Source organism: Triticum aestivum, chromosome 4D (genome assembly GCF_018294505.1).
Source record: "Triticum aestivum cultivar Chinese Spring chromosome 4D, IWGSC CS RefSeq v2.1, whole genome shotgun sequence".
Classification (NCBI taxonomy): domain Eukaryota; kingdom Viridiplantae; phylum Streptophyta; class Magnoliopsida; order Poales; family Poaceae; genus Triticum; species Triticum aestivum.
The window spans coordinates 434,761,403-434,828,342 of record NC_057805.1 but is presented as its reverse complement, the minus strand read 5'-3'; the positions used below and the strand labels follow the sequence as shown (position 1 = coordinate 434,828,342).

General features: G+C 46.1%; 5 protein-coding genes across 42 annotated transcripts; 3 read left to right on the top strand and 2 right to left on the bottom strand.

Annotated features, from left to right (window-relative positions):
• Positions 1-6,558: 6,558 nt before the first annotated feature.
• On the top strand, positions 6,559-10,319 carry LOC123098411 (aminotransferase ALD1 homolog). Its single transcript, XM_044520394.1, has 7 exons — positions 6,559-6,756; positions 6,912-6,970; positions 7,067-7,134; positions 7,233-7,349; positions 8,858-8,920; positions 9,004-9,108; positions 9,209-10,319. The coding sequence occupies exons 1-7, from the start codon at positions 6,734-6,736 to the stop codon at positions 10,100-10,102; spliced, it is 1,329 nt and encodes a 442-aa protein (XP_044376329.1). The 5' UTR covers positions 6,559-6,733; the 3' UTR covers positions 10,103-10,319.
• On the bottom strand, positions 10,299-15,150 carry LOC123098413 (18S rRNA aminocarboxypropyltransferase). The gene is made up of 10 exons (XM_044520395.1): positions 14,970-15,150; positions 14,657-14,694; positions 13,143-13,192; positions 13,002-13,067; positions 12,731-12,771; positions 12,336-12,472; positions 11,883-11,973; positions 11,354-11,425; positions 10,828-10,934; positions 10,299-10,707 (listed from the first exon to the last, which is right to left on the bottom strand). The coding sequence occupies exons 1-10, from the start codon at positions 15,056-15,058 to the stop codon at positions 10,544-10,546; spliced, it is 855 nt and encodes a 284-aa protein (XP_044376330.1). The 5' UTR covers positions 15,059-15,150; the 3' UTR covers positions 10,299-10,543.
• Positions 15,151-15,307: 157 nt separating this feature from the next.
• LOC123098409 (RNA cytidine acetyltransferase 1) lies at positions 15,308-24,400 on the top strand. Of its 2 annotated transcripts, none has more exons than XM_044520389.1 (24): positions 15,308-15,816; positions 15,923-16,045; positions 16,214-16,387; positions 16,486-16,596; positions 16,680-16,813; positions 16,895-16,988; positions 17,102-17,200; positions 17,973-18,109; positions 18,186-18,280; positions 18,388-18,511; positions 18,592-18,679; positions 18,802-18,901; positions 18,987-19,033; positions 19,672-19,854; positions 19,965-20,002; positions 21,536-21,620; positions 21,855-22,034; positions 22,126-22,234; positions 22,472-22,541; positions 22,641-22,788; positions 23,206-23,334; positions 23,423-23,548; positions 23,723-23,785; positions 23,867-24,400. In XM_044520389.1, the coding sequence occupies exons 1-24, from the start codon at positions 15,448-15,450 to the stop codon at positions 24,110-24,112; spliced, it is 3,072 nt and encodes a 1,023-aa protein (XP_044376324.1). In that variant the 5' UTR covers positions 15,308-15,447; the 3' UTR covers positions 24,113-24,400. The 2 variants fall into 2 exon arrangements, with proteins under 2 accessions (XP_044376324.1, XP_044376323.1); XM_044520388.1 differs by having other exon boundaries at positions 15,309-15,816; positions 18,987-19,039; positions 19,678-19,854.
• Positions 24,401-24,628: 228 nt separating this feature from the next.
• On the top strand, positions 24,629-37,020 carry LOC123098410 (uncharacterized). 37 transcript variants are annotated; one of them, XR_006447759.1, is made up of 14 exons: positions 24,631-25,466; positions 25,573-25,657; positions 25,996-26,138; positions 26,621-26,710; positions 27,071-27,248; positions 27,352-27,499; positions 27,626-27,651; positions 28,172-28,279; positions 32,881-33,013; positions 34,874-35,304; positions 35,399-35,496; positions 35,584-35,670; positions 36,285-36,408; positions 36,495-37,020. XR_006447759.1 is itself a non-coding variant. In XM_044520392.1 (10 exons), the coding sequence occupies exons 8-10, from the start codon at positions 28,239-28,241 to the stop codon at positions 31,146-31,148; spliced, it is 1,488 nt and encodes a 495-aa protein (XP_044376327.1). In that variant the 5' UTR covers positions 24,629-25,466; positions 25,573-25,657; positions 25,996-26,138; positions 26,621-26,710; positions 27,071-27,248; positions 27,352-27,499; positions 27,626-27,651; positions 28,172-28,238; the 3' UTR covers positions 31,149-31,273. The 37 variants fall into 37 exon arrangements, 4 of the variants coding, with proteins under 4 accessions (XP_044376327.1, XP_044376328.1, XP_044376325.1 ...); XR_006447760.1 differs by lacking the exon at positions 32,881-33,013 and having other exon boundaries at positions 24,633-25,466; positions 28,172-28,249; positions 34,869-35,304; XR_006447751.1 differs by lacking the exon at positions 27,626-27,651 and having other exon boundaries at positions 24,634-25,466.
• Positions 37,021-42,654: 5,634 nt separating this feature from the next.
• Positions 42,655-47,413, bottom strand: LOC123098408 (low affinity sulfate transporter 3). The gene is made up of 12 exons (XM_044520387.1): positions 46,760-47,413; positions 46,467-46,515; positions 46,101-46,308; positions 45,728-45,902; positions 44,653-44,718; positions 44,334-44,564; positions 44,127-44,253; positions 43,761-44,047; positions 43,481-43,674; positions 43,307-43,392; positions 43,138-43,214; positions 42,655-43,026 (listed from the first exon to the last, which is right to left on the bottom strand). Exons 1-12 carry the CDS (start codon positions 47,096-47,098, stop codon positions 42,874-42,876), a joined length of 1,992 nt encoding a protein of 663 aa, XP_044376322.1. The 5' UTR covers positions 47,099-47,413; the 3' UTR covers positions 42,655-42,873.
• Positions 47,414-66,940: the final 19,527 nt, after the last annotated feature.

The following is a 66,940-nucleotide window of genomic DNA, read 5'->3' as shown; positions in this document are numbered from 1 at the left end:
GGGGAGAAGGGAGAGGAGCCATCCAGCCACAGTTCATGTGCTGAGACCAATGATGAGTGGGTACTTGACACCGCATGCACTTTTCATATGTGTCCACATAGAGATTGGTTTAATACTTTTGATTCCACTACTGCTGCTGGTTTCGTTTTGGGTTTTGATAATTCACCATGCAAGATTGAAGGCATAGGTTCTATTCGAATCAAGATGTTTGATGGCATAATCAGAACTTTGACAGATGTTCGGTATATTCCGAAGATGAAGAGAAATCTTATCTCTGTTAGTGCCCTTGATGCAAAGGGGTACAAGTATTCAGGTGGAGATAGTGTTTTGAAGGTCACCAAAGGCTCCCTTATTGTGATGAAAGGTGATTTGAGTTCGACCAATGGTCTTTATTACCTTCGAGGTTCTACCGTTTCAGGTAACGCTACTCCAGTTATTTCAAAGAATTCTGATTGTGATGCTGCTAACCTTTGGCATATGCGTCTTGGACATATGAGTGAACTTGGTTTGGCAGAGTTAAATAAAAGAGGTCTTCTTGATGGATATGAACCTGGAAAATTGAAATTTTGTGAGCATTATATCTTCGACAAACACAAGAGGGTGAAGTTCAACACTTCGACTCATACAACTGAAGGTATTCTTGATTATGTTCATTCTGATTTATGGGGACCATCTCGCAGAAAGTCACTAGGTGGTGCTAGTTACATGCTGACTATAATTGATGATTATTCGAGAAAAGTTTGGCCTTATTTCTTGAAGCATAAATATGAAGCATTATCAACTTTTAAGGAGTGGAAGATTATGATTGAGAGACAAACTGAAAAGAAGGTAAAGATACTTCACACTGATAATGGTATGGAATTCTGTTCTAAGCAATTTAAGAATTATTGCAAGTCTGAAGGCATTGTCAGACACTACACCGTTCCTTATACTCCTCAACAAAACGGTGTTGCTGAGCGTATGAAGATGACCATTATTTCCAGAGCCCGTTGCATGTTGTCCAATGCAGGTTTGCATAGGCGTTTTTGGGCTGAGGCCGCTTCCACTGCTTGTTATCTCATTAACCGTTCACCATCTATTGCTCTTAATAAGAAAACTCCAATTGAGGTATGGTCTGGTTCACCTGCTGATTATTCACAGTTGAGAGTTTTTGGTTGCACTGCTTATGCTCATGTTGATAATGGAAAGTTGGAGCCTAGGGCTGTTAAATGCATCTTTCTTGGCTATAAGTCTGGTGTTAAAGGTTTTAAATTGTGGAATCCTGAAACCCAGAAGATTGTTATTAGCAGAAATGTTATCTTTAATGAATCTGCTATGTTACATGATGTTTCATCTACTAATGTTCCCGCTGAGAGTGAACAACAGCCTATTGTTCAGGAGCCTACTGTTCAGGTGGAGCATGTTATTGATTCAGGTGATACATCTGGTAATGAAATTGTTGATGCACATGATGAACCCGTTGTTAATGATGACATGTCACTCCCACTCCAAATCAGCATATTGTTCCACCCAGTTGGAATCTCGCACATGACAGAGTTAGACGGGGTATTAATAAACCTGACAGGCTAATTGAAGAGTGCAATATTGTTTCTTTTGCTTTATCTGTTGCAGAAGAAATTGAAGGTAATGCTGAGCCTTCTTCATATTCCGAGGCTATAATTTCTAGTGATAGTAATAAGTGGATGACTGCTATGCATGATGAGATGGAATCACTTGAAAAGAATGGCACTTGGGATTTAGTAAGATTACCTAGAGAGAAGAAACCTATTCGTTGCAAGTGGGTTTTCAAGAGGAAAGAAGGTGTTTCTTCTAATGATGAGACAAGATATAAAGCAAGGTTAGTTGCTAAAGGTTATAGACAGATTCCAGGTATTGACTATAACGAAGTCTTTTCTCCTGTTGTGAAGCATAGCTCTATTCGCACTTTACTCAGTATTGTTGCCATGCATGATTTTGAGCTTGAACAATTGGATGTTAAAACTGCATTCTTACATGGAGAATTAGAAGAGGATATTTATATGGAACAACCTGAAGGTTTTGTTATTCCTGGAAAAGAAAAGCTTGTATCTAAGTTAAAGAAATCTCTTTATGGATTGAAGCAATCCCCTAGATAGTGGTACAAGAGATTTGACACCTTTATGCTCTCTCAAGGTTTCAAAAGGTCTAATTATGATAGTTGTGTTTATTTGAAAACTGTCAATGGTTCAACTATTTATTTGCTCCTTTATGTTGATGATATGCTAATTGCTGCAAAGAGTATGTCAGAGATTAATGAACTAAAGAAGCAATTGAGTAATGAATTTGAGATGAAGGATTTGGGTGCAGCAAAGAAAATACTTGGCATGGAAATATCCAGAATAGACCGTCTGGAAAAGTATATCTAAGTCAGAAGGGATATATTGATAAAGTTCTTTGTCGTTTTAATATGCATAATGCCAAGCCAGTAATTACTCCGTTAGCTGCACACTTCAAATTATCATCAGCTTTATGTCCTAAGTCAGATGCAGATATTGAGTACATGTCTAGAGTTCCCTATTCGAGTGCGGTTGGTCCACTTATGTATGCCATGGTTTGTTCTCGTCCGGATTTATCTTATGCATTGAGTGTTGTCAGTAGATACATGGCTAATCCTGGAAAAGAGCATTGGAAAGCAGTTCAGTGGATTTTCAGATACCTGCGAGGTACTTCTAATGCTTATTTACAGTTTGGGAAAACTAGAGATGGACTTGTTGGTTTTGTTGATTCTGATTTTGCTGGTGATTTGGATAAGAGAAGATCACTCACAGGTTATGTTTTCACCATTGGTGGTTGTGCTATGAGTTGGAGAGCAACTTTGCAGTCTATTGTGGCTTGTTCCACTACTGATGCCGAGTATATGGCTATTTCTGAGGCATGCAAAGAAGCTATCTGGTTGAGAGGTTTGTATGCTGAGCTTTGTGGAGATTCATCTTGCCCTACCATATTTTCTGACAGTCAAAGTGCCATATATCTTACAAAGAATCCAATGTATCATGAGAGGACAAAGCACATTGATGTCAGATTTCATTATATTCGAGATGTTGTTGCTGAAGGCAATTTGAAGGTATGCAAGATAAGTACTCATGATAATCCTGCTGATATGATGACAAAGCCAGTTCCGACCAATAAGTTTGAGCTTTGCTCAGGCTTAGTTGGTATTTCTCACTAGTCCTATGGACTTTGACGCACAAGGTGTTTATGCTGATTTGGATGGAGTTATTCACTTTCTTCGACTGCTGGAGGGAATTTGGCTCAAGGTGGAGATTGTTAAATTGTGATCCAAATTCTACCGTATTGGACTAGACATAGTATATACGGTGTGGGCCTTTGCGTTGGTACCGACGCGTACGAGTACAACTCATTTACTTGTCCTCCAAGGACTCTCATGTATTGCCCTCTTATATACCCCATGTAGTCGTACCTAAAGACGGACTGTCGTCTCGTGCTTGTAATACTCCTCCTCATAGTGATTGCGCCTTCGTGCGTCCGTGGTTTTCTCCCGCAAGGGTTTCCACGTAAAAATCTATGTCTCTCGTGTCTCGTTTTATTCTCGTTATTATCTAACAACTCGCATGCTGGTCTCATGCTAATTAACAAACAACAATGCATTAGAGCAGGTGTACTGTTTACACGCAAAGTAGGCAACACACTGCATAGACGTGTATAATTCGCAGTGTGAATGCATTATAAGTTGACAAGAGCGATGACTTGTTAATGTCTTGGTCGTATATGAGTGAGCTCACAAAGATTAGGTTTGGGTTTATTGACTAAATCCCTTGAATGTATCAGCAGGATGATCGACTACTGCTAGGACAAATTAGGAAAGATGACTTTGTGGCCAAAAACAATTTAGGCAAGAAGACAGAGGATGAGTAGGGCAGAATTCAACTTTATATACATACTTATAATCTCAAGGCAAGCTGAACCAGTGCACATGAATGTTAGGTCACTGCATCATGTTGACTGCACTGGATGGACTTGCCAACAACCATTAGCTAGCTGCTACCTGTAAAGTCCTATTAGATATACCACTTAATAAAAGTTGATTATGTGGAGGAACAAATAGTTCTAACTTGACTCTTCTGGTTCTCAGGAGGCCTCCCTTGCTTATTCATTCACTTAAAAGAACGCATTTTGTGTTCAGGAGGCCTTCCTGCATGAGATATTGTTCTTTTTGAGGTTTGGTTAGGACTTAATAATAGATACAAGATTAGCAATTCTTGCCACATTGAAACTTAACTTGGAGCATTCCCTTGGAGAAAAGAAAATATGGGGCTGGGAGATAGATCACTACTTCAGCCATCCAAAGCTTGTACTTCTACCTTCTTCAGAATGGTAAAGTAAATTTATTTTTACAGAATAGGGACAAAACACAGGTCCAAATTACTCCTTACAAGGACCTTTCAACAAATCTCGTTTAGTACGGCTTCACAGCTGATTGCCAAGACTTGGTCGGAACTCAGGACTTCACGGGTGGTCAACATAGAAAATCTCACTGCACATGCAAAGCAGCTAATCACACAATGAAGCTGCCCACGAGGAATCACAGTGAAAATTCCCAGTCGGAATAGTCCAGGTACTTGCTTGCTGGAAACTAGCACATGGGTATGTGTGTCCCTTTTGCCCATGGAGGGACCATATAGTACATGCACTGTCCACCACTAAAAATCCATCGCATTCCATCTCAAACCAAAAAAATAAATCCATCACGTTTTTCTCTTTTGTGTAGCTCAAATGTTAACTTATTTTATCACCAAACACTGCACGTGTGTAGTATACATCCACATTAACATGCCAAATTTGTTTTAGCACATTTTGAAACTTTAAAATGTGACTGTCGAACTATTCAAAATAGAGTACCCACTGGCACCCGTGTTTCGAAGTTTTGCTTCTAGATGTAATATACTTATAATCAAGGAACACTTTCAATCAATGGTGCTCCTGGTGATAGCTAGGTTAGCCGTGGTGAATTTGTAAAATTTCAACCTCTTTCGCTCCTCTTCGATAGACAACGTGCATGCGCATGCATGCATAGCGTTGCATTCGGTTTTAAAAATGGGAAATAAAATCATATGTAGCTCTTCAAGGGTTTGGTGTCAGCACACCCATTTGGTTCCTCCACATCGGGCATGGGTTGACTGAGCGAGGTATTGCCAGAGGTGCAAAGACGTTGGATGGTGGGTATGTCGGGTGATGGATTTGGATGGTGCCGATCTACCCTTCATTGGTGAGATTTGGCGTACAAACTATTGAGACATTTCTATGGAGATTAAAACCCTTGATTCGAACTTTATCTTTACCACTTTGATCCACAGGCTACTAAATGTGTCATTTCTTTATTGAAGATGGTGTTTGAAGCTTGACTTGTAGGGCGAGAACCCTTCTTATGACCTTTGCTGGTTGAAAAAAGACCGCCATTTGATTTCTTTAAGGCATTGTCTTGGAGTACTAATTTGATGACGTGTCGAGTGACCAATGTTCCATAGCAGCGAGGTGTGGTAGATGACAACAATAATTTTGCGATCATAGGATCATGTGATCATGATATAGTGAAAAGTCATACATGTGAGTTTTGAGTAATTATGGTGAAGATCAGGCAAGTAATCATATATGTAGACAAATACACATGTAAACTTTGGTAAAAATTATGATGATCTCCCAGCTGAGGAAATTAACAGACGGTTGAGCTTTAGTAATTAAGTTACACTAACTTAATGTAAAAATGTCTTGAAGTTACAGTAAGTATAGGCCGCGGATGATCACATTATTTTACCAAAATTCACATGTGTGTGACCCAATCTGTACTCCACATGTATGTTTTTTTCACAATTTTTATAAACTGACTTTTTGCTAAGCTAGCACATGCCATGATCATATGATCTTAGAATTCGTTTGCTATTTCTGTGAAAGTTGATAGATAAGCTAATTGTCAAGGCCAGGGTTTCAAACAACAGTTGTCGCGAGAGCTGGTTTTCGCGTTCTGTAACTTCAACATATGTTTGTGTACATTATTATTCGGTGCAAGAGCCCCCCATTTCGAGGTATTTTATATATACAAGATGCAAATTACTCTTCACCTGGCTGGCTAGCTAGCTAGCCATGCTCTGAAAGAAACTCTCACCTCCAGGATAAGGAGATTTCAACATCTGAAACATCACCAAATTCAGACGCATGGTTTGGTGAGACGATGGACCACAGCCCTTGCCAGGAAAATCATGCATCTAGCCGTTCGTCCACTAGTAGTACACTTGGCGCGCGTTCGGGCAGCGCAGGTGTGGACACCCGAAACCAAGATTTGCCCATGGGGGGGACAAACCGTGCCTAGCGGAAGACTGCCTAAACTGCAGCTAGCGACGTATTCGTATCCTCTTGAAATGAAAATCAGCTCTTGGCTTGCTTCCGACCATGGACGGCATTTTTCAAAGTGGACCAGCCGGTGGCAAGGGCTACTTTTCAACGCCGGTTAGCTAGCTAGTAGCTAGGCTCTTCTATAAATCCAGCATATATTGCTCGCCTTCTTCTCTTGCCAGTTGCCACCTTTGGTTAGTCGTGTCTGCTCCTCCCAGCCCTATAAATACACCCAGGACCTCCATTGTTTCTTGCCTCCTAGAGCTACCGCACCTCCTGCTGCTAGCTATAGCAACCTCGCTCGCATCAAGGAATTCTCTGAATCAAGAGGCTCTCAGCTGACTAGTCCAAGGCTCCGGCATCGATCATGCCGACCAACATGATCTCCAAGTATATACTTACTGCATATAGTCGCGCTTTTCGTTGTGTAAATATGTAGATCATGGATCGATGATCCTTGCGTGCTAATTTCACGAAGGGATCGATCTTAATTTGATCACGTGTGTAACTGCTGTTTCTGTTGTTTTGTTTGATCATCCAAGCAGGGTGCTTGAGAAGGCTGTCCTTCCACTGGATGTTGCACCTCCTGTGAAGAAGGGACCAGGTATGGTTTCTTTCTTTGATCCTTGTAGCATTAGTAGTACTCTTGCCATCTCCTAATGTTTGGCCATCTCTGAATTTGTGCATCCTAACAATTCAGCGTCCCGGACGAGCGTGCGTCGCAATCCAAACATGGAGAGGCTTCAGAACGGCTACTTATTCCCGGAGGTACGTACAGAAGATTGAGGGATTTCACTGCCATTTGAGCATGCACGAATGTTCTTCACTCACTAACTAATATATCATCCTTTTGGTACGTGGTTCAGATTAGCATGAGACGTGAAGCACACGAGAAGAAGTACCCAGACGCCAAGGTCATCAGCTTGGGCATCGGGGACACGACCCAGCCCATACCAAGCATCGTCACTTCGGCCATGGCCGAGGTATATATACTCCTCATACATCCTTCCATATATTACTTCTAACACCACGAACATGTAAGTAGAAGCTAAATTCCTTTTACCCTTGAACATGCGTGCCTATATGAATGGAAAACAACATGATCGTTTTATAGCAGAAATGGCACTACATCAAATCTAAACGAGATACCCTCTCACGTCATATTTCGTTGGATTAAATTCTTATCGTGATCTTATCATAAATAAAGGCATCCACGTACGTACCTTGCAGTGCTAGCGAAATACAACACGGGAGCTGATTAATTAGTCGAGTCTATTTCATGCGCAAATGCCCAATAATTGCATGGATGTTTCTGATGATTTTCGTACAAGGCATACACATATACAAAGGGAATGGTTGGCATAACCATAATATATACAAGGCAAGAACCTGGCTAGCTAGGTTAATTCCTGGTACTGCAACGGCCAAGATAATTCACCAACTACACTAATTAACTAGTACTACAAGTCATTGATCACCAAGAACATATATACTGTCGATCCTTGCTCTGCATCCCATCAGTAGTCCTCTGCCGAATGCACCAAACAATTTCTATAGAGATTAGGTAATAATTAGCGTGACGTATCTGATCCTCACTGGTTAACTACACGCATACACGTGCACAGAAGACCTTTCTCCCAAGCAGAGAAGGAGACCACGTGTCGTACGTCGTCGTGATAGACAGCAAGTGCAACAGTGCAAGCCTAGCTAGATTCTGAAGCTCCATCATACAACCGCATCAGATTGGACTTGTCAAACCCTTATCTCCCACGGCAGTCTCTTTCTCTACATGCTACTACATTCTCTGCTTCCATGACTGCCTACCATGCAATGCAAACTTTCTTTCCTTGTCAAGCCCTGGCTGCATCTTTTCCTCATCTGTGCTGCCACAACCCCCTAAAATTGGAAGTGGATAAGGGAAGATTATTTAGGTGTACTTGCATCATTCACCTCTGATCGGGGCCTGGAGATACTATATCACACGCACGGTAGGATAAGGTGTCTGACACTGCATGTGCATGGCTGCTTCATTTGCCTACCACGGCTGATACTCTCGCGCACTAGTCTATGCTAGAACCAGATTTGTGCTCGATCTTTAATTTGTGAAGATCGATCAGAATCACATGTTTGTTGCACTACATCTGCACCTGGCCAACCCTAATCTTGGAATAAGTACACTGAAAATGCTTTCAGATCCCGTATTACTACTGATCAGCTAATGCATGGCTGTGTCCAGCAGATAGACACTGTATTTTATGTGGCCGGCCATGCTTGTTCTGTTGACATCACATCACACGACGAAAAGGCGACGACTGAGACCCGACAGCAGATTTACGCTTGCGCTGCTTGACTTTGATACTTACTTCTACGTAGCTAGCTGGAATTGACCAACAAATTTGTTTCCAGAACAGTTTTGGCTGAAGGATTAACTGTGGTAAAAGAAAATAAAATAAAATTTCATGGCTTACAAAATTTCCTCCTATTCTTGCAGTACTCGCTTGCGTTATCAACTCCCGAAGGGTACCAAGGCTACGGGCCAGAGCAAGGCCAGAAGGTAATTAAGATCTCTGACAGAAACAAGAGATGATTAAGCGTCTCACGATCACGAAATTAACTAACACGCGCATATGCATGCAGAGTCTGAGGAAGGCCATCGCTGACGTAGTGTACCCAAACATGGGGATACGAGACACCGAGGTGTTCATCTCCGACGGAGCGCAGTGCGACATCGCGCGCCTGCAGGTTCAGCAAAGCCACTGGTTTCCATGAGCGATCGAGGTTCGGTGTTCAAACCCGCTTCGGTGAATGTAAATCTCACCTTGTGTTTCTCCTTGTGACGCAGATGATGTTCGGGCGAGACGTGACCATCGCCGTGCAGGACCCCACCTTCCCGGGGTACGTGGACAACGGCGTGATCATGGGGCAGACGGGGCCTGCGGCGGTCGACGAGGAGTCCGGCGGCAGCAGGTACGCCGGGATCGAGTACATGCGGTGCGCGCCGGAGAACGCCTTCTTCCCGGACCTGTCGCGCGTCCGCCGCACCGACGTCATCTTCTTCTGCTCGCCCAACAACCCCACGGGCCACGCCGCGTCCCGCGACCAGCTGCGGCAGCTCGTCGACTTCGCGCGCCGCAACGGCTCCATCGTCGTCTTCGACTCCGCCTACGCCTCCTACGTCTCCGGCGACGACAAGCCCCGGTCCATCTACGAGGTGCCCGGGGCGCGGGAGGTGGCCATCGAGATCTCCTCCTTCTCCAAGTTCGCCGGGTTCACGGGGGTGCGGCTGGGCTGGGCCGTCGTCCCCGACGAGCTGCTCTACGCCGACGGCACCCGCGTGGCCCGGGACTTCGACCGCGTGGTCACCACCTGCTTCAACGGCGCGTCCAGCGTGGCGCAGGCGGGCGGGCTGGCGTGCCTGGCGACGGAGGAGGGCCGCGCCGCCGTGGCGCGCGTGGTGGCCGGGTACAAGGAGAACGCGCGGGTGCTGGTGGACACCTTCCAGGCGCTGGGCAAGGAGGTGTACGGCGGCGACGACTCGCCCTACGTCTGGGTGCGCCTCTTCCCGGGCCGCCGGTCGTGGGACGTGTTCGCCGAGATCCTCGAGAAGACGCACGTCATCACCGTGCCGGGGAGCGGGTTCGGCCCCGGCGGCGAGGGCTTCGTCAGGGTCAGCGCCTTCAACAGCCGGGACAGGGTCGTCGAGGCCTGCGCCAGGCTCACCAGCTTCCTCGCCTAAACCCTCCGTCGGCCGTCGTACGTCTCGTATCGTGCAGTGGCGCAGCAGTATTTGCTTACTCATTCATGTATACGCATGCACGTTCGTACAATAACGCTGCGAGACACGGCTCGTGCTGATCAACTACGTTTATGTACTGGACAATCATATATGTATGCTCTAATGAATGCCCATTGGTTAATATAGGGAACATACGTCAGCGAAAACGTCCCACGAGCCTGTATTAGTCTAAATAAAAGCACTCGTGTTCTCAAAGACTGACCCTGTTTACAGTCTACACTTACATATACTGATCTGATACACGAATCCCTCAAAAGAAAAATACATATGACTGGTACACGACGCAAGCAAGCAATACAAGTGTACAGAGATAGATTGTTTTCAGATCCACGATAAAAACCTCAAGAGACCTGGATCTTATTTCGATCAGACAAACAACCATCATTTTGCGTCGGTAATCCCTTCGTTTTCAGTTTCACTTTCCTCTTCGCTTTCTTCGCCCTCGCTGAGGTCCAAGTGGTTCATGTTCTCTTCCAGAGGGGGCAAGCCATCGTCAGATTCAGAATCTGATCCTTCCTCTGTGCTTCGGTGTGGTTTATCTGCCACTGCGATGCACAAATAATAACAAAGTAAAATCAATGTCTGCAGAACCAATCTTAGTACAATTTGAGTATGGATAGATTTTGCCAAAATTCTAATGCTTTGAGATGCAGTGTGGTTGTTACCGTTTACAGGTGACTTTGAAACACTCGATGCACTTGACAGCCAAGAGTTCTGCACGTTGATTATCTCGGTGCCATTTTCGCACTTGGAGTATGCTTTCAGCAGATCCCTGCACATTATTACAAGGAAAATGGTGTGAAAAACTGACCTAATACATTACGTAAATGAAACATGTTCTGTGTGAAGAATCCAGGCTAGTTAATGTGAAGGGCAGATGGTGCACAATTTGGGTATTGCATTCAAACTAAGATGATTGAATGCTGGATAAAGTAAATATGCAGCAAAGTGCCCTATCGTGGCACCATTGCTGATTGTTAGGGATTAGGTCAGCAGTTAGCGTGTATGACCAGAAATTAATTTGCTTCATCTATGTAATAACAGTCATTGGGTTTTGCGTCTTGCAGGACAATGGTACATTCAACTATCTCATTGCTTACACTACCCATAAATAAGTGTAGAATGGTGTACACAGTCTAAAATTCACTACAAACCTATATGCAATACGAAAAAAATATTTAGTGGACTGACCTGTTAAGTGATAAGAATGAGTGACCCCACTTGAATTTCGCAAGCAGCAGTTCTCCTGTCTCTTCCTCCCCACTGCGAATATAGTTATAACATAAGCTAAAACCATGGCAGAAAATAACTAGCACTATCCTGAACTATGAAATCACACGCTGGATATGTCACACCATAGATTCAGACCTACTCCCTCCGTTCCTAAATATAAGTCTTTTTAGAGATTCCAATGCGGAGCACATACGGAGCAAAAGAAGTGAATCTACACTCTAAAATATGTCTATATACATCCGTATGTAGTTCTTATTGAAATTTCTAAAAAGACTTATATTTAGGAACGGAGGAAGTACAATTTAACTGAACATTTGGGAGAAAGTTTAGGCACTAAACTAGTTCGTCAACAACAAAATGCCCAAAACTGCCACATCTCAAAAGCCTAGAAGTAATATCATAGCTCAAAGCACCAACTTATGATTTTTTTTTATCTACATCAATAGCTTAACAAACAATTCCAGATAAGTGAGGCTAGAGAATTTACCATATTATGAGGGCTGCTGACAAAGCTTCCACACAGGAAAGCTGACATGGCCGGCCATAATTCACAGGGTTTGCTGCTACCAACCATGGCACTGCAAACAGTAGAATAAAACATACAATTTAATGAATCCACACAGATCTACAAGAGGCAAAGCCTTGCGACAGGAACTAATTATGAACCTAATTTTGGTAAAGGGAAACAAAGACTTTCTATGAAAGCATGCCAAAGTTATGTTCTAAAATATAAACTGAAAGAGCAGGGAGAGTCTGGAACTTTGACTCGAAGGGATGCATGACCCAATGATAAATTTACAAATAATAACTAGTTAACCATCTTACTCGTCTGCTATGTGTAGTTCATGCAAAACAGGTATGAGAAAATAATCCCACATTTCTAAATCAAAATACAATGATACACCTCCTTAGTAGATTTACTTAAATACGATGATCTTACAGAGACGAGGAGCACCACAACGGAGTTTCACAAAAGGGACATCATCTAAACGTGCCCAAGAACAATCAACCACAGCCAATCCTTTTCGTTGCACGATAGGATGATCTTCCTTGGACACACAATGTGTCCCAACAGGGCTGAAAGCAAAAGAAGGAAAACAATCAGCTGGAGTAAATATGTATCTCAAAGGCCAAGTTTACATGAGCATGTTTAGCTTATTTTACAAAATTTACAGGATTACCAAACTGAGAGAAATCACAAAACTTAGCTTCACACAGCTTCACAGTAACCAACGTTTTACAAACTTATACAGGATAACCTAACTGAGAGAAATCACAAAACTAAGTTTCAAAGAGTTTCAGATGATTCCTTTTATCGCATATCTTATACATTACCTGAGAACAACGCCACCAAAACCATTAGTAACTCGCAACTCCTGCAAGACAAACAACAAACTTGTTAGAGAAAGCATGTCGTAAGAAGAGTATAATTTACCAAAAGCATAGAAGAATCAGCTTGATGATATTAACTGACCTTGACTCTATACATGTGCATGCAGTATGTGTAGTTTACTTTTTCTTATTTTCTAGTTTAGCAGGTACCTCGGTTTTGAGAGGAGGGAAAGAATTTTGAATTTTAGATGTTGTGAACCAAGTGGTGCTTTACCTTTAACAGCCCAAATCTTGAAAGCTTACGACCAGTGCATCTTTTAGCATCGCACTGCCCAAAGTCCTATAAATAAAAACAAAGAGCTTACACAAACTGTCAAATGAGCAGCATAAGAACAATTGAAAACATCATACCTACCCACATTGCAAGCTGAATTTTTGGGCTATTAGATTCCTCTTCGGCGTTGTCTGGAAAATCAAAATAGCATTATCAATACTAAGGTTTCAGGAATGTTGTAAACTGTAAAGCAATTTCATGAAGCTCACGAGTCCCAATATGGATTTGACCGCAGCCTACACTAGTGTAAAAAACGCTCTTATATTATGGGATGGAGGGAGTATTAAGCTCCTGTAAATTGTAACCTATGAAATAACTCCGGTCAATAAATGAATGGAATTCAGGTGGCGAGTACAAGCAAATACTAACTCACTGTATGTTTCATGACACTTTACGAGCGGTATATTTTCGTCTAAACGCACCTCAATTTGACATAGCAATCTATCAATCATAAGCCCACTGGCGGAGCTTCTGCAAGGCCGAGTGGGCCGTGGCCCGCCCAGGTCTGGAGGTAATTTTTTTATATATGTATTCTTTATACCAAGCCGGCCAGCCCAGCCCATCACCAGTACGCAGGTGCAGCCCACAATCGATACAACACACACATGATACATCGTCAACGGTCAGCCTCTGCCTCGCACAACCACATTCGTTCCTCCAAAAAAAAGCACACAACGAAGCTGCCGCTCACCGCCGTCTCATAGCGCAGCCGCCGGCTGCCGGCCGCCGCCCACGGGCGCGGCGCACATCAGTCCCTCCCTTCCCTTGTTCCCTTCATCCAACATTCAGACGCCCCACCGGCCACAACCACTGCTTAGCCGACCCACGCGCGGACGCGCATATGCAGCCGCGAGCGGCGAGCCGGTAAGCCGGCAACGGCGGCGAGGGCGCGAGGCTGTAAATTGCCAACTGGGCAAATCCTTCTATGAATCATTATAAGTTGGGCAGGTAAATCGATTCAAATCATTCCCAATTTTATTCCCCTGAATTGAACCTAGGTCATTGTTCATTTATATTGAGTCATCCTCAAAATCCCCAATTGGCTGAATATTTCACTGAAGATCATTGTAGTTTACTGTCTAGTTTCCAAGACCACAGACCATAGTAGATGGTTTCTAATTTAGTAGGCAAGTTTTGTTTACGCAATTGGGCAATTGGCCTTGCTGTAGCATAAACAATTCACTCCATTATGTTTACAGGTTACAAATTGAGGTGTAGGCAGCCATGGAATGCGTGAAGGAACGGAATGTTGATTTGTAGTATGTACCTGCACACAACCTTGCCTGATGGTCAATGGTATGGCTTATTTTGGTTTTGAGTAGTATATATGGTCAAATGTTATGGCTTATTTTGGTCTTGGTAGTATATATATATCTGCTCATCTTGTATTCAATGTTATATCTGCTCATCTTGTATTCAATGTGAACAGAAGGTGTACTGACTATATATACTTAAATAGTATATATGCTTTAGAATTTGAAAATTATTGTGCTCTCTGGCCCGCCCAACTTTTCTTTTCAAGCTCCGCCACTGCATAAGCCTGTTTAAAGCAAGAGCTGTCCATAAACAACCAGGAAGTTCCAGCGAATTTGTACCTTCCTGCCTTGGAAGTGATGTCCCAGGAGCATCATCGCTGAAATTGAAGATAAAAGAATGTTATTTTACTCCCGTTTGTAAAATATAAAAGATGCTGGTATCACTATCCAAATTCGCAACTTCAACTGAAGTATACATTTCATCCTCTCCGCATCACTGAGATCAGCTAAACACGAGTGAAACCTAGTCTAACTGCAAAAGCCCCGGCCCAAAAATTCGAGCAAAATCCTACAGGCCCTTAAGCAGAGACCTAGAGAAAGGCAGAACTCTTTGGACTGGAAACAAACTAGCGCCCGGAGGAAGTGGAGTTACCACGAGGCTTCTTGCTTGGTGCGGCGCGAAGAGGAGGAGGAGGACGACGACGAGGATCCACGCCCGCGCCTATGGCGGTGGTACCCCATCCTGGAAGACTTGCCTGCGGCGAACCCCTAGTCCGGCGGCGGCGGCGTTGTTTGGCTTTGGAGAGGAAGCCCTGAGAGGGTCCCCTAACAAAGCTGGGCTGGGCGGGGTCGGGCCGACCAGAAGTTGGGCTGTGGGCCCAATTTAGCAGGCCGTAGTTCTCCAGCCCATTCCACCGTAGAGGGCAGAGACCGCTCTCGCCGGAAGAAATGGGGGAATCTGGACCGTCGAAGGCACCCGCATCCGGCCGTCCACGCTCCCGGTTCCCCTCCTCCTCTCGGTCCCGTCATATCAGGTGGACGCCGGCAGCCGGAAAACCCTAGCTAAACCCCGGCCCCCCAAATCCCCATTCGCGAGAGAGAACCGGCGAGCGGCGGCGGCGGCGGCGAGGATGAGGAAGAAGGTGGACGAGCGCATCCGCACGCTGATCGAGAATGGCGTGCGGCAGCGGCAGCGGTCCATGTTCATCATCGTCGGCGACAAGTCGCGCGACCAGATCGTCAACCTCAACTACATGCTGGCCAAGTCCCGCGTCAAGTCGCGCCCCTCCGTGCTCTGGTGCTACCGCAACAAGCTCGAGATCAGCAGCCACCGGAAGAAGCGCGCCAAGCAGATCAAGAAGCTCATGCAGCGCGGCCTCATGGACCCCGAGAAGGCCGACCCCTTCTCCCTCTTCCTCGAGACCTCCGACATCACCTACTGCATGTACAAGGACTCGGAGAGGGTCCTCGGCAACACATTTGGCATGTGCATACTGCAGGTATGGTATGGTAGCTTCAGAGGCTGCGGCTTCACTGTTTTGCGGTGATGTTGCTGCCTGCCTGTGGTGCTCTGCCTGAAACTAACTGTGTGTTTGTTTTCTGCAGGACTTCGAGGCGCTGACGCCGAACCTTCTGGCCAGGACCATTGAGACCGTTGAGGGCGGCGGTTTGGTCATCCTGCTGCTCTCTTCCCTCTCCTCGCTAACCAGCCTCTACACGATGGTCATGGTGAGCTCAGTTTTCTGTTGCACGTTCCTACACTATTGCTTCCGGCAGGCGTAATCAAGTTTTGTTGGCAAACAAGATAAATTTTGATTCAATGCTGTTGATTAGCTTCTATGCCCCCTCCCTGTCCTGCTAAGCTAAATTAAACTCACATGGTCCTTGTGCTAACAGGATGTTCACGAAAGGTTCCGAACAGAGTCTCATACTAAGGCAGCCACAAGGTTTAACGAGAGGTTCTTACTGTCCATAGCTTCATGCAAAGCATGTATTGTGATGGATGACGAACTCAACATTTTGCCTATATCATCCCACATGAAATTTATACAACCAGTTACAAAGAATGAGGTATGAAGCTCAGCTGATGAAATTATGCATTTCTTGGAGATTCTGGTTGTCCCAATTTGGTCATCTAAGACATGCATATTTTATTATCATGTGTTTAGGATTCTGAGGGGTTGTCTGAAAGGGAACGAGAGTTGAAAGACCTAAAAGATCAATTCCGTGAAGACTTCCCGGTTGGCCCTTTAATCGGAAAGTGTTGCACAATGGATCAGGTACAATTTGCCCTGTCCAAATTTTCCTTAAGTCATGTTTTTTTATTGGTCATAAACTCAAAACTGAAAAACAATATACGCAGGGTAAAGCTGTTATCAATTTCCTAGACTCTATTTTGGACAAGTCCCTTAGGAGCACGGTTGCCTTGCTCGCTGCTCGTGGACGTGGGAAATCAGCTGCCCTTGGTCTTGCTATTGCTGGAGCCATTGCAGCTGGGTAAAGCTTAGCTCAGTTGTGTTATTTATGTTTTTCATTTCATGTGTTCCTCTCGTTGAGGCTAATGATTTGTCTTTGTAGATATTCAAATATATTTGTCACCGCACCAAGTCCTGAGAACTTAAATACACTGTTTGATTTTGTCTGCAAAGGACTAAATGCAATGGAGTACAAGGTATATGTCTAATATTTTGTCTTGTTTTTCCGCAAATTTTTTTTTTTTGTCTTGTTGTCAAAGTTTAATCACATGCTATGTGAACGCATCTGTGCTTCATTTCCCCCTTTCAGGAGCATTTGCATTATGATGTAGTGAAGAGTTCAGATCCAAATCTCAGGAAAGCAATAATACAAATAAACGTCCATAAGCAACATCGTCAAACAATCCAGGTAATAAATCATTAAAACTACTCTTTGTTGCTACCAGTCTACCACTTCCTGGTCCTTCTAGGATGTTTAGGTTTTAGAATCTAACTTCATAGTGAATTGGTGAAGAAGGACTTCGTCTTCCATGTTCAAAGGGATCCTTTAGCTTCCCTGGAAAGCCTTGCAAGTTAAATTTCTTCAGCACAACTAAAAAGCCTTTGGCTGCTTTAAGACAAAGCTCACATAGTTATGCCCTCGACAATGGTGGCAACTAGTTTGATTATTTACTTATCAAGGTTCTGCTATTCCTTAGAACCATAGTTCATCTTTGCTTACCTGATGTACAGATGAAAATATGGTATTGATGTGTTATATGCTTTAGTAGATTGATATTCAATAATCTAACAGCTGAAGAGCTGCTGAGGATTGGAACCTTGTAGCCTTGCTAGGCGCCATTATGACTATTGCTTAATTCTTATGAAGTGTCTACTCATATCTATTAATCTATAGCTGTACTACTAATAAAAGTACAAGATGTGGGTTTGATGCAAACCATCTCTCCATCCAAAAAGATCAGATCTGTAGATGAGAAATTAAGCTTACATTTCTGCCCTACGGTTATTACTAATTACCCTTAGTTTCATCTGATTTCAAATCGTCTAAAAAATTAATTAAACTGGGGCTCATTCAATGCAGAAATGGTTTGAAAAGGGAGGGATGTAGACATATTTTGTATTGTTGAACATCACTTTGCTTAGCATCTGTGAACTGGTTCTAAAGTTTCTAATGTTTGCAGTATTTGAAACCACATGATCATGGAAAGCTTTCTCAAGTTGAACTTCTTGTCATTGATGAAGCTGCCGCTATTCCATTGCCAATTGTTAAAGCCTTGCTTGGCCCGTATCTTGTTTTCCTATCTTCCACTGTCAACGGGTATGATTGCTTTCAGTTACTAATGCTTTAGAACCATAAATCATGGCGGTGATCATTCGGGATATTTCTGTTGAAGGTATGAAGGGACAGGCCGATCCTTGTCTTTGAAACTCCTCCAGCAGTTAGAATCCCAAAGCCAGCCATCAGCTTCAAGTGATGGACCCAGTTCCAGTAAGAGTTGTCTTACTCTCATCTTAAAATGAGTTGTCTACATTTCAAAGAACCTTCTGAATATTTGGATGCTTTACACGTGCCTTCTGCTTTATTTTGGCTTGTAGGCAGGCTGTTTAAAAAAATTGAATTGAATGAATCCATTAGGTATGCCTCTGGTGATCCTATTGAAACCTGGCTTAATGAGTTACTTTGTTTGGATCTTGCAAACTCCATTCCAAATATCAGTAGGTAAGTCATGTTGTTTCTTGTGGTGTTGTACATCTATTTTCTTGTACCGCCGTGTGTTTAGCAAACCTGGTTTTCTTTAGGCTACCTCATCCAGAACACTGTCAGCTGTATTATGTCAACCGGGACACACTTTTCTCATATCACAAGGAGAGTGAGGTATTTTTACAGGTATGAACTAAAAATGTTCTGTGTTCCTTGTAATTCTGTGCATTAGTTTTACATAGAAATCTAAGTATACCTGCATTACATGTCTCTAAATCGATATTTATTCTGCATACTTAATATTTCAGCGGATGATGGCACTTTATGTTGCTTCTCACTACAAAAATTCACCCAATGACTTGCAATTAATGGCTGATGCACCCGCACATCACCTTTTTGTACTGCTTGGTATGGACCAAATTGTTCTGCGACCTCACCTCTTTATTATGGTAACACCATTACTCTATACTAACGCGTGCTCTGTATCTGTTAGGCCCAGTTAATGAATCCGAAAACCAGCTCCCGGATATTTTGTGCGTGATTCAGGTTTGGATACGTTGTCCTGATTATCTTTGGAGGATCTTATATTGAATTTTTCTTTGGATGATTGCCATTGGTTGGTTTTGATTCTAATGGGGATCATGTGTGTTAAATCACTGCCTGCGCATACTAGATATAAGCAGTACCTATTTCTTATCTGAAATCACATACCCTTTATAAGTTATTCTGTTTTGTTACTTCGTTGGAGCGTTCACAAGCTACAGGGTGCGATGAGCATAACAATGATTTCTGCCTATTACCGTTGTATGCCGCAGATGCACGACACACTGTAAATAGAAATTTATACATATCTGGATCAGATTTTTGGACTGTTTGGTTTGACCTAACTTAAATATATTCTTTTTTACTTTCAATTTTCTTTTTCTTCTAATATTATGCCGTACTGCTTCACAGCTCTATCTCATTTCTGTGAAAAATTATAGCTATTGTCTTACTTGAACTAATTGGTTTTGTGCTGCTTATTAAACTCACCATTGAAGGTCTGTTCGTATTCCTATACCTTCCACCTTCAAGGCATGGACAATCCACTTATTTCATTTAGCAATTGAGAGTATATCATACTAGATGGTGTATACACGCAATCTCTGCATTTTAAGTTGTTAGAGCTTGTTTGGAATATTCAGGTCTGCCTGGAAGGACAAATATCTCGAAAATCAGCTATCAGAAGCCTAAATGAGGGCCATGCGCCTTCCGGTGATCAAATTCCATGGAAGTTTTGTGAACAATTTCAAGACAATGTATTTCCCAGTCTATCAGGAGCTCGAATAGTACGAATTGCTGTTCATCCTAGTGCCCTGAGGGTAGGCTTTTTGCCTCTATTGGATGTGATTCAATACCTATGTTAATGTCACTCCATGTTAATGTCTGAAAAACACCACTCCTTATTCTAATGCTCTTTTTTTTAATGCAGCTTGGGTATGGTTCTGCTGCTGTCAAACTTTTATCAAGGTTATACACTACTCCTTTTCTTACTACATCTATGCGTTTATCAGTTGATGCTCTTACAGTTTCTTTTAAGTCTAGTTTGATGATTAATTAGGCTGTTATTCCAAAGAAAGGAAATGGGGCATCTATTCTGTAGTTGCTTCTTTGCTCAGTACCTTCCCAAACAATATAAGTTTGTTAAAATATTATTACATGTCCTTTTTGCCATTGTTGGCGTTAGGCTTGCTGCCATGTGGGCTTGACTTGTGTGCACCTAATAGTAGGCTAGTAACATTATTTTGTGATGGAGAGAGTAGTGGCAGGCCCATATCGTCCGGCACTTGGAGATGGCTTTCTCTCTTGCATCGTGCAGAAACAGTGCAGATCGAAGGGAGCAGACTTGGCTGGCCCTGGATCATGAGGCAAAGATGCTGCTCGCGAGAGCAGATGACAGCGTACAATGGCTGTAGTGTGATTGCTCCCTTGGAAATGAGTGTAGATAAAACAGCAGGCGTAGCTCACTCCTCACTGTCATTCACCGAACCTTGATCTCTAGCATTCTTGTGCCATGCGATCTCGACCATCAATGTGGCACCTAGCTTGTTGTAATGTGGGAACTCATCACCCTCTCTGTGGTGCAGTGGCAGTGACCCATGTTGGGAAAGCGGTGCCAGCCCCGAAAGTGCAGCAGCGCACAGCTCAGGAGGTGTTGGTATGTGTCGGCCGGGTCCCGGCTCCTAGTGATGGGTGTGGTGTACGTTGTACCAGTAGTTCAGAAAATCGCAATGTCACAGGAGTATACTGTTTTTTAGCGCAAAACTGCAGAGGAGGCCCTGACAGTAGTCAGGTGTGCACTGCGCCGATACCATCCTGCTTGTATTGGAGAAACTCTTATTTTCTCAGGTCAATACTTCTGGGATACTCCCCAATACCTCTATGGCGTGTCTAATCCTAATCCTCTTCTTCAGTCCCGGGAACAATCCTTTCTCACCATACCCATCGCACTCAGTGAAAGCCCACACAGTGCAGAGCCCTCCTGTGTTGTGTGCGATCTGAGCACCACCACTGCTCCCTCCCAAATCCCAGATCTTAGCGGAGCTCACACAGTGCTCTAGCTCAAAATGCAGCACTAGAGGAGCCTCCATATGACAAAGAAAACCAGGAAACACAAGGGTTTTCATCTACTTCTGAATTTATTCTGTATCCACGTTTTGGGAAATGCTGTATGGTGGTATCAGGTTGTGTAGCAACCTTGTCGCCTGACATAGGTTAGATTGGAGAACCAGGGCAGTTATGGAGAACCTTGGATGGAAAATGTATGGTAATAGCATTCCCATAAATGTTGTTGTTTGGAGTGGTATTGGCAAGAGGCACCTTTCAGGTAGTATTTGCATAGCATAATTTTCCCTAGTAGCTAGTTCAGGTCAAACTAGAGGAGCCTTCATAGCACAAGGAGTATTTGCATAGCATAAATACTAAGTTCAACTTGTCAGATTATTTAAGCTTAATCTATTCCCAGTTTATTGACAAATAAATATTATTTGATTGGTTTTGAAGTTATTATCAAGGAGAAATGACAGTATTTAAAGATGCGGAGGAAGTTGAAGAGCCTGATGTTACAATTTCTGAAGCTGCAGAGAAGGTAACTTTGTGTGGCAGCTTGATGTTCAATTATTATAATATACCTGGTTCTGATTCTGTATTTTATACTTAAAACAAACTTAACCTGACATGAATTTGTGCAAGTTTTATATGTGTTTGGTTATGTAAGAATTTTAAGGATTTTTACAACCTTGTTTGCTTATTACAGATGCCATTATTGTATGGCTTCTGCTCCTCAAGTCTGTATACTAAAGTTTTGTATATGTTCTTGCAGGCTTCTCTGCTAGAAGAGAGCATAAAGCCTAGGGCAAATCTTCCACCACTCCTTGTTAATCTTGAGGATCGTCGTCCTGAAAAGCTCCATTACCTTGGTGTATCTTTCGGGTTGACACAAGAGCTTTTCCGGTTTTGGCGGAAGCACAGCTTCTATCCATTCTATGTGGGCCAGATTCCAGTAATGATCTAATCTGATTACTCCATGAGCTTCTTTGTTACCCTCTCTGTTCTTTTATCATGTGCATTAATTTGCTATTTCTGTTTCCTAGAGTGCTGTTACTGGCGAGCATACCTGTATGGCCTTGAGTCCCTTAAATAGTGATGACATCAAAGCTGGTGATTCAATTCAACTTGGATTTTTGGAGCCATTTTACAAAGGTATTGCCTGACAGTTCTTGTTACAGTTTGCAGTACGTGGCATTTTGAATTGCAGCTGCTTGAGTGGAAACTGTATACATCAAATCGAATAGAAAGGGCATTCTTTTTTTTTCTTTTTTCTTTTGCCTTGGCTGATAGATGCACAAGGTAGTATTGCTTGCTTCTGTTACACAGCATGCTTTTGCTTTAGAAGCATGCTTTTGGTGCACTAGCTAAGTTTGAAAGCAATATTTTCAGATTTCAGACAGAGGTTCAGGCGGCTTTTGGGAACATCTTTCCGGCATCTCAACTTTAAGCTTGCAATGAGGTATGTTTTCTTATCAAAAAACATGTGCTTTACCTTCATATTGTTCTCTTAGCAAAAGACATGTGTTTGTCTAATAATATTTTTTTGTTATGTTTTTAGTGTTTTGGCTTCAAAAATAGATTTTTCACACCACGAGCCTTCAGAACATGATACCAGTATTACATTGAAGTTATTGAGAGATGTATTATCCCCACATGACATGAAGCGGCTTGAAGCATATTCAAACAACTTGGTTGATTACCATCTGGTAAGAACTTGATGAAATAAATGAATATCTCTATTTTGAATGCAGTTCTCACAATATGTTTCCCTTGAAAGACTGTAAAATCTCTACTGCCTGTTGTTATTGGCCTCACTGACCCTCAGAACCTAAACAACATCTGGCAGTTTTCCCTTTATACCTGCGCTGTAAATCATGGCTCCCTAATGCGCTTGGTTGTAATTATTATCTATATAACTGTTGCCTTTTAGCTATACGTTTTGAGCTTTGGTGGTTTTATCTGAGGTTATCTTCTTATCTTCTTGCTTAGTCTATTCTATATCCTGAAATGCGTGTCTAAATGAAACTGGAAAACTTCTCCTGTATGCGGAGTGAATCTCCTCTATAAACATATATCTAGCTATATGTGGAGGACCTTTCCAATTTGAATATTTTGTTTTGTAGATTTTGGATCTTGTACCTATCTTAGCACATGAGTACTTCTCAGAGAAGCTTCCTGTAACCCTACATGGTGCCCAAGCTTCAGTTTTGTTCTGTATGGGTCTACAGGACAAAGACATAGGTGCTACAAAGGTTAGCTCAAGTTGATTCCATTCAAACACAATCTTTTTGAACTTGTCATCAAACAGGTCGGCAATTCTTATGTTTTTTGTGTTGACAGGAAGAGCTTGGCATAGAAAGGGAACAAGTTCTATCTAACTTCATCAAGACAATGAAGAAGTTATATGGTTATCTTAATAACACTGCAGGAAAAGAAATTGAAGCAACCTTACCGAGACTTAAGGAAGTAAGCAACCTTACTCTTTGGGTTTTGGTTTTTGCATCATGTTATAATGTTGAGCATGCAGAGCAAAGTTCATGGTTGATTCACATAAAAAAATTGAGCATGGCCTTTACTTTGGAATAGTTTGTACCAACTTCATTGTTTGACCTGTTTGTGCTATGTTTTTGTTTTATTCAGATTGAAGCCCCACTTAGCAGATCAATGGACGAAGACCTTGACGAAGCAGCTCAGGAAGTGAAGGTGAGATTTCAGAGATACATTACCATGTTGTTAAATTATGATGCAGGATGACTGATAAATGTTACTGTGGGCCTAATATAGGAAAAAAGAAGAGTCGCTGACGAAGCAACTGTAGACCCAAAGCTACTGCAGAAGTATGCGATTAAAAGCGATGACCATGAGATTGAGAAGGCTCTGCAGAATGAGAAATTGTCTGCAAGCGGCGTTATCAGTGTAAAATCCAGCAAAACAAGTGCCGACAAGAAAGAGAAGCACAGGGAAAACGAAAAATCAAAAAGGAAAGGACAAGATAGTGGTAGATCGGAGAAAAAGAAGAAGAGGACTTGAAGTTGCCACTTGGAACTGAGACCGTCTGATCCTGGTATTTTGAAATCGCCAGGGAAACCCTGCTTAAACGTCTAGAAGGGGTAAGAGGGAAGCAGAGGTTGCGAACAGGCTATATAATTTGTAGAATCTCCCTGAGAAACCTCTCCACAACCCTGTGGCACCACCATGCCTCAATTTTGATGTACCATTTGCTTCATTAGGATACTCGTCAATCGGAATCGCAAAAATGATTTTTGATGTACCATCTGCTTTGTTGGAATATAATTTTGCATTCTCTGGACTGTACAACATTCTATTTTGTTGGGGAACTTGTTTATTAAAGGAATGGACATTCATGCCTGAAAACATCCACTACATCTGAAAATCCTAAAAGAAAACACAGATGTTTGGGGTCACTGATTCCTACTGGCTGTTCACATCATGATCTGTGCCATATGCGTTTGCAACTACATGCAGACATTTACCTTATAAAGGACGCTGGGGTGCTAGGCGCACCGACGGCCTCCACGTCCGCAATGAACAGTGCCGCGAGCGTTGCGTCTCGCGCGAGCAAAGAAGCAAGCGAGCTAGAGAAAAAAAAAGAAGCGGGCGAGCGAGCGAGAGAAAAAAAGAAGCAGGCGAGCAGCTGTAGCGAGCGATACGTAACCCGCGTCTCCCCCACGACCCCCGCCTCCTCTCCTGCCGCCGCCCCGCCCTCCCCACCCGCACGCGTCCCACCCTCCTCCTTGACCTCCCTCGCTGCCTCTCCTTCTCTTCCTTCTCTCTCTCCTGTACCGCCGTCCTGCCCCATCCACCCATGCTCCACTCCGACGGCGACGATGACCTGTAGGCGAAGGGCGACGATGACCTGTAGGCGAAGGGCGACGACGCAGAGGAGAGGGAGGTGCGGCAGCATACGGGAGAGGGTCACCAGCTAGCGTCGGCCTGTGCTGGTGAGGTCGGGCTCCACCGTTCCTGTCCCTCGTCCTCACGCGGCCTCTCTTGGTCACTGGCGCTGCAGTTGCGCGGGGCGTGAGGATAGAGATGTTGGCCCTCGTCCAGGAACGCGGCGTCCATGGCCGCTCCTCTCCTCCCGATTTGCCTCCTCTTCTTTGTGCGCGCCGGCCGCTGCAGCTCCTCGCGCCGCCTCCGTCCATCCCACCTCTCTTGTTTTCCTCCTCTCTCAGATCGGGCGCCTTCGCTCGCCGTGGTTCCAGATCGGGCGGATTGGAGGAGCAGTGGAGGGCGAGGCCTGGAGCTCCATCGGCAGCGCGCGCTAGACTGGTGCCAGGCTGCATCTTCTCCTACCTCCGTTCTGGTGCCTCCTCCTACCCGCGTAAACAGCGAGCGGAGGGCGTAATCACGTAAGTGCCAGGTGAGCTCTTCCTCCACCCTGCAACTGTGAATTCTTTCGGTTTCTATGAAGATCATTCACATCTATTTTTTCATTCCTCCCATCTGGATTTCTGATTTGATTCCAGAGTTTGGAGGTGGATGTTACTTCAGGAAGGAAGTTGGTTACAATTTTTCATTTGTTTGATGCAGCAGGGACAAACTAATTTGCAGGTAAGCTTTCTTTCATCGATTGGTGGGTTACAGGTCAACCTGTCACACCTCACTAAATTTGGAACTCATGATTTGTTTTCTTGCTTGATATTAATTCTTGATATTTTTGGCACATCCTTATAGGGATATCATGTGCATATGTACGAGTTTCCTTTGCTTCGGTTGGAGATATGTGTGTGCCTGAAGATATAATCTTAAATGCATTTTATGTATGATATGAGCACTCTTTCGTTCTTTGGGTGTACGTAGGTTGCAAGAATGAGAAGGCTTAGGGGATTATTGTAGAGTTTTGATTCACATGGATGCTCTATTCATGACTACTCTTTCTTTATTTGCAGAATTTCTTGGTGTTGCGATCTCTCCCCATCTTAGCATTGTCTTTCGTTGGAAGGGGAGGAAATTTGTGTATATCACACCTATCAGCTGCATCCCACAAAGAGGAATTTTGTGTCAGACATTGCCATTGGAGAAGCTTTGACAGGTATGGCCCTTCTTTAGTAATAAGGTTTACACATGTACTGATGCAAAAGATTTGATTTAGAGGTTAGTTCTAATGGAGCGACACGTATTGTGTTTGTGGTCTTCCAGTTTGCCTTTCTTCCATGTATATGAATGACTCATACTTCCTTTCCTTATTGCGATTTCATCCAGCCATTCCTTTCCTTGCAGCTTTAAATTTGTGAAATCTAAAGTATTTGGTTAAGAGAACATTTGCCACATAATTGTACTAACATTCTATGAATAATTACACTTTTGTGGCTGTGCTAATAGATGACCCTTAGAGACCCTGCGCATTCTCTAATTTTCCATACATGAAGATTTATTAAATGAATGTGGTGCTTTATTCTGGCTTGCAAGAGGAGCAACAAGAAATTCCTATTTCACATAAGTGAAGAATATTTATATCCCTGATTGTTATAGTTGGTGGTCCGGATTCCAGTTTATTTCTCTAATTTGATGTAGGAAATGGATTGTAATTTGCAAGTGAGGTGGGGCTTTTGATTGGGCCTTGTGGTGGTTGGATCCGCTAACAGATAGGGAGAAGCATGATAGGTTGCTACTGCTGCACCTATTATTTAGTTTCTCGCAATGTTTTCGCAATCAGTTTATCTAAAGCATGATTTTAATATGCAATTTTATCAGTCGGAGATTATTTGAATGATTCGAAATTAGAATGTGGGGATCTCAAAGAATGTTTCACAAAAAAAACCAATATTGATCATTTCCAAACTTGCTCGGTGATCGAGGTACTATAGAGGATATCAATAGAATGAAAGCAAGAGCAACATGACAACATCATTTTCCCTAGAATATTGATAGTCAACTTCAGTTATCAACAGCTTCACACGTGTATGTATTTTTTTGTTCATTTTCATCTTTGTGGTATTTTCTTACTTCCCCTTGTTGTTTCAGATCGGGCAGAGATCGCAGGTCGCGGCCATGGGAGAGCAGGGGAGGCGTGGTTTACGTGATGGATATGTAGTAGGGGAGGGTGAGGAGGACGGGCATGTGGGAAGGCACAGCAATGCCGGAGCTAAAGCGGGCGCTTGTGTCACGGTGGTGCTTGCTGGTCATCGTCCATAATCTCCAAGTTAGGCTGCACATCTTTGGCCCCGCCATCTCCTTCCTCCAAATTTTGCCTTTTAATAATCTCATTTTGATTTCTCGATTTATGTTTTTTCTGAACAAAATAGGTGCAGATTGGACGATGAAGAGACGAGGAAGGATGTTAGGAAGAGTGAAGAACAAGGCGGACCTTCTCTGGTGGAAGAACAAGATGAACCCTCTTTTGTGGGTCCTGTTTTTGGCAAAATATGTGGGGACTCGAATGACAATGAGCAGGTATATGCTCTTCTTGTTCATTCATGTTCCTACCATGTGATCCTCAACCTGTTTGATAGTGGTACTCCTAAAACAATGTTCTCAACTTGACTTCTATGGTTAATTTGTTATGGATCTCGAGTGCAGATTTGTTGCTACTGGAATGGACAAAGGTTAGTATGAGATGCCCATTTTTTGTCTTCGATTCAAAGATTTGAAATTCTTAAAACTAGAGTTGACGTAATTTTAGTGGCATCCTTGGGGATCTGATTATCCTGCTGTTAGCTACATAAGTAATCGATTCTTTGTGTTTTGAGATCAAATGCATGAAATTCCATCAAGCAATATATTATTTTGACCTTGATGGATCCTTAGTACATGAATGGACTTGATGGGTCCTTCGTTTGTTCGCAGTATTTGAATTGGACTGACAAGGCAATATATGTATAAAATTATATCGATTGGAACTTCAATTAGTCTTGCTTGCAGCGATATTATTATGATTTCCTTTTTGTATTTTCTTCAATTTATCTTCCAGCTCATCTGAATGATTTGCACACATATTTTTCTGGCAAAGTATACCTGCGATTGGTTCATAGAACATTCAGTTTTGTTCAGTTCTGGTAAGCAGCTTACTTGGCTGCTACACATGTGGACCACAACTTACTTCCCTTTTATTATGTCACTAAACAGGTGCCATTAATTCCTACAATGGCCTTTTTCTTCTTCTCAGAAGCCAGATAATGTTCAGTTGGAAGAGATGGATATGAGGTGCGTGCAAGTACAAGTGTGCAATGACAGGTACCCTATCTTGCACCTGTTTTGCTCATAAAAAAGCGCACATGTTGTTCTTGATTTGGTTTTCTTTTCCATGTGTAGTTTTAATTTTTTGTTCGCTCAAAGTGACATTAAAAATGAAGATCCTATAACTGAAGTTGGATCTTCACTCCTAAACAACACATACTTTTTAGCTGAATAAATGAGAGTTAATTGCAAGGCACTACCACACTTCGGCACGTTGTGACGAATCAGTACCAGTAGTCATTTTTTTGCCATGCAGTGCCAACTCTAAGCCTAAGTGTTGCAAAACGGTCTGACAGCCATATAAGCTCGTATTGACCACGTATCTGACCGACCCGGCCCACTTGTCAGGTGCCACGGTGGCATACCCGCGCGCACCCGCACCCGCGCGGTCACTCGTCCCAGCCTGCTCGGTTGCACCAAGTAGCTTGGTCCGGTCCGGTCGAACCCGTACGCGACGAACCCTGGTTTCCTCTCCCCCCCCCCCGCCCTCGTCTTCCTCTCCCCTCAGGCGATGGCGGCGGTGACTCCCGGCGGCGTCAACGGCGCGGGCGGGTACGGGGACCTTCCTGGCCTCGGCCCTGATGACCACTTAGGTCTGGACGACCTCGACGGCTCCAGTTCATACTACTCCAGCGCAGACGAGGAGGATTTGGAGGAGGAGGCCACGCTGTCAATGGAGGACAGGGTGAAGCTGGCAGAGATATGGGTGGCCCACCCTACCAGTAGCCATCAGTGGACCAGTGGAGCTGCTGGCGGCGTGCTATAAGTCGTTCTCTTCTCTGCTTCTGCTTCTTTCTGTATATTCCAAAACAGGGTGCTAGGGTTAGTGTTGCTCATGACAGTATAAATTTGTGCTGTCAATTGTAGTTTGGATGATGCCGTTTGGGATGTTCGGATTCATTTTGATGCACAACACAATCTGGATAGGAAGATATGCAGTTTAGATGTTACATTTCTGAACTTATATGCACTGATGCACACACAAGGTTATTCTTTCTCTGATGAACTGTATCACATGAAGAATTTAGGCAGAGGAGAGGAAAGAGAGCATGGGTTAGAGTTAATTGACACAAACATCAAACTGCAGCAACTTAAGAAGGAATATGAGCATAGTTTAGTTCTGAATTTGCTAGTGAGGGCAATAGCACCTTTTGTATGTCAGATAGAAGCAGATTTAGTGAGATCAAACTACAACAATGTCTGTTAGAGGAGAGAAGAAAATTTAGCAACTATATTGTATAGACCACCTGTTGTGTATGATCTTAGTGAGCCTGCAGTTCTTGCTGTTGATCAACAAGGTGTTGTTTTTCATAGTCAGTGCACACAAGAGAGCATAAATTTCAGTAAGGAGAAGCTCAAAGCTGTAATGGAAGAAGAGGCAGTGCTAGAGGAGGGACATAATAACAGTGATGACTCTAAGGCTGCTGCATATGACAGTGATAACAATCCTTTCTGCATGGAGAAGTACAGGATAATTGAAGACACAGAGATAATTGAGGGGAATAGACTAGCAGAGCAAGAAGTTGAAGATGAAGATTCAGATGAAGATGATGAGGATTCAGAAGAGGAACAATTACATTATGAGGGTGACACTGAGGTTGAGGACTTGTTTGAGATGGAGGAGGAGGAGGAGCAGGAGAAGGAGAAAGAGGATGAGGTCAATGTTGTTGCAACAGAAGAAACACCAATGCAAAAACCTCCAAAAAAGAGGAAGAAGCTGGCAGTTAGGAGAGGCCCTACTACTAGGACACATTCAAGTGTGTTGGAGGAGGTGCAACCTGATTTCATTCCTTCATCAGATGAAGAAGATGATGGATTGCTGTTTGAGGATGATGATGATGGACATGAGCCAATGTCCTTTGTTCTACCTAAAGGGAGGAAGAGTAGGGCCAAGAAAATAAAACCAAGGATCTGGTACAATGACAAACTTGAGCAACCACATCAGCAGTTATGTCTGTACATGTGCTTCAAGAATCAGCATCAATTCAGAGATGCTTTGTTGAGCTTGCACATCACACAGGCCAGAGACTTCAGGTATCACAGGAATTCAGACCAAAGGATCATTGCCTGTTGTAAGCAAGAGCACTGCCAGTTTTGCATAGTTGCTGCAGTTATCAAAGGGGAGAAGACTTTTGCTATTAAGAAAATGAGGCTGGAGCACACTCGCCCTAGCAGCACTGAGTCATCAAGGATCAGTGCCAAGTGGCTTGCAAAGACCTATGAGTCATTGTTCAGGTCTGATCCAACCACCAGCATACACACTCTAATTGACAACTGCAATGAGAAGTATGGTGTTGATGTGCCAAGGCACATGGCCTATAGGTACACCAACTGCAAGCAACAGTTGAGACCAGAGTTGGCTTTGAGGAAAAACAAGCATGTGGTAAACTCCTGTGAATTTGTACTTGCTATTTGGTCTTCTTTCCTTCTATGTTTTTTGTGCTAAACCTAAACCCTAAACTATCATGTTTCCTTGTATGTTTGCAAGGCACCTGCAAGATCAAGGAATGAAGATACTCCATCAGGATCACAGCAGCCACCAGCAAGGTCTGCTTCTGCAAGAACTACTTCTGCAAGATCTGCTAGTGCAAGATCTGCTACTGCAAGATCTGCTAGTGCAAGATCTGCTACTGCAAGATCTGCTAGTGCAAGATCTGCTACTGCAAGATCTGCTACTGCAAGATCTGCTTCAACAACTGCTAGAGGGTCAGCTAGTGCAAGTGCAAGATTTGCAAGGCCTTTCACTGCCCCAAGATTTGCTGAAGGAGCTTCATCTTCTGGTCCTTCTACTTCTGGTGCTCCTTCAAGTGCCACAGGGAATTATACTCGTTTGATGTCGTACTTTACTGCCAGTGGTAACTTATGAGTGATAGAATGTTGCTACTTTAGTCTAAGTGGTGCTACAAAATTGATGTATGTTCTAATGGATTGCTAAGTTGAGTCTGATGTGAACTGCAATATTTGGTCATTTGGCACTTGTGAACAACTCAATGCTTTTTGTGTTGTTCATTTGGCATTTCTGAAACAACTCAATGCTCATTTGGCTTTTGTGAACAACTCAATGCACATGTGTCAAGAAACCATGCATGTACTGGATGATACTGCCACAATGGCCACATACTTCATTACTAAGATGAACATACCAAATATTGTTTACAAAGACACTAACTAGTAACACCTAACACTAACTTGCAACACCTGACACTAACTTGCAAAGATCAACCTAACCACAACTGACACTAACTTGCATCTCTCCTTAACAAGGATCAACCTGACACTAACTTACAAGGATCAACCTGACCACTACTAGCATCTTCAGTGCCAAAACAAGCTTGAGTCTAAACCACTGACACTAACTGCAGCAGCATCTTACTGCACCAGCATCTAGCTCTGCAGCAGCATCTTGGCTGTCACCAAACCTACCACAAAGATAAGAAAAAGAAAGACAACATTCTGATATTTGGCCTTCAGTGCATCTAGCTCTGCATTTTTCTCCCTGAGCTGATCTTCCAAAGCCACCACCTCTCTTCCTCTTTGAGCTTCAGGCAGAGCCACAACTGCACTGTCATCTTCAAACACACCAACACTTGATTCACCTCTCAGCCTACGCACTTCATCTCGCAAATCTCCAATCAAATCACTCAAAAACTTAGGCAGAGGATCATCATGCCATTCAAGGAAGCCACAACCACCATGCTGTACCAACAGAAATCAGGGTTTGAGAGGGGAGAAGATCTAATGAACAGAAAAGTATAACTAAAATGAAACTTACCATGGCATCCACGCAGGCGTAGTACCGCCTGCCTGGGTTCTGGCGGTTCCATGAGATCCATCTCGGCGCCTTCCTACGCGGCCTGCACCAGCAGAGCTTCTCCGGCTCATACGCCATCGGGCTCTCACGGTAGGGCACCGGCGACCTCGATTCGTCCCCTCTCCTTCCAGAGGCTCGACGGAAGCTGGGAGCCTAAGAACGACCCGAAGACCACGACATCGACATTGACTTGGACGCAGCCGCCGCCTGCGAGATCGCCTCTGCCACGGGCCCGCTCAGGAATAGCCTCCGCTGTCGCGTAACCCTAGTTTTTCCCCCAAATGCACAAACTGTTTCACTCAATTGTTTCCTGTTCGCCCCGCGCATTGCTTTAATAACCAGGGCCACCACTCAGTGCAATCCCTGTTGACAGTGGCCACGTCAGCGTTTGTGTTGCTCTAATGTGCGCTTTTTTTGAGCATTTGGCCATCTAACTTGAGCATTTGGCCAGAGGTTCAAAAGGAGATATAATTTGAGCATTATCTAAATAACATAGCATACATACTGGAGTTCAACATAACCATAGATTCTTACAGCCATAATTACTAGATTCTTACAACATTAGCTAAAGACCATAGCATAGTGGAGTTCAACATTGTTCACAACTACTACATCCATACATTACACTTAACTAAACCACCCTTCACAAAAGATTAGCAAAGCCTTCTATCAAAGCAACTTATATCATGATAGGTATGCTCTGCTTCATCTACCCAGATCATCTTCATCTACCTCATTCCTTCAAGATGTCATGGATCAACTTCAACTTCTCTTTGCTCTTCTCCAGTGACTTCAACTGAACAGCAAGCTGGAGCTTTACCTCATCCCTGCGTTTTATCAGATTATCATGTCCCCTCTTGAGATCAGACATGTGAAGGTTCAACTGCACATTCTCTTCTGTGACTTTTTCCAAAGACTTGGTGAGCTCATCAACCTGGATCTTTAAATTGTTGTTGCCTTCAGCTAGCTTTTCCTTCTCTTTCAAATGATTCATCTTCATGTTCCTAATGACAGTGCCTTGAGCTTCTACCAGGTTCATCAGCACTTTGTACTTCTCTTTCATCTTGAAGTTATCTGCCTCTTTCTTCTCCATCTCATTCTTCATGGTAGCCACAACTGATGCACTGGCTCTCTCATCTCTCTTCTCCTTAGCTTGCAGAGAGCTGAAATCCAACACCCTGTCCTCCTGGGCACTGAGAAGTTGATGAACATCTTCAACTAGTTTGTCATAGTTGGCATCCAGATTCCTTTTCTCTTCTTTAAGGTGGTGGATAGTAAGTGAACTTTCCAGGTTATCCTTCCTCCTAGCAGTCCTGCTGTCTTCAAACATTTCCCAAAGCTTCAACAATGCATTTTGCATTGTGGGAGGCCACTCTGGGTCAACCCAAGCAAGGAAACCACAATTGACAGCTTCCTGCAATATAGCAAACACTTATATTGTTACTCTCTGAAGAATTACCATTATGAAAGGGCACTTTTAAAAAATGAACTAACAACTGCAGAACTACAACCTATACATGTGGCCAACTAAACAATGCTACTTCAACTGCAACCTATACTGCCTCAATTAAAATTTAGCAACTACACTGCCTCAATCAACTAACAATTTGCTTCATCATCAGTACTAGTGAACACAGCCAACTAAGCTGCTGCCCATATACATATTACAGTGAACATAAGCATCAAAACCATAATCATCAGAACTACTAATAAATAACTAAACCATAAATATATTACAGTGAACAAAGCCAACTAAGCTATTGCAGTGAGCATCAGTACTAGAAGCATCAAAACTACTAAGTGGTAAACTATGTGCTTCATCATCAGTACTAGTAACTATATTACAACTATATTACAGTGAACATAAATAGAGCATGAATCTTACAGGCTGAGCACAAACTAGAAACCTCCTGCCCGTCTCAAATGATTCAAAAGCTACACGGCGCTCAGTTGGCAGCCGATGCTCCACGCAGAGCCCCTCTGGTGCATTCTCCAAGCCATTGTAGTCTTGGTCTTCAATGCTAGCAGGAATCTACAGAGAGCAAATCCTCAAATCAGAAAACCAGATCATCAAATCCGCAAATCCCCAAATCACCTAACCCTAACCCTAGCTCTACCACTGACCTGATAATGCATCCCGTCGTCGGAGGAGGAGATCTGCAGGCCGGACAAGTCGTCGCTGCTCTCATCCTCGAAGACCATGGCGCGGCGGCGGTGGCGGACGCGGCGGTCTGCGTGGCGAGCGGCGGCTGGAGAGACGAGGGCGATGAGGCGAGGAGAGTGACAGAGTGCGGCTAGCTCCGGTTGGGTTCGACCGGACCCGGCTACATGGAGCGACCGAGACGGATGCGAGAGTTACCGAGCGGGTGCGCGCGGGTAGGCCACCGTGGCACCTGACAAGTGGGCCCGGTCGGTCAGATACGTGGTCAATACGAGCTTATACGGCTGTCAGACCGTTTTGCAACACTTAGGCTTAGAGTTGGCACTGCATGGCAAAAAATGACTACTGGTACTGATTCGTCACAACGTGCCGAAGTGTGGTAGTGCCTTGCAATTAACTCAATAAATGGCTACAACTTCACCAATATGACCGTAATTAAATCTCATGTTTCATGCTCTGACTTATGTACTACCAATTTTTATGTTAAACATGATTAAATTCTTTCTGATTGTATTTAATATATCGATGTATACTATCTTCAGCTATCATACAACTGCATGTAGGTAAAATATTCATGTTCATTGGTTGAATATCAATTAATGTTTTTTCTCTAGAATAGGTGGCGGAATGGCAAGGCGTCTGGTCAGATGACCTGTGTCTGTGGTCAGTTGGTGGATCTCGAATCCATAGTAGATTGGTAAATTGCTCACACAACATGTTTAGAATTGGAAAATATTAATTTTGTTCTTCTGTTTTATTTTTTCTGACTAAAAGTAGCAGTTTTGCTTCTGTATTAAGATTTTAACAAGAATTTATAAAGGCCTCTAAGGAAGCAGAGGAAAGAAAGAAAACGCCTGATAGTGCAAAGTGCACTTTGGCAGTAAGGTCAACATGAGACTACTAATGAAACACCTCCATCAGGAGGCAACAATATACAGATACGAACTCCCAAATATTGCATGCTCATGAAAGCTGATAACATGCTCATGAAAGCTGATAGCATGCTCATAAAAAGACTTGGGTGTGCAGCGCCACTCGAAGCTTTAGAAGGTCCACACCCTAGCATGATTAAACTGGACTGTACTTACTATTCTCATTTGGTTCTGGTTATAAGTTTTTTAATGGTTTTTTCCTTCCCTTGCAGTTGTTCCAATGGGATGTAGATAGTAGGACCGAGACTACAATGTCACATGGTGGAAGCAAGTCAGTTGCCAAGAACAGTTTCTATTATGCTGACTTAATGTATATCCAGTTTAGAAGAATTTATCTGACATTTATCTTATGATTGTGCCTGCAAGTTGAAATTTTAATTAATTTAACAAATGACAGGACAAAGTGATGCGTGCTAGCCGTGAACTTAATGGGTCGCTTGTTCCTTGCAGATGAATCCATTCTGATGAGCTTTGTAAATATTAGGTAAATGTCGTGAAACTTAAGATAATCTCTCAAGCATATAATCTAGGCATTTCACTCCTAAGTGTAATGATATATGACACTGAACCATTCGATTGAATATCTTCTCAGTGTTTCCAAAATAGCCTAATTATTATAACATGATGGGAGAGTGGTAATAAGCTATTAAATGACACACAACTGGAATAAACTGAGCATTTACTTAATTTGGTCGTAAATATGAGCTTGGGTTTTTCAGGTTGCATCTTGTACAAATCAAATTATATTTGGTGCTAAATTTACTGGATTTGAATTGTAGTGATGGTGATCTATTATTTAGATGGGTGTACTTTAGTGCTCCTATTTCTCACATGTCTTACAAGTTATTGCTGCAATATGTGGAATATAGAGCGGTACTGGTAATCTGTGATGTGACTGATGCAAACTAAGAAACTCACTGCAATACAAGTATTCTTTTTTAATTGCCTGATGGGAAAATAGGTAAATAGCTTGTGAGCAGACATGGATACACCGAGCCAAATTATTTATGCTAGATAGGTTTGTGTATTTTTTTATAATAGTTTAATTCAAGCTTTGCCTGTTGTACTTTGTTTTACCTGTTATACTTTGGTTAGCAGATAAAATTTGATGTTGTCCCCTTGAGATTAAACGGATGCGTCACACTATCAGACGAAATGCGTGTTACATCAAACAAAATCTATGATCGAGCTACCTTGGACCCTACTGCTTCAAGCACTATCTGTAATCTCAAATAGACTCTTATGGAAATACATGATGTTGTGGTTGCGCTTCAGAGCATGACTAGCGTGGCATGTCTCTCATTGCAGAAGAAAGGCATATGATTCAGACTCAGATTCAAGCTGCATTGAGGGTTATGCTTGAGACATGGATGATGGCTACAACCACTATGTGCGACCGTAGGCTGTGGCGGAGACAGGCCCCAGGCAGCCCGAGCGGATGCCTGAGGCATGAGGCTGATTCCCTTCGTATACTGTAGAGAACACTGTAGCTACAGTGTTGCAGTGCTTCCTAGGCCGGCCGGGGGCGTGGCTGAATCCTGGCGCCGCCACTGACCATAGGCATGCCTGCTTAGACGATGAAATTATGTTCAATACTGCTGGGACATGTAACGATGACTCAACTTAATACCACCACCTTCTCGCGTCTTGGTCCTTGCTGCGAGCAAGACAATGCATCTCTGGCCTTTGCTAATATAGCTTACTTTTATAAAGCCAATGTATGCCATTATCAAGTGATATGAATATCTTCTTTTAAGCTACCAAGTGCCATGTAATGGAACATAAACATCTATTAAGTTAGTTCTAAATCAATCTCATATGCATTGTTTGAATACTCGGTTCGCTCTCACTTTTTGCGCCATGGGTATTCCTTAATTTTTCATATGAAAGGTTTAGAATTATTACCCTCAGTGCTTTCTAAAACTCGAAGTTACTAACAAATGTAAAGATTTATGTTATAAAAGGTTTAGAATCATTACCCTTGATGCTTAAATTTGGACCATGCACCTTACTTAGGTAAACATAGAGCCAAATGGCACATTGTCCAAATACACGTTCAAAACACTTCTGGTTTGACATGGTCTCTATCCTTGATCAAACATAAAGTTACTAAAAAAGGCAAATATTTTCAACGCGGACATGGTTTCAAATGGGTCTCTGCGCTATTTGGCGCACCGGGTCATCTAGTTGTATAAACGAATAAAGCACTGATGCGCTGTAATCAGACAAGGGATAGGGAAAATATTCCAATTAGGGAATGAAGAAAAAATAAACTCGTTCACAAGATTGCAAAGGTTCTACCTGAACAGACCAAATACATTTTTTTAAACGAGAGGCAAAGTATTTGCCTTTTTCATTAATTAAGAAGAAGAGAATTGCTCGGTTAATTGACGAAAAATCGGGCTAAAACCGATACAACCCAACCCACATGACATGGGCACCACCGGCCATCCTGGCCACCGACATGGGACACAACCCCGATGACACATGCCACCAGATGGCCACACACGCAAGCAACCGACAGCTCCGACTTTGACGGCGAGCCTCACAAGGAAGATATGCAGGACTTGCGCCGATCGTGCCCTCCGCAAACGACCACCGAGCGCCTGTCATCGTTACCACCTGGATCTGCTCCACCGCAGCTCCGACTTCAAAGCAACCAAGCAACCCACAGAAGAGCACCTTGGACACGCTGGGAAGAACCGACTATCGAAGTCCAAGCCGCGACCCGAGCTCCTCTCGACGCCATCATCGTTGCCAACCAGAAACCAGCGCCCCGCCTCAGCAAACCACGCGGCGAAGATGCCACCATCCACGGCGAAGATGCCGCAGTCCACCAGTCTCTCGATCGTAGCCGGCTCCGAGACGATGCCCCCAAGGAGGAGAAAGACTCGAAGACGCCTCCATCGCCCGATCCAGCGGATATGAGGTTTCCCTCCGGAGCCAAAGCCGTGGGGAGGAGCACCTCCACGGCGACGCTTCCAAGAAAGATCACGACACCTGCGGGCGCCTCCGTCGCCGGCTCCGATGAAGACCGGAGCAAGGATTTCTCCCGGAGACCACCACCCCCACCGACCGCCGCCCACCAATCACCACCCCTGCTGAGGCCGACCTCACCCTAGCCGCGGGATCCCACGATCCACCGCGCCCAGGCACGCACCACCCCCTGGCCGTAGCCGCCGTCCACCACCGCAACACCATAGTGACCACCACCACCGCAGCAACCATCGCATCGCAAGGAGCAGCACAAGATCAGAACCACCAAGGCCAGATCCAGATCGGAGCAGCTCCAGCGAAGCAGCAGGGCAGACGAGTAGGCCCTGCACCGCGGCACACCTCGAGCTCCGGAGATGCCACGCCCGCCGCGCCCCACCAGCCACCGCGCCCGCCGCGCGCAGTCACCGCCGCGCCCCGCCAAGGATCTGCGCCCCGCGCTCACATCCAGAGCCGAGAGCCGGCCCAATCACGCGTGCCGTCCACTCCCAGGTCACGGCCGGAGCCCGGACCGAGGCCGCCGCCCCGGCGCCCCAACCTCTGGCCGCATCCGACGCCAAGCCAAACGCTGGCCGCCCGTTCGCGCCAGCCGCCGCCCGCGAGGTCCCAGATCGGGACCGCCCAAGCGCGAATGACCGCGACCGCGCGCCCACCGCCGCGACCAAACGCCTCGCCGTGCGCCGAAGACCACCTCCGCCGCGCGCCAGGACGCCGCCCCGAATCCGAGCGCCGGACAGCCGCGTATCGCCCGCGAGATCCCCTTTTCCCGAGCGACAGCAGCCAGAGAGCGCGCCCCGCCGCCGCCGGCTCCGCACAGGCTTTGCCTGCCGGAGGCCACCGGCGACGGCGGGGAAGAGAGAGCCGGGGAGAGGGGGAGGCTGCGGGGGACGGGGGGCCGCCGCCCGTGTCGCCCCGGGGAAGGAGCGGCGCGGGGGACGGGTTGAGAGATAGCTCAAAATCTTTAAATCCTCATAAACTGTCCAAATACAAATTAGAACACACCAGTAAGGAATGTCACGGTGAAAATGCCAGTGAGGTCATTCCACGGGCTTGGTGGCTCCGGACCGTGCAGCAGTCCATTGGTCACAGATGAACCACTTGCCATGGGATCCATGTGGTGGCTCTCAAGTGTCAAGCTTCCATCATATCAGACTGGTGCCTCCAAGGTTTCAGGGGAGCAGCACTGAGTGGGCTTGAATTTTGGGTGCTTCAGGTGAATTTGACCGTTGTATGCTGGCCATACAGGGTGTTATGTTGGTTGTGCACAAATTTCTTTTCGGCTTAAGAGTTCGCCCCACCTTAAAAAAGTTTCGTCCTCCGCCACTGGTGGCAGTACTGTTGAAGAAAGAAGCCAGCGCATTCGAAAGAGCCACCATTATTCTTAAGCCACATTCAGCGCGCAGAGGTGGCTCACCGCATTCTGATAATTGAACTGATAATGATGAGTTTCTATTGGATCTGCACTTGTGCTTCAAGTACGCTGCAGAATGTTCACTACCACTTAAACGTTCTGATGGAAATGCAAGGCGCAAGTCATAACTCTGCATCCATGCACTCCAAAAATAAACGAAAATACATGCTAGAGGTACATTATATAGCAGTGCTTTTGCCATTACTAAACATGAAGAAGACCAACCTTCCAATTTTAAATGTACGCTGATGGTTCAGTATTCTAGGCCAAGATCAAAAGCAATGCAAGCACTGGGCTTCATCTTGAATTTTCTTCCGCCACTGGGCGTAATACTCGACTCTAAAGGATTTCAAACGTCTTCTGTGGTTAGCTTAGACATCTGATTCCTTCATTCTCCAACTGAGGCTAACATTGGACTTTCACAGCCTTGATGAAAGTAACGTGCAAGGATTCATGAACATATTCTGGTGGCATTATTGTTTATAATGGAGCGTGCTAGAGCTGCTAGTGGAAGAACACTGCCAGCATCGCAGAGGTCAGAACTCGAACTATTGATGATTTGATGACATGAGTGAGAAATGTGATGCCAGCATTCTGGAAAGGAGAAGCAGCCACGAAAAGTGCTTGCAGCTACCGAGCTGCACTGCTCTTGGTATTTGGAAATTTTGAAAAACACACTTTTGGTACTCAAAAAAATCTTTAAAAAAATACGTGGATACATACACATATTCCTAAGGCCTGGTAAAAATCTGAAAAAGAAATACTTTGTATTTTGGGAAATACAAAAAAGAGAAATTTCTGACAGAAATGGCACCCTTTTTATCCTATATACTGTCAGAAATTTATTTATTTTCGTATAGCCCAAAACAAAACGAGATTTCTACCGAAACTTGACGCGCGTAATCGGAATGTGTATATGTATCCCCGGGAAAAAATCACATTTTTTTAAACTTCAAAAACCCGAATTTCAAAATGTTCAAATATAGAGAGCAGTGGAGCTCGGTTGCCGCAACGCCTCTCTCGAAGCAGCCATCGCTTGCTTTCTCTATAGCCAGATCTATATATTGGCTCAAACCATCTCTGTCAAGAGTAATGAACTAGGTGCTGATATACAGTACTAGTCCCTCCGTAAAGAAATATAAGAGCGTTTAGATCACTACGTACAAAACCCCTGAAGAATCAATAAGTTTGGCTCGAGTGGACAGGTGTGTACATCCAGCAGGCAGGCAGCACTAGCAGATCAGGTAGAAATAAGATTCAGGTGGGATTAATGCCCCCCGTAGACCTATCCAAAAGTAGAAATAGGATAGCTAAACTAGCATTTACAACCTGAAATTACCAGCTAAGGAGATGTTCTGTGCTGCCAACTATGAAGTATGAAAATAATAATATAATTGCATACAAGGACAAATGGTCCAATCTTATCAAGAAATATGAATATAAAATGAGTGAATTCTTGAGCTTCAGAGCAGAACCATATGAAAATATGATTGCATACGAGGACAAATGGTCCAATTTTATGAAGAAATATTAAGATGAAATGAGTGAATTCTTGAGCTTCAAAGAAGAACAATACGATTGCTCAGCTGATTCTCATTTACCTTCAGTTTAACCACCCTTTGCTCCCAGGATAATAAGTTAGGTAGGATTCACCTAACCATATAGGATGATAACACGTATAGTTATAGGATGATGACATCACTTGTGCCTCTAATTAACCTTGATGATGTTGTACATGCCAGATAGACAATACGTGCTGAATGAATCTGCAAATGCCAGACGTTATGTACCACCGATAATTCTCAGCCGACGAAGTAATGAAGGAGCATTTACTAATAGAGAAGAAATAGGGACCTAAATAATGGACACTTGGCACATTGAGTGGTTCTTTGTTTCGATATAATAAGTTGGACTTATCGATCAAACGAAACAAAGGGCAACCCGTGCGACCAACTGACAGCATCTTTTTCCAGTGTCATTCCTTTTTCCAGAGGGTCCGGAAGGGGCATTATGCAATCCCAAAGGCCCGAACCCAACCCAGATCTGAATGCACGGCAAAGATACTGCATAGGTGGAGTGGATCATATATATGACACGCAAAAATAGTTGAGTGGGCACGTTGGAGAATACTACATTGTGCAAATGCAACTTGAAGCCAAGGTGGTCTGTCCACTCGCTGTGGAATCAGGATTGCCAAGCTTGACGCGTTCCTTTCACCGCTTAATTGGATCCAAGGGTCAACCCCAAAAGTTCAGGCGAGAAGCATGCGCGAGAAATGTGTTCGGTCTTCAGTGACCTTCAGAATGTCGTTTCTTCTGTAATAAAGTTGCTTAAAATCAAATGAGTAGGCAGGCTTCCCCAGCCGTCCACCGGTTCACGGTCCACTGTTCATTTCAACAACCGCACCAGTTGCAGTGCTGCACTGCCGTTCCCATGGAGCTGCAAGTGCTGCACTCCCTCCCGTTCCCGAGGGGTGAACCAACGAATGGTTCGCACGCTCGGCCCAAACACTCATGTGAAATATACATGTAGCACATTTTCTTTTAAATATTTTAAATTACAATTTTGAGTAGAAAACTGTGAGAATAGCTACACCTGCATCTCCAAATATAAATGTAGTTTATGAAGGTGTTTTGTCATGCCATTAGCCAAAAGAACTTTTGTTAAGTAAACATGAATTAATGGCAATGTTTCTAGAAGAAGAATATTAAGCACGAGAAAACTAAAGCATGGAATAGTCTAGCACATAAGAGCAGTGCCCATGTTTCGTGATTTACGCACACTGTGCATTGTAACCCATAAAATAAATATGAGCGGTGGTTATTGTAGAAGAAAATCAATTCGGAGAATTAAAGTATGGAAGATTCTGGAACAAATGAGAATTGCTTGTGTTTTGATGTTTAAGGCCAACCATGAAATCTTATGAATACTACGTGTGTATAAGATTCTTGTGTGGTGAAGAAGATATCCAAGAGCCCACGGTGCTCGGATTTACCACCTCTCCGCTGACGGATAGGCTTCATCGAACAACAAACTATCCAGAGTTATTCTTACACTACATAATGGAATAGAAATAAATATAGATATATAGATTTTAAGTGAGTATAGTCACAAAAAGACGACTGTATACCACTTCAGTTAAGTGCGCTTGATTTCTACGGAAACATACATGTACTGTCATTGTTGCGTTTGTTACTGTTTGTAAGCATTTGCGGAGCTGTGTAAACCATGTTCACTTGATACAAATCCACAGCAAATGGTGTTATTTCTACTAGCATACACTCAACACTCCATAGCACTGCCCTTGTGTGCAGTTAGACACCCTTCCACTGCTTCACCTACTGTCAGGAAAATCCAGTCTTCTCCTATCCTGTCAACAACGTGTGCCAGCTTCATCTTCTGAATTGCCTGCCATCCTGGACTGGCAATTGCCATCTGCAGATAATTTTTTAACACAAGAGTGAGATATTTTCACTAGTAATAACTTGGAGATCTTTCTTCCTTTAAAAAAGCTACAATATGATGTTCATCAGTAAATCACTTCACCTGTATGCCCAGAGACGCCAGCTCCTTGTGAATTTCCTCCAATCCCACAAGTCCTGAAGTGTCAATGTTCACCACATCTGCAGACCAGAAGCATGAATGCATCAGATATATGTCTTTGGAATGTTCAGTATCAGTCTAGCACTTGTAAAACTTCTCTGTAGAAGCTTACTTGACATGTCAAGGACAACTGAGTGCACCCTCTCCCTGACCTTCTCATTGGATGTGTCCACTTCTGCCCTTACCCATTCCATGATCCTGAATCAACAGCACCTATATATTTGAGCACTCACATCGAACTTCACATAATACGAGGTTTACTTTCTTTGATCACATTGGTTGGTACCTCTCTTTGATGAAAGTTGCATTGATGAAGCAGAGGAAGGACGTATCGATGCGTATGACCTGCACGGCCGGTGTCCGGCACGCCACGGGGTACTGCCTGACGCTGCAGAAGGTGTTTGTTCCTTGTAGCCTGCCCAGAACCTCCACCTGAGGCCGGAGTGACTGGATGATGATCTTCGCAAACGATATGGCAAGCTGCATTCGTGTCAGCCCTAAGAATGTCAGAGAACTGCTGGAAGATACTCCTATGCACGTACGATTCAGTCATATTCGATCATTACCGCGACTCCGAGGCCGATCTCGACGGACCCGAAGAGCACGCCGAGGAACGCGCCGAGGCATATGAGGAAGTCCATCTTGTCGACCCTCCAGATGTTGCACGCCTCTCGGATGTCGATCAGCCCGGGGAGCGCCGAGAGGATGATGGAGGCCAGCACCGCCATGGGCGTGTAGTAGAGGAGCTTCATGAAGAACTCCAGGGCGATGAACACCGTGGCGGCCATGACGATGTTGGAGACCGTCGACCTGGCGCCGGCGCTGAAGTTGACGGCGGTCCTGGAGAAGGAGCCTGCAAGCAAACATGTCTGTCCGTCAGACACAACACATTTTGTTTCTTTCCGGAGGATTCGCAGGCATCGATCGATCACCTGTTGCGACGTAGCAGGAGGATAGAGATCCGGCGACGTTGGAGAAGCCCATGGCGATCATCTCCTTGTTCCCGTCGAGCTTGTACCCTCTGATCGTGGCGAAAGATCGCCCCACGGCAATGGCTTCCTGAAAACTTGCCCGGTCAGCTCAGCCTGCATTTCTCCAAACACCTGCTGAATTTTGCGTGTGATGATGATGATGAGTACCGTGAGCGCGATGACGGCGCAGATGACGGCGATCTTGGCGCACTCGGTGGTGTAGGGGCCGTTGAGCTGGATGAGCTTGACGGAGCTCGGGTTGAGGCCGGCGTGCACCTCGCGGATGATCTTGACGCCGTGCTTGTCGGCCTTGGTGGCGTAGACGGCGGCCGTAGACAGGATGACCGACAGCAGCGGCGAGATCGCCGACAGCCAGAAGAGCTTCTTGTACTTCCTCCCCTGTTGATTACATATACTGTAAGCATTTGCGATCCAGTAAATAAAGTGATTGAAGATATCGGAGAGTTAATTTGTTTCTTCTTCTTACGATGAATCGCGTGGCGAGGATGAATATGAGGAAGGAGCAGCCGATGAAGAAGTTGCCGGGGTGCCACTGCCATTGATTGGACAGAACAAGTCACATTAGATACAGTCAGACAGTAGCAGAGTCGGGTGAATTCACACGAAGGGATTCCCTACATTTGTCCGAACAGTGGGTTCCAAAACAGTAAAAACAGTATGCGTGCATGTGGTGATGTTCTTGGTCCGTCCATTAAAGCCTGGTACCGTACTACTGTCAAGTTGCATAATCATTCCAAGGGTTCCGACAGGCTAAATTGTCTTAAGCTCTAGGCTTCTTCTACCCGTGCTCTGCTCACGGGACATGTTTAGTCAATCTCGTACGACACCACGTAGTACAACTGTTGAGAGGATAGGGGATCTCTGTTCCATCGGAGCTGAGATCTACTGCTCTCTCACTGTTCGACTAACATTTTAGTCGATCCGATAAAGCTCTGTCAGAAAATAGCCGATCCATGCCGGGGGCGATCCTCCTTTTCTAAAAAATACCCCTTCCGTAAAAAAATATAAAAGCGTTTAGATTAGTCCTTTTCTAAAAAAACACTTTTATATTTGTTTACAGAGGGAGTACGCCCTAATTAAGACGTTTTTTTTTGTTCTTGTTGGCGGCAACTCCAGAAGGACCCAGCTGAGGAAAGGGTTTGCTAGTTGCTTGTGCTATGTTGATGATGCTTGTATTCTTGTGCGTGTCACGGGGTGCCTGGGAAATTAAGACAGCATTTGTCCCTTGCTACCAATATCATGTGGCATATTGCGGAGAAGACGATAGGGACTAGCATTTCTATCTGGCATAATAAGTTTTGGTGGCACCTCGACCACCCCTTTTTTGAAACCTCCCAGCCGTCTAATAAGTCCAAGTGAGCATAGCATATAATGAGTAAAGCAGACAAGAAAGTGACACTTATATCGACTTAAATGACTTTATTTTGTTCCATTATCCGTTAATCGATCTTGTTACCGCGTCAGTCACTCAACGTACGTGTGGTGTCGGTGAAATTCAGAGGGTAAGTTTATGATGATGGCAGGAGATGGGCGAGACTGACGGGGTCGTGGAGCGCGGAGAAGACGGCCTTGGCGACGGCTACGACGTCGGTGCTGTTGGTGAAGCGGGAGAGGCCGAGGAGGCCCTTGAGCTGCTGCAGCCCGATGACGATGGCGGCGCCGCCCATGAACCCCACGATGGCCGCGTGCGACAGGAAGTCCACCAGGAACCCCAGCCTGCATGCACCACAGTTTTCTTATCTTATTAACCGACGCGACGCGACGCGACGAGACGAAACGAAACGACCGGCCCGGGCACACACTCTCGGTCAGTCAAGACTCGAGAGTCGGCTGCCGGTCCATGGTCGAAAACAGAGCAGAGCTGCACTTGAACTTTTCAAAAATATAAAGAGAGTAAACAATTCTACGACGTACCTGAAGAGTCCGAAGGAGACCTGGAAGACGCCGGCGAGGAAGGTGACGGTGAAGACGAGCGTGCGGTAGGTGACGGGGTCCACGGCCGGGTCCACCACCTTCTGCACCATGGACGACAGCAGCAGCGACACCACCGCCACCGGCCCGATGGCGATCTCCCTCGACGTCCCCATCACGGCGTAGATCAGCGGCGGCACCACGCTCGTGTCTGCCCATGCCGCCACACATGTCACGTCAGTCGTCGTGCCAACAAGAGATCGATTAGTCCGGAGCAGTGGGATCGAAACAAAACATGGCGATGCAAATTATTTCAGGAGATATTACAGAAGCGAGGCAAAACAAAAGCTGGTGAGTTGTGATGCTTACAAAGGCCATACTGGGGGTCCAGCTTCGCCAGATTGGCGTATCCAATGCTCTGCACACAGTGGATTAATTAGCATTTTCAGATCGATACGGAGGAGCAGATCATCACTGTGAACGTCAAGATATATGTCTAGGCAAAAACTGCGTAGATGATTAATGCTCCTTTTTGATGTCAGTCGCTGACCAAGTTATGCAAGACAAAAACTGTTTGTTACTAGTAGGAGAGAGAACTGAAGCGCGCACGTATGGCGTCACCAGTGATCGCACGATGGCGTTCGGCGGTGGCGCGCACGTACCTGCGGGATGCCGAGGCTGGCGAGCGTGAGGCCGGCCATGACGTCGCTCCGGAAGGACTTGAGCGTGTAGGTCCTGCCCCACTGCAGCACCGGGAAGACGGCCTGCAGCGCGGCCAGGACCCACGCCCACCGCGGCGGCCGGCGGTCACCACCGTGGCCGCTCCCGTGCGGGCGGAACGCCTTGCCGACCACGCCGACGAGCTCCTCGCGCAGGCTCGGCGGCCGGGGGCTGTTGAGGACGAGGCCGGCCGTGTCGGGCCGCCTGGACACGTCGAATGTCGACGGCGGCGGCACCGTGACGGCCGTCTCGACGGCTGCCGTGGACGACGACGACTCCATGAATGACGGACGGTAACTGAAGTGTTTGGGGGAACTCCCGCTTGGTCTTAAAAGGGGGCTCTTGTTGTTGGATAGATGGAGGAGAGAATCTCTCGAGGGTGAGGTGACACGATCGACTGCGAGGCGGGCGGCTGGTTGCTCTAGATTTCCTCTGGTGTAGACATCACCGGCGACGAGTCACGGTCGTCGTGGATTGCGATATGATTCCTGGGGAGAGGTAGACGACACCCATGCACATATGAGCCCCCGGCCTCGAGAGAAAATTCGCTCGCTCTCGGAGGCGGGATGCGTGTGTGCGGCCGTGCGGATGCAGATTGAGATGTTGGGTGCTATATATGGGTGTGCGCTAGTGCTGCCATGGACAATGCTCACAAAGCTGGCCACATGCATCTCGGTGGCCACCACTTTCACTGATTCCTCGATGATTGGCTCTGCTGCTGCTGCTACTGCATCTTAGAGCATCTCCGGCCGTTCGGCCTCCCAGGGCGCCGAAAAACTGCGCCCCCAGCCACGGCCCCAGCCCCCCCCTCCAGCCTTGGCAAATTCAAACATAGTTCATTCCCGCGCCCAAAAATAAACGCCACAATCCGGCGATCAAGCGGTGATCGGCGATCGATGAAAAGTTCGGCGTACAAAAATCAGAACAGAAACGCGCATCAGACGGCGAGGTCGGCCTCCGGCGTCGGCGGAGTCGGCGTGCGCGGGCTTGACGTGGTCTCTGTGCTTGGCGGCGTGGCTTCTGCGCTGCGGGCAGTCTTGGCGGCATCATCGGTCGGGCTTGTTGGCGGCGTCGGCATGCGCGTGGGCGTGGGCGGCGTCGTCGTGGGCGTGGGCGTGGGCGGCGCCGTCGAGGGAAGCTGGTCCAGGATGAGGCCGACATGCGCCCTGTACCACGCCTTGACCGCCTCGTCGGTGCTCTAGAGCATGTCCGCCCCGCCCAGCAGGAAAGCCAGGTCGGTGTTCCTCTTTTTCGCGGCGACGTTGGTCCGGAGTAGGTCGAGCTTGACGGCGCTTGTCGACATCAACGCTGACCACCGCGCCTCGGTCTTCTCTTCACGAAGGACGGCCCGGGCCTGTGCGTCGGCGAGGCAGTGCTGGATGGATTCTTGCACGCGAGCGGTGGCCGCGTCGGCGTGTTTCCCCTTCTTGGCACCTTTGTTGCTGTTCGGCCGCCCTTCTGACGCGCCCGGAGCCGGCGCGTCCGGCTTGTATGTCTCCTTGGCCTTCTCGAGGGTGCGCCGGACTTCCGCCCACTTGTCGCACTTGTCAATGCGCTTGTAAACGTGGAGGTACTTGAACTCGGCGTCGTTGTTGCTCTGCCTATACAGGCCGAACATGCGCAGCAACTGCGCGGGGACGGACAAACAGTTGGCGGGCGCACACGGCGAAGAGAGACGAGAGACCGGCGTGGCATACCTGATCCTCAATGCTGGCGCCGCTCTCCGGGCGAGCGGCCACCTCCTCGACGACACCATGCCATTTGTTGCACGCCCCCTGGATGCGCCCCCAATGGTTCGCCATCGCCTTCGACCCGCGCTGCATGTAGATGCCTTTGAAGTAGGGGTCGACGAGCTTGCGCTCGTCGAACTCGGCCTTGATGCGCGCCCAGTATGTGTCGATGCTCTGGTTCGCGCCGGTGGTCCGGTCGAGGCAGACGACTTTCCATGCCTCGGCGAGGCATTCCTCCTCCTTGGACGCCCACTTGATGCGCGGCTCGGCTGACCTGGCCGTCCGCTTCTTCTTCTTGCGCCTCCTCACCGGCTCCTCCTCGTCCTCGTCCTCCTCCTCGTCCTCTTCCTCCTGCTCCTCCTGCTCCTCGTCGCCGTAGACGTAGCCGAGCTCGCCGTCCATGCCGCCGCTGAGATCCACCGCCTCATCCACGGTGAACCCGGGAGACGCGGCGGCCGCGGACAATCCTTCCGCGATGATGTCGTCCATGTCGGTCTCTGTCTCGTCGGCGTCGCCGAGGTGCGAGAAGGGCAGTGCGCAACGGCAGAGAGGGGGCGTCGGGGAGGACGCGTACGCGGGCGGCGAGTAGTTGTATGGAGGGTACTGCACGCCGGTGAAGGCGGGCGAGGGCGTGCGCTGGGCCGGGTGTCCATGGGGGAACGTGACATTTGGGTTGAACCTACCGTGCACGTCCCCGTCGGCGTAGCCCGGCGATCCCCATGGCTGCGGCGTCGGAGACCCGACACCTTGCTGGCCCCAGGGCGCGTACGGCGCGTGGTTGCCGGGGGGATTCATCATCCCCGCGCGTGCCGCCTCGGCCTCGGCCTGGTCCGCGGCAGCGGCACCCGCAGTCGCGCGTGCCGCGTTGTCACGGGCCTTCTTGGCGAGGGCCCTGTTCCGCCGGTCGGCGGTGACGGCCTCCCGTCACTGTACTTCTACCCTCCAATCGGCGTTTGTCATGCCCGGCGGCTTGGACGGCGGCGCCCTCGGCTTCCTCTGCTTCGGCTGGGCGACGGAGGCGGTCGCGGTTGCCGCGGCGCGGGGGACGACGTACTTCTTCGGTGCCATGGCGGCCGGCTGGGAGGCGAGCGGGAGAGAGAATGGCGGGAGGAAAGGAGAAAATGGGAGGGAACTGGGGGAAAAGCGGGGAGAAACGGCGGGAAGAGGCGCTCGACTCGGCGACAGGGCGGACCCACGCGCCTTTTCGCTTGTGCCGGCTCCCCAGGCGCCCCCAGGGCGCCGGGTTCTGCCTGGGTCCGCCAGCACCAGATTCAGCCCGTGCCGGCGAAAAACGGGCTTCTGGGGGGGGGGGGGCTGGGCCGTTTTTTCGGCGCCGGCGCGGCAAAAACGCATGGGGAGGGCCTGTTGGGGGCGCGGCTGGAGATGCTCTTACTCGTACTACTACCTCCTCCCATTGCAGCTAAATCAACCAGTGTGGGAGGACAAATGTGTACTTAGAGCAACTCCAACGCGCCTACCCATTTTGTCCGCGCGTGTCCGTTTGAGTCGTGGCGGACAGAAAAGTCGGCTCAACGCGCCGACCTAAATGCACGTGCGTCCGCTTTTCGTCCGCCTGCCGACCCATTTCAGGCCCAATTTTGAGCCTGATTTGCGTTGGCACGGAAAAGATACGGACGCGTGCGCCGCACGACAAGTACTCCCCCTGGCCCGCCAGTCGGTGGCACATCGGTCATCCTCGCCCACCCCTTGATAGAAAACCCTCGCCCGCACCCAGCTCCCGTCCCGTCGTCGCGGCAGTCGCCTCCCATTTCCGGTGCCTCTGCCAACACCACCGCCACCACCTTCCACGTCGTCGGCACCACCGCCTCGCCGGCGGGGCACCGAAGCTTTCCCACCCCACCCCCCGATGCCGCCGCGAGTAGGTAGCCACTTCCCCGCCCCGGCCAGCTCCTTCGTCCGACAACGCCCGCTGTCCTGATGTCGGCACGCTCGTTGGACGCCGCCAGGTCCAGGGGAGGCGCCCGTCCCTTCGCCGACCAGCTTCTTCGTCGACGCCCACAAGCTGTTCGACAGTTTGCCAAGGTACAAAATGGACTCCGCTGATGAGTTCTTCCATAATTTTCTATGAGACTCTGGCGATTCCTCGTCCGATGATGAGGAGGAGATCTTGGCTGCCGTGTTGGTGCATGACCACCTTAATAGGCAGCGGCCGTTGTTCCGTGGCTCGGTCCCGGGGCACCTTCCGGCGTTGAATCGCAACCGAGAGAGCGGTCATTTCCTTCTTTGGAAGGACTACTTTGACACAACCAACCCGTTGTTCAAACATCAGAAATTGCAGCGGCGTTTTCGTATGGGTAGGCATCTTTTCAACCGTATTAGAGAGGGGGTGGTCGGATACGATAACTATTTTGAGTACAAAGAGGATGCCCTTGGAAAGATTGGCTTCTCATTTTATCAGAAATGCACTGCAGCCATACGGATGCTTGCATACGGAGTACCCAGTGATCTCATTGATGAGTACGTTCGTATAAGCGAGTCTACATGTCTAGGCTCCATGTACAAGTTCTGCAAGGCTGTGATTGTTGTGTTTGGTCCTGAGTACTTGAGAGAGCCGACTGCTCAAGATACAACCTGCCTGTTGGCGATGAATGCCAGCAGGGGCTTCGGGCTTCCCAGGGATGCTTGGTAGCATAGACTGCATACACTAGGAGTGAAAGAACTGCCCATCTGCTTTGCAAGGGTAGTACAAGGGCCATGGCAGGGCTTGCACTGCCATACTTAAGGCCATGGCATCACAAGATATCTGGATCTGACACTCTTTCACTACTAGGGAAAACCTTATACACAGAACCTTAGCAGTAGCGCTTGATAAAACGAGGCGCTACTGCTACTTAGCAGTAGCGCATGTCCACAGCCGGCGCTACTGCTATAGACATAGCAGTAGGCGGCAAGGACAAAGAGCGCTACTACTAAAATTGCCCCATCGTTGCCGCCAGGCTAAGTGTAGTAGTAGCACTTTCCCCTGAAACACGCTATTGCTTGGTAGTTTAGCAGTAGCTCTTTCCCGTAACACGCGCTACTGCTAAACCCATCCTATCTTCTCCATCGACCGCCCCTCACTCCCCCCTCTCCACTCCCACCCTCACTCTCCCACTCACCCCGTCGTCCGCTGCCGCCAACGTTCGGCCCTTCCTGACCACCGTCGTCGCCCACCGCCGCCGCCACTCCTGCTCCTCCTCCATCGAGGTAATTCCTCCATCCCTCCTCCTTCCACCTTCCTCCCCTCCTTGTCCCTCTCCCGATCCCTCCCTCCCTCTCCCTCTCCCTCCTCACTCCCGCCTCCTCCCTCCCACCTCCCTCTCTGCCTCGTCCGTCCTCTCCTCCCTGCCTCATCCGTCCTCCCCCTCCCTGCCTCATCCGTCCGCCTCCTCCCTTCCACCCTCACTCACCTCTCCCTTCGTTCCTACTCCCTCCACCTCCCTCTGTTTTTGAAATTTTAAGAATAGAAATTTTTAGGTATTAAATTTAGTAATAGAAGTTTGTAGTAAGAAAATTTAGGGTAGAACTAGGGTAATAGAGATTTTAGTAAGTGTTCAATAGAGTAGAACACTTACATTGCATTGTTTTTAGTAAGTGTTTAATAGAAATAGTTTATTTAGTAAGTGGTTAATAGAACTAGCTTATTTAGTAAGTGGTTAATAGAACTAGCTTATTTAGTAAGTGATTAATAGAACTAGTTTATTTAGTAAGTGGTTAATAGAACTAGTTTAGTGAGAGAGACCTATATTGGCAAATTTAGTTATGTTAGGATTATATATAAAATATATTGAAATGTTTTTGTTCATATTTTCAACCATTGAAATGCAATGACCATCAAGTTTGAATGCTCATATGATGTAGATATAAACATGTATATCTAGTGTTGCTCAAATAGGATATGTGCTTGCCCAAGTGGCCATGTTTGCAGGGAACACCTCCGAGTGGCCTATGTTTTGCTGGACTGTTGATTAATTTCCGTTCTGACAAATTTCAGGCGCTCGATATGTCCTTTTTTAGCAAAGATCATGCCGGATTTTTCCGTGAATTTTGGCAGGGCTTGTGCTATAATATAGGAAATATCGAGTGCGTTGGAAATGCCAGAAAGAGCATTAAACGACATTTTGGGTTGACTTTAAGTCTGTTAGGGCTCCATATATGACAGTCAAAAAACAGTGAGGGAGTGTCCACCATATATGAGAGAAGAAGAATGCCTACTGTTGTCGTGGGGGTCGTTCTTCCTCTTCTTTCTTGTGATAGACCTTTTGGTAATGCATGGGAAGGAAGAGAAGAACGACCATCAGCGACGGTCGCAAAATGTCAGAGAAGAATCAGTGAGGGAGAGTCTCCACCATATATGAGAGGACGAAGAATCCCGATTGTTGTCGTGGGGGTAGCTTCTTCTTCATTCCAAGGTGCTTGACATTTTGGTGTAATGCACTTTGGAATGACATGAGTAGCTACCATCACCGACGATCGCAAATGTCAGAGAAGAAGAATCCCGACTGTTGTCGTGGGGGTAGCTTCTCCTTCGTTCCTGTGTGCTAGACAATTTGGTGTAATGCACTCGGGAACATAGGAAGGAGCTACCATCACCGACGGTCGAATATATACACCACGTGAGCTGAGAGTTTTCAAGAAAATACTCGACAGACTGATAGTCAACCCGTGATGAATAATAATGATCTAATTTAGTTTTTGTAGTACGTATATTTAATTTTAGAAGTTTAATCTTTGAATTATGAACATAGGAAATGTCTGACGACGACGATAGGCTCTCGGAGTGCGACTGATGCGGCGACGACCGGGGTCTGTGCGACAGGCCTCACCTTTACAATTTGACTAGCTTATCCCATGCCATGCAAGATGTTATGTCTTGGAGCATATGAATTTCAAAGATCATGAAAATATGGAGAGAAAGGAAGTTCATCTCAGGACCCATCGTGGCTATGCTTTTGCTGTCAAGCTATACAATTCGAAGAGCGTATCCCATTTTGGTTGTTCGAATTGGGAAGCATTGTGCAAGGCGTATGATTTTCAGAAGGGTATGCATGTCACCTTCGATGTTGGTGATCCTGAAGATGACATGGATGAAGATAATGTCGACGAAGATAATGTCGATGAAGATAATATTGATGAAGCTAATATCGACATTTGGGTCCTTGTTGATACGCTTCCACTTCTGCCTTTATGTGAGTTTCTCAAACATATTTATTAAGTAATTTATATTGTTTATTTCAAAATAGTTGAGAGCTTATTTCTATTTACAGCTTATTTTCATTCCTCAAAAAATGTACGAAAGATGGTAGACAGAACCTACTACACTGATGGCGCTGAATTAACTTATGAGGAGAAAGATCATCTTATCTCATTTATTATTGATGTTGAGAATTACAATATCAATTATGAAGCTCCTGCACATTATGGACAATACATGCCACCATGTGTTGAACTATGGTAACATCCATGGAGATGGCATGGTAAGATTTTTTACTATTACTACATCCGTGCATCTTTTGCATAAATTCTTCTAAAGCTAAACTACATTGCTAACTATGAAGTTATTATTATGTTTTTCAACAGAAAATCCCGAAGGATTGTGTTCCAGATCTGATGTTTCCGAAAGGTCGCATTGATGTTATTGTTGGGGAACGCAGTATTTAAAAAAAATCCCTACGATCACGCAAGATCTATCTAGGAGATGCATAGCAACGAGATGGGAGAGTGTGTCCATGTACCCTCGTAGACCGAAACTGGATGCGTTTAGTAACGCAGTTGATGTAGTCGAACGTCTTTGTGATTCAACCGATCCAAGTACCGAACGTACGGCACCTCCGTGTTCAGCACACGTTCAGCATGATGACGTCCCTCGAGCTCTTGATCCAGTTGAGGACGAGGGAGAGTTCCGTCAGCACGACGGTGTGGCGACGGTGATGATGAAGTTACCAGCGCAGGGCTTCGCCTAAGCACTACGACGATATGACCGAGGTGTGTAACTGTGGAGGGGGGCACCGCACACGGCTAAGACAATTGATCTTGTGTGTTCTAGGGTGCCCCTGCCTCCGTATATAAAGGAGGAGAGGGGGAGGCCGACCAGCCCCTGTAGGGCGCGCCAAGAGAGAGGAGTCCTACTAGGACTCCAAGTCCTAGTAGGATTCCACTTGGTGGAAGGGGGAAGAAGGAAGGGAGAGGGAGAGGGGAAGGAAAGGCGGCGCCGCCCCCTTCCCCTAGCCCAATTCGGACTGCCAAGGGGGGGGCAGCCCCTTGCGGCCCTCCTCTCTTTCCACTAAGGCCCATGAAGGCCCATTAGTTCCCCGGGGGGTTCCGGTAACCATTCCAGCACTCCGATAATTACCCGGTACCTCCCGGAACTCATCCGATGTCCGAATAACATCGTCCAATATATCATTCTTTATGTCTCGACCATTTCGAGACTCCTCGTCATGTCCGTGATCTCATCCGGGACTCTGAACAAACTTAGGCCATCAAATCACATAACTCATAATACAAATCGTCATTGAACGTTAAGCGTGCGGACCCTGCGGGTTTGAGAACTATGTAGACATGACCGAGACATATTTCCGGTCAATAACCAACAGCAGAACCTGGATGCTCATATTGGCTCCTATATATTCTACGAAGTTCTTTATCGGTGAAACCGCATAACAACATATGTCATTCCCTTTGTCATCGGTATGTTACTTGCCCGAGATTCGATCGTCGGTATCATCATACCTAGTTCAATCTTGTTACCGGCAAGTCTCTTTACTCGTCCCGTAATGCATCATCCCGCAACTAACTCATTAGTTACATTGCTTGCAAGGCTTATAGTAATGTGCATTATCGAGAGGGCCCAGAGATACCTCTCCGATACACGGAGTGACAAATCCTATTCTTGATCTATGCGAACCCAACAAACACCTTCGGAGATACCTGTAGAGCATCTTTATAATCACCCAGTTACGTTGTGACGTTTGATAGCACACAAGGTGTTCCTCCGGTATTCGGGAGTTGCATAATCTCATAGTCAGAGGAACATGTATAAGTCATGAAGAAAGCAATAGCAATAAAACTAAACGATCATTATGCTAAGCTAACGGATGGGTCTTGTCCATCACATCATTCTCTAATGATGTGATCTCGTTCATCAAATGACAACACATGTCCATGGCTAGGAAACTTAACCATCTTTGATTAACGAGCTAGTCAAGTAGAGGCATACTAGGGACACTCTGTTTGTCTATGTATTCACACATGTACTAAGTTTCTGGTGAATACAATTCTAGCATGAATAATAAACATTTATCATGATATAAGGAAATATAAATAACAACTTTATTATTGCCTCTAGGGCATATTTCCTTCAGTTATTAGCTTACGGCCAGGTCATCCTAGGCTTCACCGCTGATCATACTGGATTTCTAAAACCGATGAAGATATGACAGTCAAAGAATGGAAAAAATATATGGACAATAATAGGGAACTACTTGGAAGCAAAATGGTGTGAAGCGCAAGAATTGGAGACAGGATAATCTCCATTCTCCATAATGAAGCGTCAGGGCCTATCTTGTTTTATGCTATTTTACCTTAGAGAGGGTAGTAGGTCCTAGCTAATACGCGTGATCATGTGCTAAGAAGAATTAAGTAGGGTTGGTTAGATGACTATGATGATGATGAGTATGACTTGTTATTATGATAACGATGATGAGTTATTAGATGACTATGATGATGATGAGTATGACTTTTTATTTTGATAAGGAGTAGAAATTGTTAGATGACTATGATGATGATGTGTATGACTTGTTATTATGATAACGATGATGAGTTATTATTAATGACGATGATGCTTAGTTGTTATATCATTATGAGCATGATCAGTTATTATATATATCAGTGGGTGAAATAAACATGGATTAGATTCAAGTGGAGGCAACACATGGTGCAGATCGAAAGTACTACTAATCCAGACTTGATCATAGTGATCAAGTTTGGATTAGTATTACTTTGGATATGCACCATGTTTACTCCACTTGAATCTAATCCATGTCTCTTTCACCCACTGAAATAATAACTCATCATGATCATAAAATCATATGATGAGACCACTATAAACCAGTACAAATACAACGGTAATATGCAGTAGAAAAAAGGGAAACTTTACCAGTAGTGCTGGTAGCCCACAAGGCGCTACTGCTAGGGAGGTGTAGTAGTAGCGCTTGGTGGGGAAACACGCTGCTACTAGGAAGGAGTAGTAGTAGCGCCTGGATGGATAACACGCTACTGCTATGCAGTATAGTAGTAGCGCACCCAAACTCGCGCTACTGCTGAACATTAGCTGTAGCGCCGTATCAGTAGCGTCCCCCCCCTCGGCACTACTACGCCTACAACACGCGCTACTGCTAGGCTTTTCCCTAGTAGTGTTTCTTCGCATGGCTGGATCACACAATGGTATCAATGTGCTTCAACGCTCGTTGGTGTTTGCAAGGCGTGCCGAAGGCAACAACCCGCCGGTGAATGTTACCATCAACGGCCACAACTACGACAAAGGATACTACCTAGGTGACGGTATCTATCCTCAGTGGACCACTATTGTGAAGACAATCACCAACCCTGTCGAAAAGAAGAGGAAAAGATTTTTCCAAGAGCAAGAGAGTGCTAGGAAGGATGTCGAGTGTGCCTTTGGTGTTTTGCAATCTCGATGGGGCATCGTTCGGTATCCTGCTAGGACATGGAGCACAAAAAAGCTGTGGGAGGTGATGACTGCTTGTGTGATCATGCACAATATGACCGTAGAAGATGAGCGCCCAGAATGTATCTACGATTAAGGGTTTCAGTTTCAGGGTGAGAATGTTGTGCCTGAGCGTGGAGGAGCAGCAAAGTTTGAACAGTTCACCCAATTTCATCATGAAATGCGTGATTGGGAATCAGCTGTAAAATGATTTGGTTGAGCATATGTGGGCTCATGTTGGCAACCAATGGATGTATATTTCTTCACATGTATTTCAGACAATTTATCTTTTATTCGGCTTGTAAAACTATGCTTAATTTATTTGGTTGAAACTATGCTTTATTTGGTTGTGAAACTATGCTATTTTTTATATGTTTGATTGTGAAATAATGCAAAGTGTGTGCATATTTGTTAAAAACGGCAGTCAGCTGGCCACACCGGTAAATATGGGTCGGCGCGTTGGGCACCCTGCCGACCCAAATGACAAACAAAGCGGACGCCGAGCTGGCGGCCTACTCAAACGAACAAAAAACGACAAAAACGTCGTCCGTTTGGGTCGACGCGTTGGAGTTGCTCTTACTAGTCCTAAAATAGAGTTAATTTGTGAATCACGTCCATTGGAGAAGCTACATATTCTTATGTTAGTTCAGAAAATGATCAATGGCACGCATATTTCCCTCTTGCTCTGAGCTCCCCAAAACTTTGATTCCGAATAATGCCACTAGATAAAGTCATTCCGGAGAAAGAAATGCTCGTTGAAATATCTCAGAGCTTTCGTCGATACCGTTATGACAATTTGTACACCAAAATGCCCCTACGTTATTCCTAATTATTCTCCCCCTATTCACATGGCAAAAACAAAATGTATTCCTGAGATCCCAACTACACTACTTGCGCTCGTCCCTCCTCCAACCGTGGAGTATTTAATTAGAGAATCTTGAAAAGTTACATATATTCTCATATTAGTTCACAACAAGGTGATTAATTATATCATTCTTTTTGCCTGAACATGCTTCGACCATATTTTGGGAATATCAAAGCATCTAGACATGTGGTTGCGGTGGGTTTATACAACACTTTAGGGCTTATAGACCTTTGTAACTCCCGGGTTGATTAGGTTACAAACACACTTAATTGCTTCTTCTTTCTTTTTATTCAGTGTTTTGTTTTATAAATATTTCATGGTCGCCAATATTGTTGTCTTATGTTTTTTCTGAACAAGATACAACCGCAGATGCTCACGTACATGCACATACACTCGTCTTTATGAATGCATGCACACACACCATCTTGAGATTGACGCAGTCACCACAGGCACCTCGTAGTCGACGGGAACATCTCCTCCCACAGAACGAACATTTCTTGAAAGCCTGAAAAAATGCGAGCATCGATGTCAAGTATAGGACTTGAAGTCTCGAACCTTGGTGGGTTGGTTCCACCACAAGATATCTAACCATATGTGATACGCCCAGTTCGCGTTGTTGGATGTTTACATGAGGGAAAGGTTTAAAATTTTGGAAACAAAAAAAATTCGGACCTCACGGAAATATCTATTTTTTTGGAAATTCTTTCAGATCTCAGTATATTAAATTCACTAAATTTTGATGAATGTTTCCCTAATTTAAATTTGGTACGAAACTATTTTTTATTTGGCCTAAAAATTTGAGGTTACAAATATTTGAATTTACTGAAATTTTGTTAAAACTTTAGATCTTGGATGATGACAGATTATATTGATGAAATTATACTGTATGATTTAGTTCAAATTCTAACCTAGAGAAATACTACCCTATTCAACAAAATCGTTGTAGGGAATGTCTCATTTATACCGGCCGGGAAGTGAAACATGTCACCAGCAGAAAATTAGTTTGAAGAGTTGAACAATGCAATAATTTAACAGAAAAATGCACATGACATAAACCTGTACCAGATAAGGATGGTCCATTGTATTCTCCCTGTTTAATATAAGTACAACGCATTAAAGACGCTAGGTATCATCGCCTCAAGAAGACACCCAATAATACAATGAAGGTCACATGACACATACCTGTAGCAACATGGGATATCATCAAAGCCGATGCATTGATCTAATTAAACAAAATTAACAGAGTACATCAGATTGTTGTTCTCCTAAATGAATGGGACACTATCTGCAGTATCCTATGTGGCTTCAGAGTTCAGACATCTGACCCATTAGGCAAGTGATCTAACAGTCACAGAATATGGAGTCTTGCATTTGGCTCATTTTGTTGAGTTAAATGCAAATAACCACCACATCCGTGTCACGATTACAAAAAAACCACCACTTTACCTTTCATGGCAGGCAGCGCCGAACCGAAATTCTGACAGTGATAAAAAAACGGTGAGCAAAAAATTGAGCTCGTTTTGATGTGGCAAAGCGGCCGCGTGGCGAGTCGTGGACGGTGCGGCAGTAACGGCCGAACCGTCTGAGCCGGTCGGTCGGTCCCCAAAAAGGAAACAGTGCTCCTCTCCTCTCACTCACTCTCGCTCGCTCTATTTTCCAAACCAATGTGACCATTAACCATTACAATGGTACAATAGAGATAACTGAATTCCTAGAAAATGCAAACATTCAGAGCAGTTAACATGGGATTTATAAGCAAAGCAGGACAAGCATTGCAACTTACTTCCTCACCACATCCATAAAACCTCCTTCCAGTAATGCTACCTTCAAGTGCTACACATTTCTTGGCTATTTTCCGGTGGTAGCACTCAACGGGGCCCTCCTCTGTCACCACATCGCCTTCAAAGTCCAAGTCATCTATGGTTAGGAGTGACTGGATTGAGTTCAAATGGAATTGGGGGTGGTCAAATGCACGGGATCCGGTTAAAATCATACCAAATCGAAAATCCCCGATCTAAAATCCCTAACCCTAACCATAGGCTATCAGACAGAGTACAACAATTAGGCATTACCTCCCCGATGAAGTGCACCATGTTTTCATCGCTGCTCTCCTCCTCGTCTTTCCAAGAAGGCATTGTAACCCTTGCAGCGATGCTGAGCGATGGCGGCGCAAAGGGGAGCGAGAATGAGAGTGAGAGTGAGCGAGAGGAGAGGAGCATTGTTTCCTTTTTGGGGACCAACCGCCGGTCGGCCCGTTAACGGCTGTTACTGTTGCGTCATCCATGACTAGCCACGCAGCCGCTTTGCCACGTCAAAATGAGCTCAATTTTTTGCTCAGTGTTTTTTGCCACTAACAGAATTTCGGTTCAGTGCTGCTTGCCATGAAATGTACAGTGGTGTTTTTTTTTCTAATCGTGACACGAATGTGGTTGTTCTTTGGATTTAACTCTATTTTGTGATTATATTGATCTCATGTAGTGGTAGTTTTTAATTGTCCATTTACTTATGTCATCCCATCTTAAATTTTTAAGATAATTCATGTCTTAAATTTCTTTACTCGTACCCTCTAGTACGTCATCCGAAAGAGGTGCGCCATTTCCCCCTAAATCCTCTAGAGATTTGTCAGTTAAATAATTTCTCGGATGCCCCCATGTTCTCAAAACCATAAACAACTATAGTCAGCACACTCCATTTTCAGCCTCCTGATGTTTACAAATTTGTAACATAATCTTCTTGGTTTTCTAAAGGCATAGCTAAAAGGCGTAAGCAATGGCATACTATTTGAATGTCATGAGAAGCTTCACCGAAACATAACTATTTATTTTGAAGGGAAAGAATCGGACGTACTATGTTTCGTCAATAGTTATGCTTCGGTGAAACTTGTCTTTTTAGAGAGATATATTTCGAAGAAGCTGGCTCATACTAATTGAACTAACAGTTGACTCACTAAGTTTATGATTGAGCTAGCCTAAATCAGCAAACAAGCATCATAAATGGATCATATAGCACTAAAATATGCATGCACAACCCCTGCACCAGCCCCAGCTTCTCAATAATTGGAGAATTATGCTGCTGAGTGCGTACAGTTACTAAACATGTAGCTGTGGCTAGTGAGATACTCCTATCAAATACGGATAATAGGACACGTGAGCCAAGGGCATCTCCAGCACCGACCTTCAAAGCGCCCGTATCCGTTTGGACCGCGCTGTCCGGACCCCGGAAGCCATCCAACGCGGTCATGCATGTATCGGTCCGCGGCGCAGTCCGGACCATGATTTTCCCGCAAACCAGAACCAAACATGGGGGGGGGGGGGGGGGGTGGGAGTCCGGACACGAGAAACGTTGGACTAGGCGAAGCCCGCAGCAACCCGCATTGTTTCCTCGCCAAAATCCCCCACTCTCTTATTCCATCCCCCGCCGCTCTCCACCCGATTCCCGCCCTTTTTTCCCACCCGCTCCTTCCTTCCGTCGTCGACGCATGGAACCGAATGAGAACCTGTCGGAGATGGAGGTGGCGGAGGATCCGAGCATCTCGCTCGCCCGGAAGATCAGCTCGGCTACGCAGCAAACTCGTCGCGTCAAAGCGAAGGCCGCAAAGGAGGAGATGCTCAAGAAGCGGACGGCCACCAGTGGGCGTGGTGGTGGCGTCGAGCATGGTGGTCGTGGCGGAGGCCACGGTGCCAAACGGGCGCGCCCACAATAAAGACGGCACCGTGGCCGAAGCATTACAAGCCTCTGTACTTCTACGCCGCCAAGCATCTCGGAACCGCCGGGAAGGTGCCTTACAGTGTCGACGTAAATGCGGCGTCGCTCTTCTCCGCAACCGTGAATCAAAGTCCCTCAACTATCGATGGCACACCATCCAAGAGTCTGTGTCTAAATATTGCGGGCACTTGAAGCATCTCATCGCATGGTGGCCTAGCGATGCACAAATAACCGAGCAACTAAGTTGATCACTACCTGCATATGCTTAGTTTTGTTGCTCACTAGCCGGATATGCTTACTTTTGTTGCTCACTAGCCGGATATGCTTAATTTTGTTCCTCACTACCCGGATATGCTTAGTTTTGTTGATCACTACCCGGATATGCATTGTTGACAATGTTTCACTTTGTAGCTTTTTCGTGCTTGTTTGGTGTACAAGAAGTTAGAGAAGAAAAACTCCACGGCCATGTATTGTTGATTGAAGTTGAATGGGCAACCAAAGTGGAACCATTTTATAGCCAAGACTGCCGCCCAAGCCACCGAGGAAGAAACCGGTGACCCTACCGACCCAACCCAAGAACCGCTGAAAAAGGTTAGAAGATTTTTACGGGGGAAGAAGTGGGAGGAGGATAGGGTGAACAGCCAAGCTGGCGGAGAAGTTCGAGGTCATCTTGTCGAAGAAGGAGGAGGCATGCATGAAGAGCTCGTACCTCAAGGAGGAGAAAAAGGCGGAGATGTTCAAATTGTTGATGGAGGCAACGGACAAGAAGCTCCAGCTCGAAGAGATGAGGACCATGATCGAAGAGAGGAAGGCCGTGCTCAAGGAAAAGAAGTTGCAAATCGCCTCCAATGCGGATGACGCCAAGATGTTGTCCTTGCGTGTGGCCTCTTTGGATGCCGACACAAGAAGGTCGTGCAATCTGTCCGCTACCAGATGTTGCAGCGGCAGAAAGATGAGTTGATAGCGGCGGACAATGAGGACGCGGCGGAGGCTGCCTATGCAGCGACGACGACACCTTGGTCGCCGAGCAGATGGCTGGGATTGCTGGTCTGGCAGGGTAGAAAATTACACGGACTGCCGGACTAATGTTCTTTTGGATTCGGCCATGTAAAAACTAAGCATATATGCCTCTTTTGGGTTGTGATCGGAGCATGCGATTCAACACTGATGTGATCCAGTGCGTTGTGTGGATCAGACTAAATTTGAATTTCAAATTGCCCTTTACTGGTAGACATATATATAAATAGTGTTGGATGACGGCCTCCGACATTAGTGTCCGTGGACTGGTTCTTCCCTGTCTGCGGACGGACGCAGGAAGAAATTTACGGGTCGGCGTTAGAGCAACTCTAGCAGACCCCGCAAAATTCGACCCGCAAAACGCGTTTGCGGTTTCACGAAGATCGCGTTTGCGGGTCGAAAACATGCGCGGCCGAACAGAACCCGTATATAAACCAGCATAATTTGAAAAAACAATTTCGCGGGAGAAATTGCACAAACATAGTTCATCACATACTACATAGTTCATCACATGATCAACAAACTACAAGCATAGTTATACTACATACTACGTTAAACTAGTACTAGAGGGGTCGGATCTGACGGCGGCGAGGTCGCGGCAAATGGACGACACCGTGGAGGAGCCAGACGCTCAATCCTCCTCGCCGGAGCTGCACAGGTCGACGTACTTCGCGCCTACTCCGCGCGGATGCGGTGCCACTCGTCAGCCTTCTCGTTGGCGGCGACGTTGTCGGCAACCGCCTGCCGCCACTCGAGGGCTTCGAGCTCCTCGGCGTGGCGCCGACGCTCCTCCTCCTCGCGCACGCTCCGCTCGGCGATGGAGGCAGCAATGGCGTCGAAGTCCGCGACGTAGTCCTCGGGCCCGACGACTCTGCGGCGGCCGAGCGGAGCAGGCTCTTCGGGCTCCTCCTTCACCGGGACGAAGGCGAACGGCGCCGGCTCCTCCGGCTCCTCGTCGTCGTCCGACCACTCCCTCTTCACAGGGAGAAAGCCCGTGCCGGAGGACGAGGAGGATCCGGCGTAGGAAGACCTCGCGGAGGAGAAGGACGCGTGCCAGCGGTCGTACTCCTCTGTCTCGCGGCGGTTGAAGCTCGCCGGCAGCGACATCCCGTGGTTGGTCCACTTCTGGGCGCCGCGCTTCCTCGCGCCGTCCGATCGGACGCGCCGGTCGCGCTCCGGGTCCCTCTCACGGCCGGATCTGCTGCCGGAGCCGCGTCCGGAGCTCCACATTCGGCCCCACTGTTGGAAATATGCCCTAGAGGCAATAATAAAATGGTTATTATTATATTTCCTTGTTCATGATAATTGTCTATTGTTCATGCTATAATTATGTTATCCGGAAATCGTAATACATGTGTGAATACATAGACCACAACATGTCCCTAGTGAGCCTCTAGTTGACTAGCTCGTTGATCAATAGATGGTTATGGTTTCCTGACCATGGACATTGGATGTCATTGATAACAGGATCACATCATTAGGAGAATGATGTGATGGACAAGACCCAATCCTAAGCATAGCACTAGATCGTGTAGTTCGTTTGCTAAAGCTTTTCTAATGTCAAGTATCATTTCCTTAGACCATGAGATCGTGCAACTCCCGGATGCCGTAGGAATGCTTTGGGTGTACCAAACGTCACAAAGTAACTGGGTGGCTATAAAGGTGCACTACAGGTATCTCCGAAAGTGTCTGTTGGGTTGGCACGGATCGAGACTGGGATTTGTCACTCCGTATGACGGAGAGGTATCTCTGGGCCCACTCGGTAATGCATCATCATAATGAGCTCAATGTGACCAAGTAGTTGGTCACGGGATCATGCATTACGGAACGAGTAAAGTGACTTGCCGGTAACGAGATTGAACGAGGTATTGGGATACCGACGATTGAATCTCGGGCAAGTAACGTACCGATTGACAAAGGGAATTGTATACGGGATTGCTTGAATCCTCGACATCGTGGTTCATCCGATGAGATCATCGTGGAACGTGTGGGAGCCAACATGGGTATCTAGATCCCGCTGTTGGTTATTGGCTAGAGAGGTGTCTCAGTCATATCTGCATGATTCCCGAACCCGTAGGGTCTACACACTTAAGGTTCGATGACGCTAGGGTTATAAGGAAGGTTTGTATGTGATTACCGAATGTTGTTCGGAGTCCCGGATGAGATCCCGGACGTCACGAGGAGTTCCGGATTGGTCCAGAGGTGAAGATTTATATATGGGAAGTCATCATACGGTCACCGGAAATATTCGGGGGTATACCGGTATTGTACCGGGACCACCGGAGGGGTTCCGGGGGTCCACCGGGAGGGTCCACCTGCCTCGAAGGTCCTTATGGGCTGTAGGTGGAAGGGAACCAGCCCCTAAGTGGGCTGGGCGCCATCCCCCCTAGGGCCCATGTGTGACGCCCGGATAATTAAGCTACAATAATTCCACGCTAATGATGACCTCGGTTACTGTTGTTAATCTCGCGTTAGTTTGAAACCGATCCAAATTCAAATTTGAAAATGAAGGCAAACATCAAAAGTTTTCAACCTTTAAAACTAAAATGTTCGAGAGGTGACAAATAATGCGTAGGTAATTATTGGTGGAGAAAACATCTTTTTATAAAGTAGTTAAAGGCGTTAAATTAATAAAAAGCGGCAGTAAACCTAATATTTAAATGTCTTTTAAATACTAAACAAATATAAACTAATTGTTTAGGTTGCCAAATCAATTATGGCAGTGTCATAAGTATTAGTACTAACTTAGGGGCTAGATTTATAATTTGTAAAACAAAGGTAAAAATAAACAGAAAAGAAATTGAAAAAAAAGAAAGAAAAGGAAAACGAGCAAACCAAAAAAAAGGAAAAGAGAACAGGACCCCCCTGCTGGGCCATGTGGCCCAGCTGGCCTCAGCCGCCCGAACGGGCCGACCCACCCCGGTCCACCTCCCCTACTACCCCCCCCGCTACCCCGTAACCCTAGCCCCACTCCCCCACTCGTCGCACCCCCACGCATCTTCCTCGCTTACCCGATCTGGATCGGGGAAACGGCGCCCCGACCCCGCCGTCTCACCCCTACGCCCCGTCGCCGGCTGGCGCCGCCCGTCTCCGCCGGCGCCTCCTCGTCGCCTCCCCACACCGCCTCCTCTACCTTCCTCCCCGACCGGCCTCCTGGCGCCTCTGCTTCCTACCAGCGCCGCCCCGCCACTGCCGCCACGACCCCAACGCCAGCGCCACCCGGATTGCCACCTCGCCGGATGCCATCGCTGGACCCGCCTCCCGTCTCCTCCCGCACGGCGCCTACCCCCTCGACCCTACTGGATCGGGGCTCGACCCCGCGGCGCCCCAAGCCCCGACGTCGCGCCGTCTCCGTCGCGTCGTCCTCGACCTCCACCCCGCGCCCACTGCCCCGTGCCCTACAACCCCTCGTGAGGCCCCCCTTCTCCTCTGCCTGCTCCCCGCGCCCCGCGCGCGCTCACCGCAGCCGCCGCCCTTGCTCTCCGCGCTGAAACCGCCGTTGCTCCCTGCCGTCTTCCCCCGAGCGCATCAACGCGGGCACGTGTGCCCGTCCCTCGCCGCCGCGCCGCCCAGCGGCTTCCCTGTCGTCCTCCCTTGCACTGCACGTTCCCCTGGCCGCAACTGCGAGGCGGCCACTCGCCCTGAGGCTGCCACCGGCGGTGGTCGTGGCCTCGTCCCCTTCCGGGCGGGTGCCCGATCGGCCTCCCCACTCCGCTTCGCCCCGTTAACAACCGTGCCCATTAGGCTCCCCCCGACCCAATGACAAGTGGGGCCCAGCCCCCTGGAACGTTAAAAAAAAGAAGAATTAAAAATAATAATAAATAAAATATCAATTAATTAATTAATTAACTTAATTAATTCTGTTTAATTAACTAATTAAGATTAATTAACCTAATTAACTACTGTTAATTAGCTAAGCAGTCCCTAACAGGTGGGACCCACCTGTCAGGTTGACCAGGTCAACGGTCAACGTTGACTGCTGACGTCATAATTACCTTTTTCTAATTAAATTAATTCTGTTAATTCTAGAAAAAGATAAAATCCTTTTTAAATTAATATAAAATGACCCGTAACTCGGATG

Excerpts from the sequence above, each read along its gene's own strand:
- LOC123098410 (XM_044520392.1), top strand. The coding sequence starts at position 28,239 with ATGGATATGAGGTGCGTGCAAGTACAAGTGTGCAATGACAG. Across the intron at positions 28,280-29,596 it reads GTACAAGTGTGCAATGACAG|TCAGTGCACACAAGAGAGCA; the intron begins GTACCCTATCTT and ends TGTTTTTCATAG. Across the intron at positions 30,666-30,770 it reads TGAGGAAAAACAAGCATGTG|GCACCTGCAAGATCAAGGAA; the intron begins GTAAACTCCTGT and ends TATGTTTGCAAG.
- LOC123098411 (XM_044520394.1), top strand. The coding sequence starts at position 6,734 with ATGCCGACCAACATGATCTCCAA. Across the intron at positions 8,921-9,003 it reads GGCCAGAGCAAGGCCAGAAG|AGTCTGAGGAAGGCCATCGC; the intron begins GTAATTAAGATC and ends ATATGCATGCAG. Across the intron at positions 9,109-9,208 it reads GCGACATCGCGCGCCTGCAG|ATGATGTTCGGGCGAGACGT; the intron begins GTTCAGCAAAGC and ends CTTGTGACGCAG.
- LOC123098408 (XM_044520387.1), bottom strand. The coding sequence starts at position 47,098 with ATGGAGTCGTCGTCGTCCACGGCAGCCGTCGAGACGGCCGTCACGGTG. Across the intron at positions 44,048-44,126 it reads CTCCTGCTACGTCGCAACAG|GCTCCTTCTCCAGGACCGCC; the intron begins GTGATCGATCGA and ends GTTTGCTTGCAG. Across the intron at positions 43,027-43,137 it reads TGGCGTCTCTGGGCATACAG|ATGGCAATTGCCAGTCCAGG; the intron begins GTGAAGTGATTT and ends AATTATCTGCAG.
- LOC123098413 (XM_044520395.1), bottom strand. The coding sequence starts at position 15,058 with ATGGGGTACCACCGCCATAGGCGCGGGCGTGGATCCTCGTCGTCGTCC. Across the intron at positions 14,695-14,969 it reads ACCAAGCAAGAAGCCTCGTG|CGATGATGCTCCTGGGACAT; the intron begins GTAACTCCACTT and ends CTTCAATTTCAG. Across the intron at positions 10,935-11,353 it reads TCATTCTTATCACTTAACAG|GGATCTGCTGAAAGCATACT; the intron begins GTCAGTCCACTA and ends AATAATGTGCAG.
- LOC123098409 (XM_044520389.1), top strand. The coding sequence starts at position 15,448 with ATGAGGAAGAAGGTGGACGAGCGCATCCGCACGCTGATCGAGAATGGC. Across the intron at positions 22,035-22,125 it reads TCTATGTGGGCCAGATTCCA|AGTGCTGTTACTGGCGAGCA; the intron begins GTAATGATCTAA and ends TCTGTTTCCTAG. Across the intron at positions 23,786-23,866 it reads AAGCAGCTCAGGAAGTGAAG|GAAAAAAGAAGAGTCGCTGA; the intron begins GTGAGATTTCAG and ends GGCCTAATATAG.